The sequence below is a fragment of the Manis javanica genome, chromosome 14, assembly GCF_040802235.1.
Source record: "Manis javanica isolate MJ-LG chromosome 14, MJ_LKY, whole genome shotgun sequence".
NCBI classification, from domain to species: domain Eukaryota; kingdom Metazoa; phylum Chordata; class Mammalia; order Pholidota; family Manidae; genus Manis; species Manis javanica.
The window spans coordinates 45,192,272-45,264,360 of NC_133169.1; the positions used below are offsets into that span (position 1 = coordinate 45,192,272).

At 37.5% G+C, this 72,089-nt stretch overlaps 1 protein-coding gene and 2 pseudogenes across 1 annotated transcript; 1 reads left to right on the forward strand and 2 right to left on the reverse strand.

Moving 5' to 3' along the window:
* Positions 1–20,294: 20,294 nt before the first annotated feature.
* Positions 20,295–21,256, reverse strand: LOC140846237 (olfactory receptor 2T29-like; annotated as a pseudogene).
* A 23,630-nt stretch (positions 21,257–44,886) lies between these two features.
* Positions 44,887–52,122, forward strand: LOC108387457 (olfactory receptor 2T29-like; annotated as a pseudogene).
* Positions 52,123–55,403: 3,281 nt separating this feature from the next.
* On the reverse strand, positions 55,404–56,366 carry LOC108391939 (olfactory receptor 2T29-like). Its single transcript, XM_037025628.2, has one exon. It carries the CDS (start codon positions 56,364–56,366, stop codon positions 55,404–55,406), a length of 963 nt encoding a protein of 320 aa, XP_036881523.2.
* Positions 56,367–72,089: the final 15,723 nt, after the last annotated feature.

Sequence of the window (72,089 nt, forward strand, 5' to 3'; positions counted from 1 at the left end):
TAATATATCTGTAATTACATTTTTTAACATTACTCTTTCCATCTATTATTTCAAATTAAAATGTTCAACTGTTGGTTTTAATGACCACATATAATCAAAGATATTCATGAAAATCATTTTAGATATATGTTTAGGATTCACCAATTATTAACGATATTAATAAGGTCTCAAAGGACTCCTGAGCAAATCAAGTATGGATATATAATATAGGCTCTATTATCTGAAAATTTTCAAAAAAAATAGGAAATACCTGTATAATATTGTCTTCAGTGATAGAATTTATGTTTTTTGAAATTAAAAATTAAATTTAACAAATTATAGTTCATGATATATATGGAATTAAAACTAATGAATATCTGGAAAGTGAAAAAGTATGTCCACAACAAAGATTAAGAGAAATGTGATTTAGCCTCCCAATTAATAGGAATGAAGAATGTCCTGTTTGTTGACAGAAACTATCATTATCCTTTCTTTGCTGCTTGCAGTTATTTTATTATACCGTACTGAGGAGACGCACCATGCTGTGGGGATATAGGCAGTTGTGATATAATGAACCATAAGAAAAACATATTTAGTCATTCAGGTGATCAAGTAGGGATTTTCCAGCATATCTGGTTTTCATCAACAGCCCCTGAAGACACTTCAGAGACTTAAAGGCAAAATGGGTGTCTTATCAAATTAATAAAGGACTTTTGGACCCCGACCAAGGACTGTGGCTGGAGGCTGAATAGGCCAATCGCCAGGAAGTTAGTCAATCATTTCTATCTACTGAAGGTCTCACCAAAACCCATGAGAAGAATGCATCCCTCTCTGCATCTTGCGTCTCTGTGGGGGGGGGGGGCTTCCATGTTTGGGGGTCAGAATGTGACCACATGCCAGTCAAGCTTCACAAAGATAATAGTTCCTTTATTTGGGACCTTGCCCTGTGTATCTCCTCATCTTGTTGTTATCTTCTATCCTTTATGGTGTCCTTTATTACAAGGGTAAGAGCAAGTGTTTTCTTGAGTTCTGTGAGCTGCACTAGCAAATTATGCTAAGGGGAAGGACATTGGAAGCTCTGAATGAGGATTTTATCATCTCTGTTGGTGAGAAACACAGGTGACGGCTGGGGCTCGCAGTTAGCATCTGGAGTGGAGGGTGGGTTCAGTCTTGTAGGATGGAGCCCTTAACCTGGGGAGTCTGGTGCTGTCTCCAGGCAAATAGCACCAGAATTGATTTGAGTTCTCAGACACACTGCTGGTGTTCAAGAACACCTTGGTGTTGTGTGTGGAAGACACACACACATAAACACACACACACATTAGAATTGGGTATTGAAACACAAAATGAGTTGTACTATTGTTGTCTAAAAATAAACAGGACTTTTTCCTTTTTTACCTTCTGTCATATTTGTTACTTGTTATATACTTTTCTTAGTATTGTGCCATTTCACAATTCTCCAGAGATGGTCCAAAGTTTAGTTTATTTTGCATGGTACAATAAAACTACCTGCAGCCTAATATCTTTTATAATTATTTCCTCATCTTGAATGGAAAACTTAATCTTCCATAAATTTTTGTTTTCTGAGCTACTATACACATTTATCTCAATTCACAACCACTTTGATATGTATAGGGGCTAACTTATCCAAGATATTTTTATAGAATCCACAAAAATTTTAAAGTTATGAACATGAAATCATAAGTGATTCATGAAATGTCCATATCTAGAGCTGAGTTTTATTTGTTAGTGCATTAAATATGAGCAGGAGAAAAAATTATTTCATTGCACAGGAAATAATTAAATGTCCAAAAAGGGGGAATTTAATAAATATGTATTTAAAATTTACCAATGAAGAGAACATTTGCATGAAATAATTTATTGAATGAACAGCTGAGATAGTTCAGAGATACTGAGTATAAAAATGGATGATTTAGGATGCCTACAATAAGCAGCCACAATCCAGGATTAAATAGAATGACTCAAGAGTGTGAATGTTGGATGAGACAACTTTAATTTTTTTGTGTGTCTGAAAAGCCTTAAAATAATTTGCATGGGGTCTGAGGACTGGCAGTCCCTTAAAATTTTGGTTCTTTGCTTCATCTGGATACAACTTGTAAAGAAATATCATGGAAAGATGCAACATCTTCAAAGAAATGCTCCATTATGTATAGATTTTCTCATTTCAACCTTCATGGTGATAGGATAACCATATAAATATCAGCAAATGATGAAGTTTAAAACATATACCTTCTGTTCTTACATGGCGTTCTCATGGGATCCCATTGTGTGAGTGTGTGTGAGTGTATGTGTGAGTGTGATGTGATTTTACCTCTGTAAATCCCCCATTATACTTTCTGTTGTCGTCTCTTCTGATGTAAGAACTGACAGGGTGACCGCTGTGTCACTGCACTAAAACTCTGTTTACAAAGCACTTGACTACACAGATTCTGACCAATAAACACACTTGCAATATGTCCTTAAACCTTCTTCCTTATTCAAGCCCCAATTATAAGAATAGGTTACATGGAATGTTTCCTGCAGTAATCGACCTATTGTCATGTTCTTTAATATTTTACATAGATACTATAGGTGAAGAGTTATCAGCCCACACACATGTGCCATGATATTCGATGAGTATAACTTACGGCATTTCTGTTCACTAGCCACTTTACAGCAAGCAGATTTTTATGGAGTATATATAAAGACACAAAATTCTAGTTCTTTTTAAAATTGTAGTAAAGTAGATACAACATAAGATTCATAATATTTGCCATTTTTAAGTGCACAGTTAATTAGTGTTAGATTCAGATCATTGTGAAATCTCAAGAATTATTTCTTCTTGCAAAACAGAAACTCTACACACATTTAGACAACTTCTCTTCATTTTTCCTTCATTCTGTACCCAAAATCACCATTCTGACTTTGTATCCATGAAATTAAATACTCTGAATTCTTCACATGAAGGTTCATACGCATGATTTGACTTTTTGTGACTCGTTTGCTTCACTTAGCATAATGTCCTTGATTCATCCATTTTGTACCAAGACTCCAGATTTCCCGCCTTTGCAAGGGTGAATAATATTTACTTGCATGTATACACCATAATTTTCATATCAATACATCTAAAAATATGCATGAATTAATTCTATCTTTTGGGCGTATTCTTAATTAAATGTGTCTAAGAATGAGAAATGTGACATACAGCAAAAAAGATGGTGGAGTAAGTAATCCAGGCAGTAACCACCTCCCACACACACACACCAAGTAAGCAACTACAGCAAATACAACTAACCCTGAAAATGACCTGCAGACTGCAGAATAGGCCGTCTTCATCTCAAGGAGAAGAGAAGAGCACATGGAGAAGGGTAAGTGGCAGAGTCATGAATGATTAGGTCCCAAGAACTTCCCCAGTCCAGCCCCCTAGACAGACTTATCAAGACAAAAATCGAGGACACAAATAGATGAAATCAGAAATGAAAAAGGAATAGTTATAAGAGACACACTATAAATAAAAAGAATTATTGCAATTTTTTATGAAAAAATTTTATGCCAATAATTTGGACAGTATAGAAGTAATTTAAAACACTACTTTCCATGACTGACCTGGGAAGAAGCATAAAAGTTGTGAACAGACAAACTACTAGCAATGATACTGAATTGGTAATCAATCAAAAAAATACCAAAAACAGTAGTCCAGATCCAGATGGCTTCACAGCTGAGTTCTACCAAACATTTAAAGAAGAGCTAATACCCTTCCTTCTTTACGTATTCAAAAAGTAGAAGAGGAGGGAATACTTCTAAACTCATTCTATGAAGCCATTATCACTCTAATAACAAAATCAGACCAGAACACTACAGAAAGAAAATTATAGACCAAATCCCTCATGAATGTATATACAGAAACCCTCAACAAAATATGAGCAAACTGGAGGAGGCGGAGCCAGGATGGTGGCATAAGTAAAGCAGTGGAAATCTCTTCCCAAAACCACATATATCTATGAAAATATAACAAAGACAATTCATTCCAAAATAGAGACCAGAGGACACAGGACAACATCCAGACCACAACCACACCTGTGGGAACCCAGCACCTCACAAAGGGGGAGAGGAAAGCAACAAACCAACAAGAAGGAAAGCTCTCCCAGCTGTCACTCATACCAGCTCTGCAAACTATCTCTATCACCATGAAAAGGCAAAACTACAGGCAGACAAAGATCACAGAGACAACACCTGAGGAGACAGACGTAACCAGTCTTCCTGAAAAAGAATTCAAAATAAAAATCATGAACATGCTGACAGATATGCAGAGAAAAATGCAAGAGCAATGGGATGAGATGCAGAGAAAAATGCAAGAGCAATGGGATCAAGTTGGGAGGGAGATCACAGATGTCAGGAAGGAGATCACAGAAGTGAAACAAACCCTGGAAGGATTTATAAGCAGAATGGATAAGATGCAAGAGGCCATTGAAGGAATAGAAACCAGAGAACAGGAACATATAGAAGCTGACATAGAAAGAGATAAAAGGATCTCCAGGAACGAAACAACACTAAGAGAATTATGTGACCAATCCAAAAGGAATAATATTGGTATTATAGGGGTACCAGAAGAAGAAGAAAGAGGAAAACGGGTAGAAAGTCTCTTTGAAGTAATAATTGCTGAAAACTTCCCCAAACTGGGGGAGAAAATAATAGAACAGACCACGGAAATACACAGAACCCCCAACAGAAAGGATCCAAGGAGGAAAACACCAAGACACATAATAATTAAAATGGCAAGGATCAAGGACAAGGAAAGAGTTTTAAAGGCAGATAGAGAGAAAACAGGTCACCTATAAAGGAAAATCCATCAGGCTAACATCAGACTTCTCGACAGAAACCCTACAGGCCAGAAGAGAATGGCATGATATATTTAATGCAATGAAACAGAAGGGCCTTAAAATAAGGATACTGTATCCAGCATGACTATCATTTAAATATGATGGCAGGATTAAACGATTCCCAGACAAGCAAAAGCTGAGGGAATTTGCTTCCCACAAACCACCTCTACAGGGCATCTTACAGGGACTGCTCTAGATGGGAGTACTCCTAAAAAGAGCACAGAACAAAACACACAACGTATGAAGAATGGAGGAGGAGGAATAAGAAGGGAGAGAAGAAAAGAATCTCCAGACAGTGTATATAACAACTCAACAAGTGAGCTAAGTTAGGTAGTAAGATACTAAAGAGGCTAACCTTGAACCTTTGGTAACCACGAATCTAAAGCCTGAAATGGCAATAAGTACAGATCTCTCAATAGTCACCCTAAATGTAAATGGACTTAATGCACCAATCAAAAGACACATAGTAATAGAATGGATAAAAAAGCAAGACCCATCTATAAGCTGCTTACAAGAAACTCACCTCAAGCCCAAAGACAGGCCCAGACTAAAAGTCAAGGCGTGGAAAAACATATTTCAAGCAAACAACAGTGAAAAGAAAGCAGGGGTTACAGTACTAATATCAGACAAAATAGACTTCAAAACAAAGAAAGTAACAAGAGATAAAGAAGGACATTACATAATGATAAAGGGCTCAGTCCAACAAGAAGATATAACCATTCTAAATATGTATGCACCCAACACAGGGGCACCAGCATTTGTGAAACAAATACTAACAGAACTAAAGAGGGAAATAGACTGCAATGCATTCATTGTAGGAGACTTCAACACACCACTCACCCCAAAGGATAGATCCACCGGGCAGAAAATAAGTAAGGACACACAGGCACTGAACAACACACTAGAACAGATGGACCTAACAGACATCTATAGAAGTCTACATCCAAAAGCAACAGGATATACATTCTTCTCAAGTGCACATGGAACATTCTCCAGAATAGACCACATACTAGCTCACAAAAAGAGCCTCAGTAAATTCCAAAATATTGAAATTCTACCAACCAATTTTTCAGACCACAAAGGTATAAAACTAGAAATAAATTCTACAAAGAAAACAAAAAGGCTCACAAACACATGGAGGCTTAACAACATGCTTCTAAATAATCAATGGATCAATGAACAAATCACAATAGAGATCAAACAATATATAGAATCAAATGACACCAACAACACAGAGCCCCAACTTCTTGGGATGCAGCGAATGCAGTCTTAAAAGGAGAGTATATAGAGATTCACGCACAACTGAAGAAGGAAGAACAACCTCAAATGAATATTCTAACATCACAACTAAAGAACCTGGAAAAAGAAGAACAAATGAGGCCTAAAGTCAGCAGAAGGAAGGACATAATAAAGATCAGAGAAGAAATAAACAAAATTGAGAAGAATAAAACAATAGCAAAAATCAATGAAACCAAGAGCTGGTTCTTTGAAAAATAAACAAAATAGATAAGCCTCTAGCCAAACTTATTAAGAGAAAAAGAGGATCAGAATGAGAATGGAAAAATCACGACAGACTCCACAGAAATACAAAGAATTATTAAAGACTACTATGAAAACCTATATGCCAACAAGCTGGAAAACCTAGAAGAAATGGACAACTTCCTAGAAAAATACAACCTCCCAAGACTGACCAAGGAAGAAACAAAAGTTAAACAAACCAATTACGAGCAAAGAAATTGAAACGGTAATCAAAAAACTACCCAACAACAAAAGCCCGGGACCGGACGGAATAACCTCAGAATTTTATCAGACACACAGAGAAGACATAATACCCATTCTCCTAAAAGTGTTCCAAAAAATAGAAGAGGAGGGAATACTCCCAAACTCATTCTATGAAGCCAACATCACCCTAATATCAAAACCAGGCAAAGACCCCATCAAAAAAGAAAATTACAGACCAATATCCCTGATGAATGTAGATGCAAAAATACTCAATAAAATATTCACAAACAGAATTCAACAGTATATCAAAAGGATCATACACTATGACCAAGTGGGATTCATCCCAGGGATGCAAGGATGGTGCAACATTCGAAAATCCATCAACAACATCCACCACATCAACAAAAAAAAAGACAAAAACCACATGATCATCTCCATAGATGCTGAAAAAGCATTTGACAAAATTCAACATCCATTCATGATAAAAACTCTCAGCAAAATGGGAATAGAGGGCAAGTACCTCAACATAATAAAGGCCATATATGATAAACCCACAGCCAACATCATACTGAACAGCGAGAAGCTGAAAGCACTTCCTCTGAGATCGGGAAACAGACAAGGATGCCCACTCTCCCCACTGTTACTTAACATAGTACTGGAGGTCCTAGCCACGGCAATCAGACAAAACAAAGAAATACAAGGAATCCAGATTGGTAAAGAAGAAGTTAAACTGTCACTATTTGCAGATGATATGATACTGTACATAAAAAACCCTAAAGACTCCACTCCAAAACTACTAGAACTGATACCGGAATACAGGAAAGTTGCCGGATACAAAATTAACACACAGAAATCTGTAGACATATGTTGTGTCTTTATTTATAGCATTTATGTATTGGGAAATTTAAATTAAATATTTAAATTATAGTTGATTCATTATATCATATTACATGATAACTAATAAATGATATCATTAGAAAGTAAAAAAATGTATATCCACAAGGGAAGAGAAAGAAAAACTGTAATATTTAATCTTCCTATTTAAAGGAGTGAAAAATATCTTCCTACTTATTGATAGAAACTATCATTTACCTTCTTTGTTGTTTGCATTAATTTTAATACACTTTGCTGAATGACACATTTTAATGGGATAAATCTTCCTGTGGGAATAGAGGTCACTGTTCCATTTTCTCCCTGCCATGTTTGTTATTAGTTGTATATTTTTCTGAGTATCAGGACCTATCACCTTCTTCACAATGGTTGAGAGTTTAATTTATTTGGCATGCTACTATAAAGTTCCATCTGTAATGCAGCCAAAATACTTTGTAATGATTTCTTCTTCTTGGGTGGAAAAATTAGTGTTTCATAAGTTTTTATTTTCCAAACCATTACTTAATTTTGTCTCATAAATTCACAATCATATTGGCACTATAAAGGCTAACATATCTAAGAAATTTTGATATAACACATAACATATTTTAAAAGCCATGCCTCTGAAATAATAAGTGACACAAGAAATGTCTACATCAGTAATTGAATTTTTTACTCTTTAATGCATTAAATATTAGAATAAGGGGAAAAACAAATGCTTCACTGCATAGGAAAATAAAGTGTTCTACAAAAAAGGGGCACTTAAAAATATATATTTGAAATTTACCAGTGAAGAGAGAATTTACCAGTGAAATAATTTAAGGAATGAATAGCTGATGACAATTCAGAGATATTGAGTATAAAAATGAGTTATTTAGGGAGCCTATACTAACCACACAGAACCTTGGATAAAATATAGTGACTCGAGAGTTTCAATTTTGGGTAAAACAAGTCCACTTTTTCTAACAGAACGAAAACCCTTCAAATAGATTATACAGTGTGTGAAGACCTGCAGTCAAAGTTCTGATCCTTATGTGCTTCAGCTAGATACAATTGTAAAGGCTTCACTTTTACAAGATGCTAACATTTAGATAAAGAGTACTGATGGATCTCAAAGATTACAAATGTATTTGATACGACTGAACTGTACTTTAAAAAAATGAAGATCAGAATTTTTATTTTGGTGTATTTTGCAATGATAAAAAATAGGAAAAAGTCACACAATTTAGGAAAATCACACAAATTTAGAGATTTCCTTAAAATGTTTAAAAACCTAAGAAATAAATTTTAGTGGCTGTACATTTGCATCCAGTTGAATATCCATTTCAAAAGCATTTATGCAAAACAAACGACAAAAAAGTGGTCAAAATACTCCAACAGTTCTAGAAGGACAGTAAATGTAAGAAAGTTGTCTTAACATTATTAGTTATGTGGGAAATGCAAATTGAAGCTATCATAAGAAAAAAATCACAGCCCTATCACAATAGAAAAGTTGATAATTCCAAAAATGTGTTTCCAAATGGGTCACTCATCAACTCAAGTCAGCTTTATACCTAGGCACAATTTCTTAATATTTTCTGATTCTTTATATGTATTCCTGTGTCCAGGGAATTCTCGCAAATATAGAAGTTATAAATGTGTGCATCCATGGCCCATACAATTATCTTTATAGCAGCCATATTTGTTAAACTAAGAATATAAAAAAACAGAAATGTCAATATCAATGGATGATATGTGCAACACTTGTAAAATACAGTACTATTCACCTAGTAGATAAGATCTATTACTGTACCTCATAAAGTTTCAATTATCAACATAGTTTTGAGTAAAAGTAACCAGACAGAAAAATAACATTATTATATAATAAATTTATATAGAATATAAAATAAAGGAAAACAAATCTAAGATAAGATGAGAGGAGTTAGGGTGTTAACAATATTTTATTTGTCTTGGTGCTCATTTCATAGATTTATTAACTTGAAAGTGTTTAAATGTATGGCACCTACAATGAATGTAACTTAATTGCTATTTTTATGCCATTCTGGGCACATATTCGGGTTTTAAAAGGTTGAAAATGTCTCCACTTAAATCATTTAATATAGTATAAAAATAATATATTACATTGTGAAAACATACTACATGACTGTGCTTACTCTAACCCTCATTGATTGTGGCTCTTTAATATCTTATAATAGGTGATAAAAACAACTTAAAGTGAAGACAGATTCTTTAAAAACAAAACAAAACAAAACAAAACAGGAAAAGAACTTGCACAAATCCTGTCAACTCTTCAGGGTCAGAACACAGATTTGACCCTGTGCTACATGGCCTCAGGGAGCTACCCAACTGACCTCTGCGTCTTACTTGCCTTTAGGAAGTATGGAATTTTCATATCTACTCCCCTTATAAAGGTATATCCCACATCTTGGCACATTAATAATTTACTGTATTTTGGCTTTTGTCCAAACTCCTCTGTGGGGTCCGTCAGGGCAAATGCCAGGGTTTTAATGAGCAGACACTGCAGGGTAAGTTTACCCTCCCCACACCGGACTTGATGCTCCATCATCACACTGAACATGTAGAAAACACTTCCCAGTCAGTAACTCAGGCCTCTCAGGCAGGACCTGGTCTGTGAATGACCAGGGTGAGGTCCACCTGCCCCCACTGCAGGGTCTGCTTAACGTTGACCTTGAGCCGAAGCTTCCATTATAGGGGCAGGGAGGAGATATCTTCACAGTGCCCCCCTCCCCTCTGACCTGCGCCTGTGCTCTCCAAACCCGCCCCTCCTCCTCCTCGTCCCTCTGACCCTGGGTGCACGAGCTTTCCCTCTGCGAATCCCTTGGTAGTGGTGACCCCGCACCTGCGCCGACCCGTCCGGCCTCTGACCGGCGGTGCATCCCGTGAACGGACTCTGCACAGGGGGAGTCAGGCTCCTCCAGGTCAGCCTCTGTTTTGCGCCTTGATGGTAAATGACTGAAGGCTAGACGGACACTTTCATCTTTGGTTCTTGCTTTACTCAACTTCCCGCCCCCGGCGCCTCACCTGCCTGTTCAGCTCAGGGGACCGGATGCGGTTCATTCAATTACTCGGGGGCAGGGGGTAGGGCAGGGGGGGGGGGACACATCATGTATGAAGAACTGTATTTGACAGAGACAAGGATCAAGATCGTCTCTCCGGGCAGATCAGGGCGGACACAGGAAATCAGGGCTCCATGGAATATACAGTATGATCTGGGAGATCCATGCAGATGTCCCCAATGAACACAAAGAGACACACATGTTCCCTAACGTTATTATTTTATTAACTTAGAAATCTTGTGGGCACATCTATGTATGATGCCATGTCTACCTATTCACTGATTGTCTCACTTCTCCTACTTTAATTGGACCACACTGATCCATTACCTGTTTAAAATGACCCCTGGGCAGCTGGCCAGCACTGAACTGTGAGAACTGTGTTCCCAGAGGCACAGCAGTTGATGCACAGATTTGTCTACAGTATTATATTAAACAGACCATGATTGGCCTCTTCCAGAACCTAAGGGAAGTTCATTTTCCATCTGAAGAAATTCTCAACTACTGTCTGAATAGTAAAGTCTGCATAAACCACTTTAAAAATGTTGACTTTGAGAAGCTCACTACAGCGGCCTTTGGTCCTGCTTAGATCATGAACACCCGACACGTGGCGGTAAGTGGTCCGTGGCTGCTCTTGTTTCTCTTTCCTCGTGTCTCCCTTTGTCCCACACTCTCATCTGTTGTCTCATTTAAGTATTTTATTTTTATTTTAAAAATCAACATGGGTGCAAGTGGGAAGAATAGGCAGAGTATCGATTCAATGTCTCACATTATTTTACTTTGTGAAACAATTAATAATTTAAAGAAATGAGAAATCCCAGTAGTTGAAAATTTAATTATTTTAAGAGAATATCAGGCTTAGAGATTTCCTATAAAATGTGACTTGCATTAAGTAGTACACCTTATGTTACATTAATTTTTAGTAATTCATTAATGGAGAGTAGATATGGACATATAAAGGCCAATATCTTACAAGAACCCAAATATCCATATTAAATATTAAACATTGGGTCATGTGTTGGATCTTTGTATCTCTAGTGGCTTGACCATTTTTACTAGATTATACACATAATGCTATGAAATACATTGTATGTATTCCTATATCCATACAATAAACACTTCGTGAAAAATTGTCTGTTTTAGGGTAAGTCTATCAAATAATTTAGGAATGTTAAGTATTACTATCAATTTCCAATATTAAATTATTTGAAATCATTTGCCATCATCATTGGTTTCCACCAATATCTACAAAATAATCTTTACCTTAATTTATATATTAGTACATGATTTATAGAAAATTTATGTACATGTAATTACAATAGAACATTCATTCTATCCTCCCTGAAATTTGAAAATGACAGAATTTTTTATTGAATCCTATTTACTATAGAAAGGCAGCCTATGTGTTTCATGAATCATTAGTTCTTTTGACTGAAACTGAGGAAACTCACTAAAACAAAAGCATCATTTATTCTAATTTTTCATCTTCACCATTAATATTCATGGATCTTTAAAAAATCTTTTACATGTACATAATAAGAAGTATTATAAATAGAAATATATTTGCATGTATGCACACATACTATATAGTTGTGTATGTATGTACAATTTGTAATATATTAAATATCAGGTACAATATTCAAAAGCACATTTGAAATTTCAAAGTTAAATTCACTTCAGTATTTCTCGACATGTTTGTAAATAGCACTACTTTTTTTAAACATGAGGAACAGTATCTTTAAAATCATTTGTAATGCAGTCTTTCAACTCAATCCTTTTGAAGTTTGAATAGGATGTATATTTAAGTATATTATGGAAATAAACAAGACTATATGAAATACGCATTTCTTTTATACTTACCAAATACTGACTTAAAAAGGTATTTTAAATGATATTCATTCATATTTCTCAAATATCCCTCAAACTGAGGGACTCTTATTTTACATCTATGTATCTCTCATTCATAATAAATCATTTTTTTGCTTTACAACTCCATCTTTTTTTTTCAACTGCAGGTTTACTTTGAAGGATTCACAAGTTTTATATCCCAGTTGAGTTTAGTTCAGTCTATATTTTTATGATTATATTATTGAAAAATAAGTTAATGAGACTCAAAATTGGAGGAAATCAAAATTACTTTTTTTTTGTTTAAGTGAGCTGAGGCCTGAGCTAAGAATAGTATGATTTCTTATACATATTTCTCTCATATCTGGTTCTTATATCTCACTTCTGCTTCAAGCTCACTAATCTACAAGTATTTTTATGAGATGAATGAAAAATAAAGTAAATGAAATAAATTATCACATGGTATTTTTGTTACACAAGCAAAAAAGTTCATCAATAAAGTTCAATCAATACAGAGTAGTGGACAATTTCCCAACTTTGTTGGAGATACAAATATTATGCTATTTATTGCAAAAAACAAATATCTCTGTAGTTCTATGACACCTTGAAGTTTTTAAATATGTACCTTAACATTCCATGTAATCATTTTGAAACTTAGGAAGTATTACACATTGTTGTTTTTTCTTTGGACCCATGTTTATTCTGAATTTTTCAATACTTACTAAACACAAATAAGAAAAAACCACAAATATATGGCTTTTAAATACTTATAAATGCCAAAGAGACAAAGTATTTTTGTGTGTTATATTCACCATCATTGGAATAAGGCACCTAAAAAAACAAATCTTTTCTTCTTCTAATAAAACCTCAGTGCTTTGAATAGTTCTTGAATTATTTTAAGTAATTAATAAAAAAATGGTTAAATGATTAAGACCTTAGTTTGTACTTCTCACAGGTAGGTGTTTTATTATTTTAGATGTGTATAGAATTTATTAATTTGAGGTGGCAGATAAATTGCGTAAACCTTTTCAGAGTTATTTCTGAGTAAAAATATAGGCATTGAGAATAATGTTAGTAGATAACCAAGTATCTTAAAATCTATTTTTATGGGTATTATGAATATATTTAGTAGTAAATTGCAAAATTATGGGTTTATTTTTCATGTTGATGTGTCTCCTCAAATACAGATGCAGCAATAACCATTCCCTCATTGTTGTTTTATACCCAGGTCTCTTAGAGTCACCAACTCAGTAGGCACAAGGTATCTCTCCAAGTCAACACAGGAAACTATTTTGCAACAGATTTAGATACTACATAATAGTGACAGCTGTCATTCCAGCCCATGAAACCCATCTTACTTTATACCCTTAAACTAGCCAAGGATACAGTTCTTAGGCTTTTGTCCTATCAGTGCCCTCTAAAGTTAAAACCTCCAATATTAGAGAATATAAATCATTCTAGCTTTTGACCATTCTGAAGTTTTGATGGCTTTATGCAAAGAGTTTAATTAACTCTAGCTTTACCTACTGTAGACATTCCTATTTGAATAACTGTTCATGCCTGTCTTATTCAGAAGGACTCATGGTCTTAGCTTTTTCTCTCTACTGGCAGTATTTTATTAGATCTTCTATATTTATACAGGACACATAATGACAGAGAAGGATTGGAAGTTATTTTACCTCCTTTTAAAAAATTTCAAACCAGAAATGGCACATACCACATTTTCTTCTGATGGTAATTAACAAGCCATCAACACCATTTATAAGGGGTATGTGAAGAGGTTCTGTAAGTAGATCACCACTTCCCAGTCACAACACTGCATCACAGACATGAATAATTTTTTGTTAAGATCTCTCTCCAGGTGGCTTTTAATAAATGTTTTTTGACGATATAATCTGTAGTATGGTAATTATCAATCACTTTCTTTTCACATATTTATTTGACATACCATCTGGTATATCAGCAAACACAGACAAACATATGAAATTATATACCTATCTCCACCACAATATCCTAAAATCCTTAAAGGTAGCAACTTTGTTTTGTTCACTGTTTAGTTTTAACATCTATGGTGATTCATCTCACTTCTAATTCCTTATAAATTCCAACAGATATTCAAAATATAAAACAATTTAGCAGGACCCAGTAAAACTGAGAAGTGTATGTCCTATAACCAATTCCATTATTACTACATACCAAGAGAAAAATCTAATTCACAGTATTCATGTGTAACAGATTAGCAATTACATGTATTTACAGTATTTTGTTACAGCAAAAAGCAAGAAACGTGATTTTTAAGATTAGAGAGAATTTAAATTATATAAGAAGATTAGGAAATTAATTGATTAAATTATGAGATTATCAGATAGAATCAACTACATAATTCTGAAAAGAGAGAAATATCATAAAATAAATATTCAATTCAAAACAACAAGTACAAGAGTCTGCGCAGAATGATGTTATGGATACATATTTAGAGAAGCTTTTAGAGACTGTCCTTGTCCCCCCTGACCTTCTCCTGTTCCCTGGCCCTCAGGTTCACTTCCTTTCACAGTTCTTTGCAGTTCAGTGGGGACATGTGCTTGGTTCTGACCGCTGATCTGTGAATGGAACAGAGACCTGTGCCAGGTGCGATCATCCACGCTCTTCTCCTCCTGGTGTCCTGGTGCAGAAAGGTCCTGCCTAACTGGAAGGCACACAATGAAGATAACAGAGCCACAAGACAGTAGGAGCTTGATGCCTTTATGACCATGTGGAAGAGAGAGCCTCTACTAGCACAGACCTGATTCAGAATTTTTGTTAACTAGAGATGGCTTCCCTGCATTGGGGCATTCTGTGTGTCATGGTTTACTGAAGTGTGTAGTTCTCCCTTACCTAGTGAATATACATCAAGTAAATAGATTATGTTTGGATACAAGTAAATAGATTATGTATGGATACATGTGTGTATGAAAATTATCCTCATGGGAAATACATTTCTCCAGATAAATGTTGCTTCTATGGAAAGGGGTAAAGGATTGATACATGGGGTCATAGAATGATTATTATAATTTTTACATCAATCTTTCTATTCTTGAATCCCTTGAATTTACTGTATACTATAAGGATGGGAAGGAAAATTGATTTTAAAATTATCTGGTAATTGTATCTTAGACTGTAATGATATAACTAAACTCTTTCTGATGGTTGGGGTCCATTCTAGGTTCAGTATTTCAGAATCCTAGCTGCCACTTACTGCCTTCCATGTGTGCTCAGGGGGCTTTTATGTCCTATAAAAGTTGAAATGTAGGAAGAGGACTTAGATAAACCAGTGCCCATTGGATTCTCACTGACTTCTCAGCAGCAGGATTCGTCTCTGCAACTCCTTATTTGGTCTCTGCTGAGGCAAACAGACCCTAGCTGGAACTGGCTGACGCCATGCAGGTGTCTTCTTGGTCTTCCCAGTGCATCATGGACTGTGAAGTTCTCTGACCCACAAGCCTCTTCTTTATACATGTAAATTGTTCCTGATCAACAGATATGTTTGAATGTCATCCAGTAGTGCCATTAGTAAATTTTGGGTCCCTTTCTCAAACAGCAGTTTGGGGAGGTAACTGAATGTGTGAGTGTGAGTGCATTTGTGTTTTATGTGGCTAATTAAATTACTGTGTAATTTAAAATTTCTTAGAAAACCATCTTTAATAAATAATATTGCATGCTTATCACACAGCATACTAAAAAATTCCATGAATCTGAAATACCTGTATGTGTTTTTTTCAAATTCGGCAAAAGAATATAGAAATCAATTTATATAATATTAGGATGAAGAAGTTATTCTTAACAAAATGCAAATTACAAACTGGAAAGAAAGCGGTTGACATATTTGACACCATAGAAAATGTTTTCACAACAGAGAAAATTATACACATATGTTGAAATCTCACTTTTGGAAAAGGTCCTACATATATAATGAGGGACTCATATTAATAATGTAGGAGGAAATAAATCAGATACTGTGCAAACTACAGATTTAAGAATTAACATAATCTTGAACTTGGATAATTCAGAGCTTAAGAAATACTGTAGAACAATTAACATATAGGAAGATGCTAAATCAAAATTAGAAAAATGTATATACATACATGCAATCTAGGTGGAATTGATAATATTAGCAAAGATCTGCAAAGTGTACCCACTATCAAGAAGTAGGTCAAGGTTAAACAGAGGTGGGTGGGGGTAAGAATTTCATCAAAGATGTAGAATGACCCAATAGCTCCATCAAAGGGATGCTCTCTGCAGCGTTGGTCCCGAGGGGCAGCAGGAGGAGCAGTGGTTTGCAGGACCCGTGGCAGCTGAAGCTGTAAGGGGGGATGACCATTGGTGACACCTGGTCCCCAGGTGGAGGAACTCAGCCAACTCTGGCCGAGTTGGTGCTGACGGAGAAAACACCCAGACCTTCGTCTGCTCCTGCCCTCCAGTCCGCTGCTGGAGTCTCTCACCAGACAAACCATCCAGAAGACAGAGGGACAAGTCGCCGCCTCTGGCCACAGATCACATGTGGAGGAGCAGAGATGCGTGAGGGGGAGAACAGAGACTCTGCAACACAGTCAGAATGTGAGCAGCTGCAGCTCTTCCTTCTCAGACGGTGGGTCTAAATTAGCTAGTGTTGTTCAGCATGCAAATTAACAATTTGTATAAAAAATTAAAAAGTAATTGATCTTTTGAGTCAATAATACCCCTTTGGGAATCTATCCTACAAAAGTAATCATATATGTGAAGAAAGATATTTTGTATAAAAATATTCATTTTTGAGTAATATTTATCAAGATAATACAATGGCACCATTAAGTTGTTATGGGGAATTTTATTTATTTATTTAATAATATCTATCTTTTCATTTATTATTTTCATTGAATTATAATGACACAAAACATTATATTAGTTCCCTGTGTACAAAACAGTGACTTGAAGATTAAGAAATGCTCACCACTATAGCTTCAGTTACCATGTCACCTACACAGTTAATAAATTTTATGGACTATATTCCCTATCATGTACTTTTTGTCACCATGACTTATTTATTTTTAAGTAGAAGTTTGTGCCTCTTTACCCCATTTATCCATTTCACCAAAACGCCTACCCGCTCCCTTCTGGCAACCACCAGCTGGTTCTCTATTTATGGGTCTGTCTTTGTTTTTGTTTATGTGTTCATTTTATTCTGTTTTCTGGATTCCATGTATAAGTGGAAACAAATGATATTTGTTTTTTGCTGTCAGTTAGCATTCTTAACTTTTACTTAACATATGATTTTGATCTATACATGTTGCCACAAATTGCAAAATTTCATTATATTTTATGGCTTAGTAATAGTCCATTGTTTATGTGTATACATCTTATTAGTACATGTTATCTATTGATGGACACATCTACTAATCTTCTATATCTTGGCTATTGCTTGTAATTATGTTATAAATGTAGGAGTGGATGCATTCTTTCAAATCAGTGTTTTCATTTTCTTTATGTAAATAATCAGAAGTGGAATTTTGGAATATAGATTGTTATTTTCAGTTGTTTGAGGAAATTCCATATCCTTCCTTATAGTCGCTGCACAAATTTATATTCTCAGCATCACCTCATGAGGGTTCTCTATCTCCACATCCTCACCAGCACTTGTTATTTCCAATTTGACTGGTGTGTTGTGGCTTCTAATTGTGTTATTGATTTCCATTACCTGATGATTAGCTATGTAGATAACTTTTTCTTGTGTGTTGTTCATTCCTATGGTTTTGGAAAAATGACTATTTAGGCATTTTGCCCATATTTAATTGTATTTTTTCCCTTTTTGGTGTTGAGGTGTATAAGTTCTTTATATGTTTTGGATATTTGACCCTTATCACATATATAATTTGCAAATATACTGTCCCATTCAGTAGGCTGTCTTTTCGTTTAGTTGATGATATCCTTCACTGTGCAAAGCTTTTAGTCTGATTTTGCACCAATTGTTTATTCATTTATTTATTTTTTCTCTCATACTAGGGAGACATATCCAGGAAAAAAATTCTAAGGCTGATGCCCAAGATGTACTCTATGTGTCTATTTTTCATTTATTTAATTGAAATGTAGTTGATATAAAATGTTATATTGGTTTCAGATGTACAACATACTGGCTTGACAATTACATACAAAGTGCTCATCCCAATAGCTGTAGTTAACTTATTGTCACCATACAAAGATTACAACATTACTTGCTATGTTTCCTATATTAACCTTTTATTCCTTTGACTAATCTGTTCTTGTAATTTGAAGTTTGTACCTCTTTATACCCTTCACCTTATGCACACCCATAATCCCCCTTTTTTGAAGAACATGGTACACACAACATTTTGTTCAATTTTGTTCATGATTTTCCCTGTATTTTGTGTGTTGTGAGTGGAGCCATGAAATATCTGTACCCTTATGGTAGGCCAAGGTGAGAAGTGATACATGTGCTTTTCAATTACTTAGATTAGAAGTATGAATATTTTATTAGTTCTGTTTTACTGTGACAAAAATATTGGAAATCGGTCCACATTGTCTCCCAACTCTACAGATCTGTAGTTTACAGTCATCAACTAATCATGGTCAGTGTGCAACCATGTCTGTGGCTTTGTGAAGCTGGTCCAAGGCCACACATGCTCCAAATAACCTTCCCCACAGGCCTTCCTGGCGCTCAGCGTGTCCAGGTGCACATAGACCAGCACTGTTCAGTTCCCCGTCCATACGCACCTGCTCCCCTGACCTCCCATGTTCAGGTCACCATTTGATTGTCATCGACTTAACACCCTAAAGTGCTAGCCTGGTCTTTTCAATACTGTTTATAAAGTTCTATGTCTCAGAAGGCTAAGAAATGAGTCTATAGCATACAGCATGGAAGGAAAGGCCACTGGAACATTTCCCTCTCCTGCTGGATGATTGTATGACTGCTGCTCATGCTTTTCTGGGGCATCTTGTCTCTGAGCAAGTTCCCCACGATTCAGCCTCCTACACTTCACTGAGGTAACATCTAGTCTCCACTTAACACTGAGATTTTTGGATTTTAATATGACATAAGAAATGTATATATTGAATAATTGAGTCAATAAATGAGTTTGGCTTTTTGCTTTTCTCCTTTGTCTAAAAACTATATACTTCAAAACTTAACTCTGATGTCACCTCATGCAAGGGACCTTCACCAATTCATATTCCAACTATTTGCTTATAGTTTTCCCATGGCTCCAAAACATCTACTTGCTAGGGAATATTAATCACCACTTGATGCCTTTGTTGGAAAATGTGGGATGAGGAGGACAAAATAAAAGCATGCAGGTGACCGTGGCAGTAATACTGGGGCACTTTGAAAGGAGAATTTTTAGAAGATAGTACATCACATACACTGCCACCAAACAGAATGCAGATACAGGAATGGGAAACAATAAAAACTCAAAAAAAGGAGGGAAGATTGAAATTGTAACCATTTTATGGAACAATTTTACATTTATGGTAAAGCAGCATGGATATGAGTGGTGCAAACAACACCCACGTGCTCTTTACCAAGACTCTCCAGTTATTGACATTCTACCCTTTTGCTCTATCACTTCCCTCTCTATCATCCCCTCTCTATCATTTAAATCAATATCATAGTTTCTCATGATATTTTCCCTCTAAATATTTTTGGTATATATTTCTAGGAATGTGGATTTTCTTCTACAGACACTGAAATTATCAAGCTTAGTAAATGTAACATAAATATTGAGTTTATAATCCATTTTGAATGGAGAAGGGTTAGAAATTGAAGAGTTTTCTACTACATGGACGCAATTAGTAAAAGAGGTATAAAAATTATAAAAGTCTGAATAATAATTCTGATGTAAGATTCTAAACTTATGATGTATAGAGGAAAGGATCAGTGCATCAATATCAAAGTTTCCTACTTCATGGTTTCTTGAAAGACAGCACCCACATTAAACATTTTCTTCAGAGCCCCCATAACATCCTTATTCCTTAGACTATAGATCAAAGGGTTTAGCACAGGAGTGAGTATGGTGTAAAAGACAGACACCACCATGTCCTTTTCAGGGGTATGGGAGGAGCTGGGGAGCATGTAGGTGTAGACGGCAGCCCCATAGAAGAGGGTGACCACAGTCATGTGGGAGGAGCAGGTGACAAAGGCCTTCTTCCCACCCTCTGCCGAGTTCATCCTGTGGATGGTGAGGAGGATGAAACCATAGGAGCCTGAAATGATGGTCACAGGGATGAGCAACATGAGGACACAGCAGAGGTACATGAGTGTCTCATACAGAGAAGTGTCTGAGCAGGAGAGCTTCATTACAGCAGGGACTTCACAGAAGAAATGATGGATCTCCCGGGACACACAGAAGGGGAAGGTCATGGTGACAGGTGTGAGCATGAAGCCATCCACTGATCCCAGGAGCCAGCAGCCAGAAGCCAGGAAGACACACACCCTATCGCTCATGAGGACAGGGTAATGGAGAGGGTGGCAGATGGCTGCATAGCTGTCATAGGCCATAGTGGACAGGAGGAAACATTCTGAACCTGCCAGTGTCACATAGAGGAACATCTTCATCCCACATCTGGGGGCTGAGATTGTGTTCACACCTGTGACCCTGTCCATGAGCATCTTGGGCACAGTGACGGAAATGTATGTCACGTCCATGAGAGACAACTGGCTGATGAAAAAGTACATGGGGGTGTGGAGGCGGGCCTCAGAGCGTATCAGAAGGATCAGGATGGTGTTTCCAGGCAAGGCCATCAGGAAAACCACAAAATGACCACACAAAGGAGGGTTGGGTGTTTGGATTGACTGAAGATTCCCACTAGGATGAACTCTGACCTTCCTGAGTGGTTGGCCATCCAGGTGGTGTCCTCCATGATTTCACCTGGCCCTCCAAGGAGAGAAGTAATGGGGCACTCATGAGATGCCACCTGCTGAATGACTCTTTAGGGTGTGGGCATGTGTGTGTGTGTGTGTGTGTGTGCATCAACCCAGTTATGCTAAGTGGAGGAAACCCTATGGTCCTGGAGACTGAGAGGTTACACGTCACCTGTAATTCTATGAATATGCCAGGAAATTAATAATTCACAGTGTGGGAGAAAATAATTGGTAGCCTGTGAAATTGTCAAAGTTCAAGATCATGAGATGACCTGATGATATATGTCCTTTATCAAGTATGGAAATTTGCATGGTCACTTGTCTATGCAAACACAAAAAGTGAATTTTTAACGAAGGGATATTACATTCTTCTAAAATTTTTGTTAAAGGACTCAGAATTTCATTAACATCTCTGGTGTAGGGATGCAGTTAGGATCTCACAAATTCTTGAAGCTATATTCCATGTAATAAAGAGTTTATGTTTCACCATGTATCCAAATACTGAGTCATTACATTATACTCCTGAAACTAATAAAATGTTATTTGTCAATTATACCTCAATTTATAAAAAGATTTAAAAAGTAACTGAACCACAGTTTGAGAAAATCCATATGAATGTTTGAACCCATTGTGCCCGTGAGACTGGGACACACATTGAAGCAGTAAGGTGGGTGGTTTGAGCTGTACATTCAGAAGTAGCCTGTGGGCCTCACCGAGGAACCCTTCGGACGTCCTAGGGGCAACATTAGGATCCCAGACTCTGATGCCCTACTGCAGCTGTGGGTCCAGCTTAGCCTGCACCCCTATTTCCCTGTCCACTCTACTTAAAATGAGGGGAAGCACAATTATGTCAGTCATGGTTAGGAGTAAATGAGCTAAAATAATGGAAGTGGTTAGATCATGTTCAGTGACAGTGGATACACATATATACCACTATTTTAGATAATTTATATATAGAGAGAGAATTGTGCAGAATATATGTAAGCAAGTGCTCTTGCTCTTATTATCTGGTGCTATAAGATGAATTGTTAGGTCAGTTCATCAGCTGTAGTATCTGTTCATACTTTAAATAATTTGAATTTCATAATTTCTGTATTCCTAGAGAACTTATGCATGAATTTGTTTATATATTTATACATACTTATATGTGTATATACACATATAATTTTTATAATCATAGAAACTTTAATAAACAGAAACATATAAATATAAATACATATACACATATAATGTATTTCTTATGTTAATATTGGTTAAGAAGAACTTCATGCAGAAAACTATTTTTTTATGTAGTACATGTTTTTCTAAGTTGCAATTCATCATCTTAAAACTTCTACCATTTGCTTTAAATATCAGAGGACAAGGATTAAGATTTAGAGTGTCACTGCTGTTTATCAGACAAACCTTTGTTTTCCCAAATGTTATCTGCTTTAATGTACCCAGAAGAAAATTTTCATGGACACTGAGATGCAAAGAGGAAGCCGGAATAACACGGAAAGATTTCCGACCCCAGTTCCCCGTTGGCCCCTCTGTCCTGCTGCTCACGGGCAGTTTCTGAGTCACCTGAAGATGAATGAGAGGCAAAATAAAATTCATGACACCCAGGGAGGTCACAATCAGTCTACTCAGGAACAAATGTTATAGAAATATGATTTATAGTAAAATTTTAAAATAACTGCCATGTAAATAAAATGAATGACAGTTGCAAAGATATCTGATCTGTCTTAAGAGAATCAGTAATAGCTTCATCTATGTTTTCTCACGAAGGTTAGATCTCTGCAGATTTTCAGTTTCTGACAAGTTAAAATGCAGTAAAGGGGGAAATATGGGCTCCTTTTTCTGGAAAGAGTTGAGAGGTAGTTATATTTCAGTGACATTTCACAATTATATTTCACATTTCAAATATAATTCAAATTAATTCCAAATGTTAATTAGTATAATCAGTTTATTAATAAAGTGAATTTATTCAGGGTGTTAAAGCAGTAGACAAGACTGACAGTGACTTCAATTTCTTAATATAAATATCAAAGAAATCTGGACACATTGCATTAGGAAATACAGCTTATCTTTCAAATTCCACCCTCTCTGGCATATGGATTCTGAGCTCTATGATTAATTTTAAAACAGTTTGATTAATTGCAAAATACATCTGTTTGCCAGTCTATACTTGCGGTCAGACTAAACGAGGGCTAGCAGAGGGAGCAGTCATGTGACACCTTCAGCTGTTTGCTGAGCGAGTGGAGGGAGACTGGAAGGGAATTTGGGGTCACTGGGAAATTCTCTGCTGCACCTCAGTAAATGGGGATCAGCATCACTAGGCCACAGCAAACAAACCACCTGGAATACAGACAGACAGGAAACCGTGTCTGCACCACCCTCAGCAGCGGCCCTCCTCCCCATGCAGACTTACTCTAAGGCAACTCCTTGAGTTTCATGGAAGCAGTTTAGTGCATATTTAACTTGAGGTCATGGATAGTGTCTATGGCATATGCCAAACCTTTGTTTGAAGCTGAAGCTCACCACATTCCATCCTTCCCAGGAGCCTGTGAGGTCTGTCCTTTGACACGATAAAAGCTTCAGGTTCTCAGAGTATCTGCCTAATGCCACAAACAAAGCGGAGTGAGAACTCATCCTAGCCCATGATTCGGACCCGCAGGCTGTGTCTCTGCCTCAGGTCTCTTGACAGCATGGCCTTCCCTCCATGGGGGACGACCTGGTGTCAGGCACCCATGTCAGCTTTCCAGGGGAACTATAAGCATGATGGAGACACTTGTTTCTAGTACTTTACAAACCTCAGAAATCATCCCCAAGTAAAATAGTAGCTCTTCCTCTATAAATTTCAATCTCAAGAAAAGAAAATGTAACATCCGGTAAATGGAGATGAATGCATATAATCCTTTTCCCACAAATAGTTGCAAAATAAAGACACATATCCTAGTATATTGCAGTAAGTACATGCAATATAGAGAGATACATAAGAGAAAGCATACATGCTTTCCTTCTTAAATACAGATAGGTCAAAATCGAGAAAACAATTTCAGCTAATAGAATGTGAAAGAAGAACAAGTCAAAACAATAATTACCCTTTCCCCTTGCAGTTCTACTTCTGTGGTTGAGACCACCCCAGGTGATGTTTCTCATCCCATCTAGATGGGCTAATGGCTCATGTCCAGGTTAAGTGTATAAATAAGGAGGAGAGTGACATCATCCCTGGCATTACTATACCCTTTGAGTGGATGCTTTTTCTTTTGACAAATCCCCTCTGAGATTGTGAAGAGGAATGCAATTAAGAGAGCTAAAGAAGCTAATGGATTATTCTGTTGCAGTTTTTAAAGGATTTTTCTCATGTCTTTAAAAAAATCCTCCTTTTACTGTGAATCTCAATATGTATTAAAGCCAATCTAATATCAACAATAATCACAAATCCAAACATCACTACTAAATTATGGCTATGAAATATTTAAATGTATATATGAATACATATACTTCCTCCTTTAAAGGTCAAGGAAAATTGTGAAATTCTGTTATTTTTCTCTTATAAAGAATATGAAACTAATAGTTCAGTGGATTTGTTAAAGATAAAACCACTAGTCAACATGGTGTTTGAAAGTAAACTTAAGCTAATTTCCTTCACATCATTGTCTTGATCTCTCTACAATGGATTGCTGATTGTACACTTTCTTCTGTTCTTTAAGTGAAGTATGTTAATTTAATTCTACCTTATCTATTCTTTTTTCCCATTTATTTCATTTTACAATTGTTCTGTTTTCGTTCCTTTTTTAGGTATAATAATATATTACATTGTGTATGTTTAAGATGTGCAATGTGGTTTCATGACTTATACTTAGGTCTTTGAGCCAGTTCAAGTTTACTTTTGTGCATGGGGTTAGACAATAGTCTAGTTTCATTCTCTTACATGTAGCCATCCAGTTTTGTAAACACCATTTGTTGAGGGGGCTGTCATTTCGCCATTGTATATCCATGGATCCTTTATTATATATTAATTGGCCATATATGTGTGGGCTCTCTATTCTGTTCCATTGATCTATGGGTCTTGTGCCAGTACCAAATTGTTTTGATTACTGTGTGTTTGTAGTAGAGCTTGATGTCAGGGAGCGTAATCCCCCCAGCTTTGTTCTTCCTTCTCAGTATTGGTTTGGCTATTCGGGATCTTTTGTGGTTTTGTATGAATTTTGGAACTATTTGCTCTAGTTCGTTGAAGAATGCTGTTAGTATTTTGACAGGGACTGCATTGAATCTGTAGATTGCTTTAGGAAGAATGGTCATTTTGACAATATTAGTTCTTATTATCCATAAGCATGGGGTGGGAGAATGGGATTAAGGGGCGCTAAAATTCTCAATCACTATATAGGTAGGTCACAAATAAGTCAGTACAGCATGGAGAAGACAAGTAATGACTCTATAGTATCTTATTACACTGACAGGCAGTGACTTCAGTAGGGGGTAAGGACTTGATAATATGGGTGAATGTTGAAACCACAAGGTTTTGCATGTGAAACCTTCATAAGATTGTATATCAATGATACTTTAATAAAAAATATGTCTAATGTGATGATTTAGTATCAGTATATATTGCAAAATATTTACTATAATACATGAGTTAACATAACCCTTACTCATGTTATTATCAAATTTTTGTTGTTATGGTGAGAATATAGCTCTATTTTCATTTTAACTTTCAAGTATACAGTATAATATCTTAAATTAAAGTCACTGTGATGTGGATAACATGTATAAGTTTATAATATGCATGTTAGTTCAATATATATTTATGCTGACAAATTGTTTAGAACATACTTTACCTAACACTTCCATCACATCTCAAAATTATGATTATCTGACCATTTCTTTGTTTTGATTAGAACAATTAAGTTCTACTCTTTTAACAAGTTTTAATTATATAATAAACTATTTACTAAAATCATGATGCTGTGTATTAGATCCTCAGAACTTACTACTCTTCTATTTGGCCAATAACTCCCCATTTCTTCTACCTGAGTCCTTGATAACCACTCTTGGACTCTTGCTTTTATGATTTTTTCTTTCATACATTGAATATACAAGAGAAATTAAATTATATATTGCATCTTTCCATGTTTGACTTATTACACTTCACATAAATAACAAGGTTCATCCAATATGTTGCAAAGGACAGGACTTCCCACTTGCTCATCGCTGAATAATACTCCACCGCCCATATCTATATCATCATATCTACTTATCTACACCTGTACATATATCTGCATCTATATCTGTGAGCATACCTCCTTTTACTGTTCTGTATTGTGATTCACAGGTGTTGTGTTTCTTACAGGCTGAAGGATTGTGCCAACAATGTATTGACCATGTCCATCAGCTCCATTTCTCAAACAGCATTTGCCACTTCTGTCTGTGTCACTGTTTGGTAATTCTCACAATATTCCATATTCTTCCATTATTATTATACTTGCTGTGATCAGTGAGCGTTGACATTACCATTGTCATTGTTTTGGGGTCACATGAACCATAATCATATAAGATGCCAAAATCAATCAGCAAATGCTGTGTGTGTTCTGAATCCCTAGCCCACACACTTCCACATCTCCCGCGCGCTCCTCAGGAATTCCCACACCTACACAACAGTCAATAAGTTGATCCAATCAATAACTCTACAATAGGCTCTGAGTGAAAGGAATACTGGCATGTGCCTCAATTTGAATTAGATCTGGAAATGGTTAAATTGGGTGGGGAAGTCATGTGCAAAGAGGTGACAGGCCCCCGCCTGGCCTCATGTGCCACAGCCATCTAGGTCGTGAATGGAAAGGAACGTTCTCAAGGAAATGGAAAGTGGCAGTCCAGGGGACACAGTGGATTTACCAGAAAGCAAAACAACCTTCTTTCTATTACAGAGAAAGTATTCAGGGTCTGAATAGATGATCAAACCAGCCACAGCATTTCCTTATGCCAAAGCTGAATCCATCAAAGCCTTAATTCTCTCCAATTCTGTGAAGGCTGAGAGGTGAGGAACCTGAAGGAGAGAGATTTGAAGCTAGAAGACATGGGTCTATAAGGCTTAAGGAGAGCAGCCATCTCCAGGATAGAAAACTGCACATTGATGCAGCAGTTGCTGATGTAGAAGTTGCAGGAAGTTATCCAGAAGATCTAGTCAAGATAACTAATGAAGTGGAAACACCAAACATCAGATTTTCACTGTAGATGAAATAACCTTATATTGGAAGAGATGCCATTTAGGATTTTCATGGTTAAAATGGAGAAGTGAATGCATGGTTTTAAAGCTTCCATGGACAGACCAATTCTCTCATTTGGCAATAAGGCAGCTGGCGCCTTTTGGGGGAAGCCAGTGCTCACTGACCATTCTGAAAATGCCAAATCTACTCCTTTTGTGCTCAGAAAATGGAAAAATAAAGCCTGGATGAGAGAACATCTGTTTATAAAGGGTTAAGTACTTAAAGCCACTGTTGAGACATGCTGCTCAGATAAAAAGATTCCTTTCAAAATGTTTCTTCTCATCGACAATCTACCAGGTCACCCGAGAGCTCTGACTGAGATGCACAAGAACAGTGCTGTTTTCATGCTGCTTGCACAACATCTGTTCTGCAGTCCATGGATCAAGGAGTAGTTATGAATTTTAAGTCTTACTGAAGAAATACACTTGGCAAAGCTATGGTTGCCATAGACAGTGAATCCTCTGATGGATCTAAGCAAAAAAAAAATGTTGAAAACCCTCTGGCAAAATTCACTGTTCTATATGCCATTAAGAACATTGGTGACTCATAGAAAGGGGTCTAAAATCAATATTAAAAGGGGTTTGGAAGAAATCTGTTCTCATTCTCACGAGTGACTTTGACTGCTTCAAGACTTTGGTGTAGAAAGCAATAAAAAATGTGGTGGAAACAGCAGGAGAGCTGGAACTAGGAGTGGAACCTGAAAATGTGACTGAATTGCTGAAGTCTTATGACAATACTTGATCTAATGAGGAGTCGCTTGTTATGGATGAACAAAGAAAGTGATTTATTATCATGAAATCTACTCTTGTCAATGTGAAGATAGTTGAACTGTCAACAAATGGTCTAGAATATCATATGAACTTAGGTTATGAAGCAGTTGCAGAGTTGTAAAGAATTGATTCCAATCTTGAAAAACATTCTACTCTTGGTAAAATTCTACGAAACAGCATCACATTCTACAGAGAGATAACTCACAAAAAAGAGAGGCAATTAATGCAGGATAATTCATTGCCTTCTTTAAAAAAATATCTGGTCTCCCAACATTCAGCAGCTACCACCTTGATCAATCAGCATCCATGAACATCAAAGTAAGACCCCCACCAGCAAAGAAGATTACAGTTCTCTGAAACTCAGATATTTGATAAATTATTTAGCAATATAGTATTTAGATATAATGCTACTGCTTACTTAATATGCTACAGTAATGTGTAATCATAACTTTTATTCATGTGGGACAACAAAAAATGCATTTGACTTTATTTATTGTAATATTTGTTATATTTTAGTGATCTGGAACCAATTACATAATATCTCCAAGGTGCATCTGTATCTCTTCCAGTAACTCTATCTTTATATCTGTCTATCTCTACATCTCACATATTCTTTAACCATTCATCTATTTGTACACTCTTAGCTTCTTCCATATATTGGCTATTGTGAATAATGCTTCAATGAACATGGAAGTGAAGTTCTCTTCAATATCTTGTTCTTGGATACATACTGAGAAGTTGGCTTACTGGATCACATTAGATTTTTTTTAAAGGAAACTCTGTGCTGTATTCCACAGTATCTGTATTAATTTATATTCCCACAAAGATTTTACAAGTGTTCACTTTTCTCCACATCTAACAGATGTGAGGTGAAATCCCATTGTAGTTTTGATTTGCATTTCCATGATGACTAGTAATGTAAAGCATCTCCTAATATACTTGGCTTTTTGTATATCTCTGTAAAATAACTTTTTGGTTTCCTTTCCTAATTTTAAATCATATTTTTTGCACTTTTGCTATTGAGTTGTATGAGGTATTTATATGTTTTGGATATTAACCCCTTATCAGATGATCAGTTTGCATATATTTTCTCCCAAGTTATAGATTGTCTTTCAGTTTTGGTGATTTTTGTCTTTTAGTTTTCGTGATTATTTTTCTTCTGTTTCAGAGAAATACATTAGTTATTTGAACTCCCAATCATAATTATTTTATTTCATTGCTTTTACTTTTGGTGTCAGGTCCCCTAAATCATTAACATGCCCATATTAGTGGGCTTGTCCTCCTTGTTTGTTTCCTCTGTGACATTTTCATCTCTTACATTTATATCCACAATCCATATCGAGTTATTTTCAGAGTGGTGTAAGATTAGAGTCTTATTTCACTTTTTTTTGCATCTGGATACCCAGTTTCCCCAATGTAAATTATTTAATAGATTACGTATCCTTTCCAATTCAGTGTTTATTTTTGGCTCCTTTTTCAAATATTAGATGAATTCTCTGGGCTCTCTCTTCTGCTATTCTGCTCAATTGGTGTATACGTCGGTTTTCATGCCAGTGCCATACTTTCTATTTTATTGTTATCTATTTGAAAAATAGGTTGAAACCAGGAAGCCTAATGCCCAACTTTGTTTTTCAACAGATTGCTTTGGCTATTAAGGGTCTTTGTGGTTCCACTGTGTTTTGAAGATTGCTTTTTATTTATCTATAAAAAATTTCTTTGGAATTTTGGCAAGGATTGCACTGAATGTATAGATAGCTTTGAATACTACGGGCATTTTAACAATAACAATTTTTGCTGTCCAGGAACATGACATATCTTTGCATTAATTTGTGTTTTACCTAATTTCCTTTATCAAGGTCTTCACTGTACATGTATTTCATTCTTGGCTAACATTATTCCTAAGAAGAAAAACCTAAGTGTACACTATGATAAATGTATAAAGAAAATTTTGGACATATAATCGAATATCATTCAGCCACAGAAAAGAATACCATTCTATTTGCAATAACATGGAAGAAACTTGAAGGCATTATTCTAAGTGAAGTAGGTCAAATAGAGAAATATAAATACTCTGTGATCTCATTTAATCGGATATAAAATAACATAAAAATGCAGAGCAGATTGCAGGTCACCAGGTGTAAGGTGATGAGTGATGACTGTCAATATGTACAAACTTCCAGCTATAAATATAATACATTCCTAAGGTGTAATGTACACTGTGGTGACTATAATTAACAATTCTGTATTGTATAACTGAAAACTGCTGGACAAAGTAGAATCTTTTAAGTTCTAAAAAGGAATAGTAACTGTGAAGTGTGGATATGTTAACTAACTTTATTATTGTAATCATTTATTTTTTCATATGTAGTTTATTGAAGTATAATGTATATACAATATTGTATTGAGTTGAAATATAAAACAAATTGATTTAACAGTTATCTGTATTGCTAAATCTTCACTCAAACTTGTGTAGTTGCTGCCTGTCAACATAGGAAGATGTTACAGATTCCTGACTGTATTCTTTATGCTCTACTTTCCTTCCCGTGACTGACTCATGCCGTGGCTGTGATTGAGATTCTGTGGCTCTTCACCCCCTCTGCTACCTCACCATCCCCGCCTACTGCTCCTGCGTGGTAACCACCAGTCTCTTCTCGGCGTCTGTGGGTCTACTGTTGATTTGTTCATTTTATTTTTTTTTTTTGTTCTTAGATTCCACATGTAAGTGAAATTATATGGTATTTTTCTTTCTTCACCTGGATTACCTCACTTAGCATGAAACCCTTTAGTTCCATCCGTGGTGGGAATGGAAATTGGCCCAGCTACAATGGAAATCAGTATGAAGATTCCTCAAAAATTAAATTGAAATGTCACACCACACAGTGACTCCACTCTAGGAATTTACTCAAGGAAAACAAAATATCTGATACAAAAAGATATATGCACCTCTATGCTTATTGCCATATTATTTACAACAGCCAAGCTATAGAAGCAACCAAAGTGCTCAGCAATATATTAATTGATTAGAACACTATTAGTAAAGAAAATTACAGGCAAGTGTCCCTGATTGACAAAGATGCAAGAAATCCGTATCAAACTGTGAGCAATGTTAACTAAAAAATACATTAAAGTGTTATATGCCATGATCCATGGAATGAAGCATAAAAATAATGTAATCATTTCAATAGATGCAGGAAAATAGACAAAATTCAACATCTTTTCATCAAAAAAATTTCTCAATAAATAAGGTAGAGAATGTACCTCAGTATAACACAAACCATACAGGGCAAGCTTACTGTCAACATACAAATATTTTACTGATTCATTCACTATATTCTCCATGCTGTACTACCATTCCCATGAACAACTTATGTTATGATTGAGAATTTTTGTGCCTCTTTATTCCCCTCACCCTCCATCCCTACCCACCCTAATCCTTCCTCCATGGTAACCACTAGTGACTTCTCTGTGTCTATTAGTCTACTGCAGGGTTTTCATTATGCTTTGCTTTGTTTTTATATTCCAAAAATAAACTAAGTCATATAGTATTTGTCCTTCTCTGTCGGTCTTATTTAAGTGCATAATACCCTGTAGATACATCCATATTGTTGCAAAGGGTAATATTTGTTTTTTTATGGGTGAATAATATTCCATTGTGTATATGTCTACATCTTTATCCATTCACTTATTGATGGACACATAGGTTGTTTCCATATCTTGGCTACTGTAAATAATGCAGTATTAACATAAGGACACGTATATCTCTTTGAATCACTGGGAATTTAAAGAGCAATAGGAAAATCTATCTTTAAATTTATATGTATCCATAAAAAATCCCAAATAACCAAAGTAAGATGAAGAATTAAGGTAGAAACTGGAGACATCATAATCCTGATTTTTTATTATAGTGTAATACTATCATAATCAAAATCATATGGTACTGGAATAAAAGTAAAACAGGCACATAGAACAATTCACCAGAATAGAGAGCCCCAAAGTAAATACATGTACATATTTTCACCTTATCATTGGGAAGAGAATCAAGAACATACATTGGTGACAGGGTAATCTCTTCCATGAACAGCACTGAGAAAACATGGCAGCCACATGCTGAAGAATTAAACTGGACCAATATTTCACACCACTCACAAAAATTAACTCAAAATGAATTAAGACAGAAATGTAAGACCTGAACCCTTAAAACTTCTGGAAGAAACACAGGGAAAACATCCTTGTTATTGGTCTTAACAATGGTTTTTTTTTACTAAGATTCCAAAACAACAGACAATGAAAACTAAATAAACATAGGTGACTTTACCAAATGGGAGGCCTTTTGCACAACTCATAAATATAAAAGCAACCTATTATCTGGGAGAAAATTTGCAAAAACATATCAGATAGGGTATTAATAACCAACATATACAAGGAATTCATACAACTCAGTAGCAGATAAATAAACCAAATGAAAAATGGACAAATGATCTGAATAGAAATTTTGCAAAGACACATACATGACCAATAGGTACATGGAAAGGTTCTGAATATCCTTAATCACCAAGGGAATTACAAACGGAAACCACAATTGGATATCACCTAATGCCTGTTAGGATGGCTATTATCAAAATGACAAGAAATAACAAACAGCAAAGATGTGGAGGAAAGGCCCTGTATATTTCTCAGTAAAAATGCAAAGCAGAACCATTATGAGAAACAGTATGAAGGTTTCTCCAGAAATTAGACACAGAGCTGCAATATGACCTAACCATCCTCTTTCTGGGCATACACACTGAAGGGGGTGGATTTGGTGTAGTGAAGAGATGCCCACACTTTCATGTTCACTGAAGCATTATTCATATTAGCCAAGGTATGGAAACACTTTAAATGTCCTTTGACAGATTAATGGATGGAGAAAATGTGTTACAAACACATACACACACACCAACTTTGAAGGAATGTTATTAAGCCATAAAACAAAGGGAATCCAGTCTTACGCAACAACATGTGTTAACTTAGAGGGCATGATTCTAATTGAAATAAGCCAGGTAGAGAAATATACATGCTATATGGCAACAATTATATGTGGTATCTAAAAAATATGAAATAAAAATCAACCATTGAAACAGCGAATAGAATAATGGTTTCCAGGAACAAGCAGGGAAGGAATGGGGAGGTGCAGGTGGAAGGTACAGACCTTCAGCACTGTGACGGATGCATTCTGGGAACCTAAGGCGGCTCTGGTGACCACAGCTGGTGACACAGGGCTTTATACTTAAAATGTGCTGAGAGTGGATGTTAGCTTTCTCACAACACACATAAAAAAGTTAACTATATGAGGCCCTTAATCATCTTGATCTTAGTGATGATTTCACAGTGTATATGTATATCAAATAATCACTTTGTACACTTTAAGTATATGTAATTATGTTTGTCAGTGATTCCTCAGTACAAATGGAAAAATTTTAAGTATGTATAAAATGTGTTAACAAAATTTTCACTCTTTAAGGATACTCATTCATGCCCTAAACTTATCTTAATCCATCATCAAAAATTATGAACTGTCCCCCTAAAAATATTAGGTAGGAATTATTTAACTGTATTACTCAGATTGTAATGTGTCCCTCCTGCAGCTGTTGGCCAACACTGACAAGAGTAATACAAGACTTCTGCAGATCGTGAAGGATATTGTGTAATGTGGGGGAAGTGAAGGAGGAGTGGGATTGCATTGTGGGCTCAGAGGCATTGACTGAACACCCAGGGAGCTACGAAGTTCGGGGGCCAGTCAGAGCTGTCTCAGGCAGGGTGACTGGCTCTGTCTTTATGCTCCCACTGATCACTCATTGACACAGACTGTCCCTAAGAAGAGCATGCGAGCTTGAATGAATCGACTCCTATCATATGTCGACTCACTAGAGTAAGACAACATCTGAAGGCTATGAGCTGACACCAGTCCAAGAACTGGAAGAACGGATCCATCAGTTAGTCCTCTAGGTGTCTTTGTGTGTCAAATCACAGTTTGCACTATTGTGTCTATTTATTTGTGATTTCTGAGAAGTGATTTCCAGGATTTGACTGCACTTCTCTCTTTAGAGAAATTTTAAGCGGAAGGTTAATGGGACAACTTGTTGAATACACAGTCATTGGATGGTTTACCAGGCAGTGTGACTTAAAATTGTGTTCCTGTGTCTGCTACTTTTGATCATTTATTGTCATAATGAGATAAAAAAAAGTACCAAGAGATACCTACATGGGTCAACTGGGTGCCCAACATATCCCTTCCTTCCGTCTTTGTTTAACAGTAGTCAGAACACTTCCCAAGGGCAAGCCCAGGCACCCCACAAGAATGGTGGCCCTTTATCGCCTCCTGCTTCATTATCATGAGGAGTTCAGTGTCCCTGGGGAAAGCGGAGGGAGACAGAGCTCACAATACATTAGGACTATTGCTGATCCCCCTGGAGAGAGCGGCTGCCCTTTGGAAAGAGGGCCGCTCACCATCGTAACTCAAAGATGGAGGGGATAGAAAGTGCAGGTCTCCCACGAGGTCCCAAAGAAAAAAGTGTAAATGTTAGCAGACCTAGTTCCATTCCTTGGTAACCAGACATCTATTCTACCAAATTAGGTGCACAGAATCCCATAATGTTCATTTGTTAGAGTGGATATTGTGTCCAAGAAGGGGGTACCCTTTCAGGGCATCACATTTGAATAATAACCTCAACTGTGCCCCCCTGGGATGCTCCAGTGCACACTCAGACTGGAAAACACGGAGCAGTGCGTCCACACCCCAAGGGGTTGCATGGTCACGTGTCCACTGCCACACCCCCTGCTCTGTATGTGAGTCATTTTCTAATAAAACATCGTGCAGGATCATATTTCAATGATCAAATTTGGGGCAAATCATTAAGAATGGATTATTGCCCTGGGGCACAGGAAAGGAAACCCATTCCCATAATATTTGTTTACTTCAGTCAAAATTAATTACAACAGGAAGAAAAGATCTGATAGGGTTATTAGAAATCAATAGTCCCATTGCTGTCCACCAGCGCTGTTGCCATGGCAAAGCTCAGCATAAATCTCTGTCACTGGCAGGTTGAAGATTCAGCAGCGACTCATTCACATCAACCTAGATAAACAGGGGCCTGCAATGCGAGACACATGCATGAGCTCTGCTGTTGTGAACATGGCCGCTACTTTATTCTGTCCTCTACCAGCCAACAGCAGAGGAGGGTAGACATCAAATTGCACAGCTACTTTTTTTTAATCTGCTTGGTAGCTCAGGGCTTTATCTGTATTGGATGCTTTCTGGGGGTTTTATCATGGAAAACCACGGTATTTCAACTCTGTGCCCATTTCCATATATCCACCCATAATCCCCAAAAGCTTATTGTCTCCTATATTTCGTTTTATATCTATGCCTCTAGTCAACCTGCCAGGCTGTTTGTCAAAGCACATGAATAGGTATTTATTCTAGTTTTAAGTCATTTATCTTTCAACACAAAATAAATGATCAGGCACACAAACCAAAGATCCACCTCTAAGGTATATTTCACTTCACTGCCTTTCAAAGTCATGAAATCCACCGTAAGTAAATTTAGATTACTTTCCTCCTCTATGAGCTGACATAAGGGACTCCTCCCTCACCGTGTCAATGAATGAACTGATGGATTGACAGATGTGACAGTAATGGACAACATAGGGGGTGAATGTGACCTGCTCGTGCGGTTTACTAGGCCTCTAGAGCTACTCATCCCATCATGTACGTACTATTTCCAACTTTGGCTGATTTACTCTGCGGCATGACCAATGTTATGATTTTACTGAAGTACAGCTGATACACAATATTCTATTGGTTTCATGTATAGTACACAATGATTCACTTACACACAATATTAAATCCTCACCACAAGGGTATTTGCTGTAAACATAGAGCTATTACACACAATTGACCATATTCTCCATGCTGCACTTCCAAGGCCGGGACCAACTTACCCTGTGGACGAGGATGTTGTGCCTCTTTACCCCCTCAACTGTCCCACCCCCCCACCCCAGCCCTCCCCCATGGTGACCACGAGTCACTTCTCAGTGTCTGTGACGCCACTACTCTTTTGCTCATTTTCTTCCATTTTGTTTTTAACTCTACACGTAAGTGAAATCATACATTATTTAGCTTTCTCCACCTGGTTTATTTCAATTAACATAATACCCTCTAAGTCCATCCATGTTGCCAGAAGTGGCTGGGTGTCTTTCTTTTTGTGGCTGAATTTTCCTTTGTGTATATTTGCCACTTATTATTTATTGATTCATCTAGTGATGGACACTTGGTTGGCTATTGTAATTATCATGGCAATAAATACAGGGTGCATGTATCTTTTCAAATCAGATAATTTGTTTTCTTTGGGTAGACCCTCAGACACGGGTCACGTGGTATTCTGCTTTCTGCTTTTCTGAGGCACCTCCACACTCCTTTCCACAGTGGCGGCCCCAGTGGACCTTCCCACCAGCAGTGTCACAGGGCTCCCTTTCTCCACACCCTCACCTACACTTGTTATTTCTCATCACTTAGATGGTGGCCATTCTGCCTGCTGTGGGAGGTGATGTCTCACTGTGGTTTTGATTTGCATTCCCTTGAGGATAACTGATGTAAAGCATCTTTTTCTGTGTTCACAGACAGTAACTACATTAGCTGAAGTGTGGATTGAGTACTGTATGTAAGTGTCAAATCACTATGTAGTGATTTACTTGAAACAAATAAAATATTTTATGTCAACTATGCTTCAGTAGAATAAAAACAAAAAATGTGTATTCCTCTCAAACATTTCCAAGAAAGTTGAAGAGATTGGAACACTTCTAAATTCATTTTGGAGGCCAGCATAATGACGATGAAAAATCCAGAAAAATCTAAAATGACACAAAATCGAAAAGTCTTTAGAATAGCTGCTATCAAAGACACTTAAAATAAAAGGTGTTAATGAGGATATGAAAAAATTGGAGCTTTGTGCACAGTTGTGGAAATATAAAATGTTACATTTGCTTTGGACCAGAGTCCAGGAATTTCTTCAAACTTAAACACAGGTCTATAACACGTTCCTGAATTCTGCTTCTGGATAAATTCCCTAGAATATTGGAGGCAGTGTCTTGAAGCAGTATTTCTGCAACATGTTCATAACAGCATTATGCATAATATCTGAGAAATGGATGCAACACAAGTGTCCATTGATGGATAAATAGATAATAAAGATGTTGAATATACATATGATGAAGTACTAGCCAACCTTAAAATGAAGGATATTATGTAAACAATGTTGCAATAAATACATGGTGTAATATGTTATTTAATATGCTTAAGTATGGATAGACTTGGAGGATAATATGCTAATTAGAATGAGCCAGTCACAATACAAAACCTGTATGATTTCAATTAATGAGTTACTTTGAGTGTTCATAGTCATAAAAACAAAAATTATAATGGCTATTGCCAGGGAATAGGGAAAAGAAAATAGAAGAGAAAATTATTGGGTGATGGGTTCTTTTGAAGACGAAAGTTCTGCTGAGGGCCGGGGTGGATGGCCTCACATATGAATGCACATCTTATCTTTGAACTGCGCACTTAAAGATCATTGACATGATATAGTTCATGTATATTTACCACAATGAAATTGAAAGTGGAAAAATTACACACATAATGTTGCAGAGGTGGTAAGTGGCTGAGTAAAGAAAGTACGAACAATCACGTCATGAGGAGCAATAAAGACAATGATATGGAACAGACACCCTCCGTGTAAATCTCCACCACAGCACTAATTACCGGTGCTCTCTTGGATACACTAATTATTCTCACAACTTCAGTCTATAGCTGTGAATGATAAGAAAAAATAATCATGTTTAAATAATTTTTGGAGATTTCCTCCTCCCCCAACAGTCTCTCTCTATATAATATATATAATACATGTTTTTTAGAATGAAAAGGCAACATGTAAACAAGCTCATACATTTCAGATAACAACTTATTAACAGTGGTCATTCTTGAGATTAATTTAAATATTGGTGAAAATTTTATATTTAATAACATTAATAGCATTGCATTTAGTAACAATAGATTTTTAAAGGCGTAAAGGAGAAACACAAATTAGTACAACTGAAATATTTATTACATTGTTAAGCCCTGTTTACTGCATACTTATTCAAAGTCCCAAGGGGATTTATCAGCATGCGTGCACACACACACACACACACACACACACACACACACACACACACACATACTTTATCAGCTCCTCTGACAGGCATCATAAAACAAAGGTTGATGCCATCCTCCTTCTTATACACTTAATCCAGCCACACTCTATTATTTGCCCAGGTGGTTGAGGTAAAAAAATCATCAGATGGTGGGTTCAACCAGACAGGCAGACAGAACTGGAGTAGCAAATGGGTAATTATTACTCATGACTTATTCTTCTGCCCATTCTATTGATTCTTGACACTCTTTCCTCAATTATTTTGCAACCATCTATTTTTATTGAGGAAGGTAAATACACTTTTCCTGTTGAAATGTTGTATGCCATTTATAAACTCTAACATGTCGAAATAAATGTCAGTTTCCAAATGCTGATGGAATAAAACAATATGTATGATTTCTATGTTACTGGATGATGTGTTCGTCTTCATGAGACTGAAATTTTGCAGAGGAAGAGTGACTTAATTTAACTGAGGGGGACTATTTCTGGTAATTACAGCTTTGGAACAAAGTCTTAGTCATATTTGTGTTTTCCTATTGAAATTACCAATGGGTGACCTAAACCCAAATGACAGACTGTGGAGTGAGGCCTGCGTACACAGCAGAGATGAGGCTGGTACAGACTGTGGGTCCCGCTCCTGTGAGGCAGTGCCCTTAGGGTAGCCTGGGATGTTAGGCACTTACCATGAAAACTTCAGTTTTAAAGATCTGTAATATGATAAAAAAAAAAAAAGTCTGTCCTAGACTGTTGGGGAAGATTATATGTGGTGCAGCATTAAAAATTTGCTGGGATGCTTTAAATCTAGACAATCAAGGCTCATTATTCTACTGCTGCCATCAATGATTCTGCAAGTTAAACACACACTGAGCTGCCCACATCAGTCTCCAGCACCTGGGCAGGGAAGTCGGGACAAGCCGGGAGGGGGTTTCCTCGCAGGCACAGACAGTGGGTCCTCATGTCAGGAGTGCTTGGTGGGCTGTTCAGTGGGGCTCCAGCACAGTCACGCCCGCTTATCAAAGTGCATCAGCAGTTTTCCCAGGACCCTCTAGCACCTTCTGTGTTGCCTCCATTCACTCAGCCAAGAGCTCCCAGGCCTTCAGTGTTCTGGCCACTGTGTGGGTCCGGCTTCACTTTGACGGCAAATAGGAGCTCAGTGGGCAGGGGTGTTTGGAGTGTATTGGACAGCTTTTGAATATTGCATAGAACTCAGCTCCATCCACCAGTGGGGTGGAACTTGATAGAAAAATTATTGTTTCATTGTGTTCCAGACTAGTTGGATGCATATAGGAAGACATCAAAGTCATTTGCAGTGTTGTCTAATCTTACAGCACACCAGAACATGGGACTGTAATAACCTGAAGATCATAATTAGACTTTGTGATGATTACAAGAATATACAAGGTATTTGATATGTGTAATTTCCTCCTGAAATATCCCAACTTATAGGCCCTTCTAAACTCTGCAGAAAGAGAAGCCAATTATTTCATTTTACCTTCCTGTTTCTAAGAGTCTTTAAAATTTAACCTTCAACATGTCAGAAAATGAAGAGGTAGAAAGGTCTAATTTCTGGAAGAGATTATGTGAATGAAACTATTACCAATTGTCTTCAGAAAATCAGATATTTTGTTTCATTGGTCATTTTAATTTACTTTATTTTATTTGTTTTAAAATTCTACTTTAAATAACATTTATATAGCAATTGTCACTGAGTAGAGACCATAACCTCCTTATGCTTAATGAAGTTTAATTTTACTTTGATTCATATTCAGCATCCAGCACAGACACAGGCTGAGAGCGGCAGACTTAGCAGTCACCAGCAAACGGGGTTAGAGCATGTCAGTGTTGCTCAGTTTTCCTCTGTGCATCTCAATTTCTATGAAAAATTAATTGCTATGTGCATTAAAATAGATGATATTTGGGAAAAGTAAATAAAGCCTTGTCTGACAAGGAGCAATGACCAAGCCATTTCAAGAGTCTCCCTGACAGAGTTATGAGGAATGGGATTTGAACTTGGAGAAACATGAGCTAGACAGAAACAAGATGGGATTCTGCCCAGAGCTCTGACTCAGGAGTATATATCAAGTTCAATTACTCAAATGTATGAATACATCATGAAACTGGACAACTGAAGGACTGTACTCAATCATGAGGCAAATATTAGGAGCTATGTCATAGATTCAGCACTATTTCTGTACATAAAATATCTTTACAGATACTATGCATACTTATTCTACTGTAACTCATATTGGTCTAAACAATCAACTTCCCTTAATCCTCTCAACAATTCATGATATCAAAAGTTACCTTATTGGTTTTTTAATTTAATTTTCAATGGAATAATGGGTACAGGAGTATCTGTGTCCAGCACTATGATCAGCTGAGATTCTGGTCTCCTGACTCAATGGCCCTCGGGTGTATGAGAGGCCAGTCATGTGTGAGAAACCTTACCTGCTCCTGGGAGTGTGTGGCTTACCCCACACAAAAGAGATTAAATGAGCAACCCTATACTATGGAAGAAGAATTCAAATATTGGGTGTAGATAATCCCTGAACTATGATGCAGTTACTTCCTAAATCTCTCTGACATGGAATACACATCCAAAACTTTTATAATATTCTCACTGGATTCTCAAAGCCAAGAGGTAATTAAATATATGCTTGTATAACACAAGCACTGGAAATAAAATCTTCAATTCCATTTTTCAATAATTTAATGTTTTATTTATATTTTTATTGACCTATAGCTGATATACAATCTTGTATTGGTTTCAAGTATGCAACATAGTGTTTTAGCAGTTATATATATTACTAAATCCTCAGCCCAACTAGTGTCGTTATTAGTAGTCAGCATAGAAAGATGTTACAGATTTGCCTACTACTGTGTCTATGTACTTTCATCCTCATGAGTAATTTATATTTTGATTGAGATTTTTGTGCCTCTTTATCTGCATCACCTGTATCTCCTGCCTATCTCACGCCCTCCCCATGGTAACCACCAGTCACATCTCACTGCCTATGAGTCCACTGCTGTTTTGTAAATTTTCTTTTGTTTTTAAACCATATATAAGTCTTTCTCCACCTGGTATATGCCACCTAAGAGAGTACCCTTTGGGTCCATCCATGTGGCCTGGAATGGCAGGATTTCTTCCTTTTCTGTGTGTGAACACTATTCCAATGCTCATGTGTGCCTCACCTTTTTCCACTCATCTTTTGATGGACACATTTGTTGCTCCATATTTTGGCTATTGTAAATTTTGTAGCAATAAACAAAGTTTTGCATATAATTTTTGAATCAGAGATTGTGTTTTCTTTGGGCAAATTCCTGTAAGTGGAGTTACTGGGTCTATGGTATTTCTATGTGTAGTTTTTTGAGCAACCTTCATACTGTTTTCCATAATGGTTGCACAAATTTACAATCCCACCAACACTGTAGGAGAGGTCCAATTTCTCCACATCTTCACCAATATTTGTTACTTTTTATCTTTCAGATAGTGGCCATTCTGACTGGTGTGAGGTGTATCTCATTGAAATCATTTTGAATTTATGGAGGCTCTTTCTGTGGCTTAGTATGTTATCTATTTTGGAGGAAGTTCCATGTACACTTGAGACAAATGTGTATCTGGCTGCATTTGTGGAATGTTCTGTAGCTATCTGTTAAGTACATCTGATTTTATGTATTGTTCAGTGTTTGCCTCTGTTTGCCTGTTTTTTATTTGTTTTCTGTCTGGTTGGTGTGTCTGTTGAAGTGAGTAATATGTTAAAGTCTCCTAAAATGAATGTGTTAGAAACTATTTCCCCCTTTAATTCTGTTAGTATTTGTTTCACATATTTAGGTGCTCCTATGTTGGGTGCATAGATATTTATAATGGTTATATCCTCTGGTTGGACGGTCCCCTTGATCATTGTGAAATGTCCTTCTTTGTCCCTCATTACTTTGTTGTGAAGTCTATTGTGTTGGATACAAGTACAGCTACTCCTGAGTTTTTCTCCTTATCACTTGCATGAATTACCTTTATTCCATCCTTTTACTGATAGTCTGTGCATGTCTTTGGGCCTGAGATGAGTCTCATGTAGGAAGCACATAGATAGATGAGTCTGTTTATTTACTCATTCTTCCCTTTATGTTTTCTGATGGGTGCATTAAGTCCATTCACATTTAAGGTAATTATTGATAGGAATGTTGTTATTGCAATTTTATTCATTGCTTTCTGGTTGTTTTAATAGTGTCTCTCTATTACTTTCTTCCTCTCTTGTATGCTTCTCTTGTTATTTGATAGTTTTCTTTAGTGTTGTTTTTGGATTTCTCTTTTATAATCTTTTTGTGTATCTATTATACATTTTTGTGGTTACTGTAAGGTTCAAGGATATCTCCCTGACTATAGAACAGTCCATATTAAGCTGATGCTTGGTTTACTTAAGTACGTTTTTCTTATTTCTCCTCCACACTTTATGTATTAGATGTCATAATCTGCACTTTTTGTGTATCCCTTGACTAAATTTGTGTATACTTGGTTTTAATTTTGTTTGTTTTAATTTGATACTTACTTGGTAAGTACTTTGTAGTATTTTGTTCACTACATTTACTTTGGGTTTATTTTCCTTGTTGAAAACTATTTGGCATTAGAAACCTTTGCATCTCCTGCAGTTCCTTTAATGTTTCTGTAATGCTGATTGAATGGTCATGAATTCCTTGTGTTGTCATTTATCCAGGAATTGTTTAATCTTGCTTCATATTTGAATGAGAATCTTGCTTTTAGAGGATTCTTGGTGAATATCCTTCAGGTTCAGTACATCAAGCATATCATGCCCCTGGCTTCTGCCTGTACGGTTCTGCTGAGTAGTCTGCTGACAGCCTGATGGGGTTTCACTTATAACTAATATTTTTAATTCTCTGGTTGACTTCAGTACTCTCTCCTGTGGTTAAACTTTGTTATGCTTCCTGGTGTGCAGGGTAATGGCTTCATGAAAAAGGTATCCTTGGTGCACAGCAGCTGAAGACAGTTTACTCCCCAGTGCCCGGTTCTCCTTTAAGGTGGGGCCCTAGGGTGCCGCTGGTGGGCAATGGGCAGGGCTGCCTTTCTGCCTGTCTGCCAGCAGTGGTTGGTCTGGGTCAGCAGAGGAGCCCGTAGGCCTCTGGGCCCTTTGGGTGCCTTGAGGCACTTCTGCTGGGATGAACTATAGGTAGAGCTGCCCTCTGCCTGCTTGTCAGCAAAGGCAGCTGCTGCTGGGCCAAGATGGCAGGACAGGGCAGGAGTGCAGGGAGCTGCTGTGGGCGTCCTTCCAGTGAGGGAGCTAGAGTACAGGGCTGGCTCATGCACGCGCCCACCATGTGGACCGGGGGAGGGGGAGGGGCACCTGGAAGTGTCCTCCTCTGCCTGCAGGCACTGCAGTCTGCCTGGCTGAATGGGCTGGGCAGGGCGGGGGCACAAGGAAGGGCTGCAGGAAGGGAGATGGAGCATTCGTAGCGTGTTCCTGTGAATACCCAGCCTGCTGGGCTGAGGCGTGGCTGGGGAGGCACCATCCACCTGCCCTTTATCCTTGAATAGAACTCCCTTGACTATGCTTATGTGGCTAAATGCTGGTAAACTTTTCAATGTGTGGTCTCCGCTTGGATCTCAGTGGGGCCGATGGAGGATGCCTTTCCTCCACAAGTTACAGGATCGCAGCCTCCCAGAATGCTGCACATCTCCCTGGAGTGCAGCCCTGTCAATCACCAAAGCTCAGTGCTACGTGGACTCATCTGCCTGGAGCATTTATCTGGGCCCGTGTGCTAGATTCCGAGCACTTATCCTCTCTCTGCTCCACTCCTCTCCCCCACACTTGTGGGCCGGAATAGGGAATAGGTCTGGGTCCCAATCAGTCATGGTTCCGTCACTTCACCTTTCGCAGTTTTACCTTTCCTTCACCAGGTGCAGATGGTCTATTCTGTTGTTTTCGGGTCATTTTCAGTGTTAGTAGTATTTCTGCAGTTGCTTCCTTATTTTGTACAAGGAGGATGTCTCTGCTTTGCCTTCCTCCCCTGCTGTCGTTTCTGCAGCTCAATAAGTTAGTATTTGCTTAATCAGAATCTCTGTAATTTTCTAATACATGTTGATGGATGATGGTATCATGAAGAAACCCCATGACCTGATCCCTGGCAACTCCAGTATAAATTTCAAATATTTTAACCCATATTTGTGAATTCTTCCCTTTCTTGGAAATTTGAAATTATAATGAGCAGTCCCATTTCTGCATGTGCATAGAAATTCCTCTGCTTAGGACAACTGATATGCACACAGTCACACACACACCCACACAAAAATCATATATGTGCTCATTTCAGGTGGAGGTAGCCTATGAATGGTTATTAAATCCAAATTTCTCTTCATTCATTTACGTGAATCTTCATGGAAACCATTCACTGGGTGGACAATCACACTGCACAGTCTGATTTCATCCTGCTGGGAATATTCAGTCAATCCAAACACTCAACTCTTCTGGATGTGGTTATTTTTGTAGTTTTCCTGATGGCCTTCGTGGGAAACACTGTGTTGATTCTCCTTATACACTCTGATGCCCGCCTCCACACCCCCATGTACTTTTTCATCAGCCAGTTGTCTCTCATGGACATGGTGTACATTTCCGTCACTGTGCCCAAGATGCTTGTGGACCGGGTCACGGGTGTGAACACGATCTAAGCCCCTGGATGTGGGATCCAAATGTTCCTCTATGGAACACTTGCTGGCTCAGAATTTTTCATTCTAGCTTCCATGGCCTATGACCGCTTTGCAGCCACCTGTCTCCCTCTTCGTTACCCTGTCCTCATGAACCACAGGGTATGTATTCTCCTTGCATCCAGCTGCTGGTTTTTAGCTTCTGTGCATGGATTCGTTTTTACTCCCATCATCATGACCTTCCCCTTTTGCAGATCACGGGTGATCCATCATTTCTTCTGTGAGGTCCCTGCTGTGATGAAGTTCTCCTGCTCAGACACTTCCCTCTATAAGACACTCATGTACTTCTGCTGTGTCCTCATGCTGCTCATCCCTGTGACCATTATGTCAGGCTCTTACTACTTCATCCTCCTCACAATCCACAGGATGAATTCAGCAGAGGGCCAGAAGAAGGCCTTTGCCACCTGCTCCTCCCACATGACTGTGGTCACCCTCTTCTATGGGGCTGCCTTCTACACTCATGTGCTCCCCAGTTCCTACCACACCCTTGAAAAGGATATGATTGTATCCATCTTTTACACCATAGTCACTCCTGTGCTAAACCCGTTAATCCACAGTCTCAGAAACAGGGATGTCATGATGGCTCTGAAGAAAGTTTTGAATTTGGGACCTGCCTCACTATAAGGTAGGAAGTTTCTATATTTTTCAATTTCTCTAAACATTAGAATTCTCATATCTTATGATAATAGCATTCCTTAAAATTTCATACCATACTGTCTCATATCAATTTCTCACCTTTTCATGAATTGTCTTTGTGTCCTTCAAAATTCTTTGATTTGATACACTTTTTCCATTCAAAGTTCATATACTTTGAACTATTAAAATTAGTACAATTTTAATACTATATTGTACTAATATCGTAATTAGTTATATCTATTTATAATGGGGATATCATACAATATCAGTGAGAATAAAGTGGGGCAGCTGCTTTGTACATCAGTCTGACATTTTCTCAGACTATGAAATCTAGAGTGTCTGTACGACCCTGCAATTCCAGTACTAAATGACATCCAAGGAAGACCAAACACATGTCCAAATGAAAACTATTTTATAGCAACATTATTCAGAACCATCAAAAGATTAAAAGAATCAATATATCCATAACCTGATGAATGGACAAATACCATGTAACCATACAATGAAATATTGTTTGGTCATGTAAAGCAATGAAGATCTGATGCTACAACATAACTTTTGAAAGAATTACACTATGTAAAATAATCTACCTATAAAAGACCACTCATTATGTTATTCCATTCTTATGAATCCCCCAGAACACGTAAACTGTGATGGCAGAATGTAAATTATTGTTTGATTGGGGTTAGGATGGATGAGTTAGTGGGGGGTTGAGAGTTAAAAGGTTTGGATTCCTTTTGAAGTACATGAAAACGCTCTAATTAACTAAGGAAATTGTTGCACATAGATATGAATTCATTAAAATAATTCTTATGCACTTGTAATGAGTGACTTGTGTGTACATGACAATTTCTCAATTAATGTGGTACATGGTTGTTATAAATGCATTCCACAGATTCAAGAAGCTAGTGAAAGTTTTGATCATGTAAGAGACATGGTAAATACACAAAGATAAATTAGACCTTCTAGTGATGCAATTATTACACATGAGATGAAAAACACATGGATTGAAATATATATGGGCATTCCAAAACCAAATAATAGTAAACATTAAGGCATAATTATTGAAACTATCCAAAATGAATACTGACAAAATCATCTTCCAATGTGAGAATATTTCAAATATTTAATATATGTAATTACTATGTCCAATGCAGAAAAGATAGGACATAAAAATGATTTGATGAAATAATGGACAAGTAGTTTCTGTATTTGATGAAAATGATGAGTTCACTATTGCAAGAAACAACAAAAATTCAAGCAAAAGAAACATTCTGAAACAAAAAGATACATCAGATTAATCAACATATAATCACTGATGAAAGAGATTGATCATAGAGACAAAGGATATAATAATAAAAGGCACATCACAGGAAACAATGCAGACCAGGACAAATTTCAGAAACATGTTTAAAACATACAATTTAAAAAATTAATGTAGAATTTATTCCCAGTATAAATTTCCTTCCAATCTGAAGATGAATTGTTCTAAAAGGATGAAGTTGTATATCTCTTTAAACAGAAGAAGGCCTTTGCCACCTGCTCCTCTCACATGACTGTGGTCACCCTCTTCTATGGAAAAACTGACGAAAATCAATTTTTTTGGTATAATTCCAATACTTCATCACAAATATACAAAGCAAGATGAATTCTAATACATAAAAAAATGTCTTAATGATGTAACTGACACTTTAATATGTTTTTTTCACTTTTCCCTAAAACAAAAATTGAGTCTAGCTCTACACAACTCAGGTACTAGTTGTTTATTTCAGAGGGATAATAGAGAACTTATTTTCAAAAAGTGGTGTTACAATTTTGCCATTCTTTGAGACTTGCTTAAGGAAAATTGTATAAACTATCTGTCTCTTTAGCTTTGTAACCACTCTAGTACTGGGGTGATGTTTCAGGATGGTAATATACAAATATCCTAAACTGGTCTGCTCTCCTGGTCACAACAAATCTACAGCTACTTATAGGACAGCTCTGAAAAATTATGAAACTAGATGAACATTACATTCATGAGAAAGGAAAATGGGGTCACATTCATACAGGCAGAAGAGGCAGAGGCATGTTCTTGACAAAAACCCAAAACCAGTTCAGCAGCTCACCATTAACTGGAATCCCCAAAACACAGAACTTTGCCTGCAGAGAAATGAATTAATGCTCCCATCACACACATCACTTCTTGCGCCCTGCACTGGAGAGAGCAGCCACCAAGGCACACACAGAAATGGGAATGTGTACAAGAGATATATAGAACTAGAGGAGATGAAGAACCTGCACTTAAATGGCCTACATGCAAATTCACACTTCCTAAGACCCATGACAAAAGCAGCAGTTTGAGAAATGCACAGAGACTTAGGCTAAGGAGACACACTTCCTAACCTTAAAAGAATTGCAGGAGAGGTGGGAGCCTGTTGGATATCTTCCATGGATGGACAGAATTATAGCCATGATTTATTTTATTTAACTCTACTTTAATCAGACAAAATTGGGAAGCACCATTCTGGAATCTCCATGTCCTCTGCTAGAGCAGGTTGGTGTGTAATCGCCCCTATGCCATAAACATGTTACAACCAGCTGACACACACACTGTCCTACACACACAACAGCTCCACCACCTCCAGCCCAGTGAGTGCCCAGCCCCTGGGCCCCAGTCATGCTCCTGCTGGGTGTGCTTCCTTCCTCACACAGCAGCCACATAAACTGTGGACCCACACGGGGAGGCCCCTGTAGGGCCTGGATTTATTGGTCAGGTGGAACTTCACTTCTGGACCCCATGGATAATTCATTATACAACTCCTATGTTACAAAGAGGTTGCTTCTTTGCTTATTACATAGTAAGAACCAGAATCAAGGAAAATAATGAGACAGGGGGATGTGTTCCAAGTAAAGAAAAAGACAAAATCTCTGAAGATTTAATGAAGTGTAGTAAGTAATCTATGTGACAAGGAGTTCAGAGTAATGATCATAAATATGTCCACTGAACCCAGGAAAAGAATGGATGATCATATTGAGAACTTAAGAAAGATAGAAAATACCTGTAAGTACCAAACAAGTCATGGAGCTGAAGAATATTATAATTGAACTGAATAATAAATGAGGGTTTCAGTGGGAGATGGGATGAAACAGAAGAACAGATCAGTGATCTGAAAGACAAAACAGTGGAACTTAACCAAAAAGAGCAGAAAATGTAAAAAGTATTTGAAAAGTGAAGATACTATAAAGGGACCCATGGCAAACATCAAATGGAATAACCTTCAAATTACAGGGGTTCTGAAAGGAAAAGAGCAATAAGAGAGAAGAAAAGTTAGTGGAAGAAATAATGGCAGAAAATTTTCCTAATCTAAGAAAGGAAACAGACATCTGGGTCCAGGAAACCAAAAGAGCTCCAAGTAAGATGACACCAAGGTCCTTGCACATGGTCACACTCTTAAAAATGTGAAAAAGTAAAAATTAAAGAGAGGATCTTAGAAACAGCAATAATTAAGCAACTTCTTACGTGTAAAGGAAGCACCATAAGGCTATCAGCAGACTTTTGATTAAGAATGTATCACCACTTAAAGAAGCAGGATGACATATTCAAAGCATGACAGGAGAAGTCCCCCAGCCGACCGTGATCCACCCAGCATGGCCGTCACTCAGAGCAGACGGAGAGATGAGAAGTTTCCAACAAGCAGATCCGCAAGGGCTTCATCACCAGATGAACTAAACCAGACTTACAGGAAACATGAAAGGGACTTCTATAAGCTGAAATGAAATGGCACAATTTAATGACAATAAACATGTGAAAGTAAAATCATCACTGGAAAAGTTATATGAAAAGAGAGCAAAAGACAGGATTATGGATGGCGGTGTGAGAGGTGAGATAGAAACCTCCTCCCCAAACTATATATATCATGAAAATATAGAAAATACATCAAATCCTGAAAGAGCAACAGAAGGAAGGCTGCGGCAGACTGTCTACACCTGGGGAAACCAGTAGACCTCAAGGAAAAGGGTAACGTACCAAAGCTGCGATCTGGAGGGACCCAAGCCCTTCCTCCATCCCAGCTCACCAGCAGGAGGAAGAAAAATGGAGCAGGGAGGGGGTAGAGAACTAGGATTGCTGAATGCCCAGTACTGGAGATCTGCCCTGGGAGCCCAAACCTACATTATATGGTGTCCTGGAGATTAGTGGGGTTGGAAAGCTAAGACAGGCAGAATACTTGGAAAGATTGAGATCCAGCCACTTGTGGAAAACGGATCCACGTCTGGCCACTCTGGGAAAAAAGAAAGGCAGGCAGTCTGAGAGACTTCCTAACAGCGAGAGGGCTGCTAAAGGGGTAGGAATTTCACAGAACTTGCTGCTCAGGAGGAAGGACAGGTGGACAAAATTGTCCTGGCATGCTCTGTCCAGCAGTTGGGAACTTTCAGGAGTTTCATGTGTTCCACCCCCCTGGCTGGCTGCCTAGCTTTGAGGCCCCACACCATGATACACATTCTGCTGCACATTCATCATGTGCAACACCAGCTCACAAAGCAGCTGTCCCCTCTATTGCACCAGGCTAGCCCTGCCTACAGCAGCTACAGGTGCAAAGCATAGAGGCTTCTCCCTGTGTTCTCTGCCCACTGGCCATAGCAAGGGAGACAGTCACTGCAGCTGGGAAGCAGGAAAGACCTCTTTCCTCCTGACATGTACCAGAGCTGCTCCCCTGTGACCCCCACCATTGCTCTAGGGGCTGAGCAGCTCCAAAGAGTAGAGCTTTTGGGCACTAGAGGGCAACACCTACAAATATGAAACATCAAAGAAACCTGTTTCAACCCCAAATTCCACAAACATCAGAAAGAGTGCCAAGTGAAACTGAATTCATCAATCTTCCTGAAAGAGATTTCAAAATAAAGATCACAAACATGCTCATGATGCTACAGAAAAATATTCAAGAACTTAGTGAGGAATTTAGGAATGAGATACAAATGTTCAAGAATACAGTATCTGAAATGAAATGTACAATGGAGGGATTTAACAGCAGACTAAATGAAGTAGAGGGGACAGTAAATGAAATGGAAATCAGAGAGCAGGAATACAAAGAAGCTGAGGCACAGAGAGAAAAAGGATATCTAGGAATGAAAGAATATTGAGAGAACTGTGTGACCAATCCAAATGGAATAATATTTGCATTATAAGGGTACCAGAGGAAGAAGAGAGAGAAAGGGATAGAAAGTATCTTTGAGGAGGTAATTGCTGAAAACTTCCCCAACCTGGGGAAGGAGATAGTCTCTAAGGCCTGGAGGTACACAGATCTCCCAACATAGGACATATAATACAACTCAAGGAAGACAACACCAAGACATATAATAATTAAAAAGGTAAAGATCAAGGATAAGGACAGAGTATTAAAAGCAGCCAGAGAAAAAGAACACATACAAAGGAAAACCCATCAGGCTATGATCAGACTTCTCAACAGAAACCTTACAGGCCTGGAGAGAGTGACATGATATATTTAATGCAATGAAGCAGAAGGGCCTCAAACCAAGAACACTCTACTCGGCGAGATTATCATTTAAATTTGAAGGAGGGATTAAAAAATTTCCAGATAAGCAAAAGCTGAGAGAATTTACCTCCCACAGACCATCTCTACAGTGCATTTTAGAGGGTTTGAAATAGATAGAAGTGTTCCTAAAGCTAAATAGCTATCACCAAAAGAAATAAAACTATAGTAAAGGAAGTAGACCAATTAATTACTAAGCAGATGCAAAGTCAAATCAACCACCCCCAAAGTCAGTCAAGGGATACACAAAGAGTACAGAATATCTGCAAAGTGTAGCCAGTATTAAATGATTAGATCAAGGTTAAACAGAGGTGGGTGGGGTAAGAATTTCATCAAAGATGTAGAATGAGCCAATGGCACCATCAAAGGCATGCTCTCTGCAGCGTTGGTTCCCAGGGGCAGCAGGAGGAGCAGTGGTTTGCAGGACCCGTGGCAGCTGAAACTGTAAGGGGGGATGACTATTGGTGGTGACACCTAGTCCCCAGGTGGAGGAACTCAGCCAACTGTGGCCGAAATGGTGCTGAGGGAGTAAACACCCAGACCTCCGTCTGCTCCTGCCCTCCAGTCCCCTGCTGAGGTCTATCACCAGACAAACCATCCAGAAGGCAGAGGGACAAGTCACCGCTTCCGGCCACAGAGCAGACGTGGAGGAGCAGAGATGCATGAGGGGGAGAACAGAGACTCTGCAGCACAGTCAGAATGTGAGCAGCTGCAGCTCTTTCTTCTCAGACGGTGGGTCTAAATTAGCCAGTGTTGTTTAACATGCAAATTAACAATTTGTATAAAAAATTAAAAAGTAATTGATCTTTTGAGTCTGTAATACCCCACTGGAAATCTGTCCTAAAAAGGTTATCATATATGTGAAGAAAGATATCTGTATAAAAATATTCATTTTTGAGTAATATTTATCGAGATAATACAATGGCACCATTAAGTTGTTAATGGGGAATTTTGTTTATTTATTTAATAATACCTATCTATTTATTTATTATTTTCACTGAATTATAGATGACATAAAATATTATATAAGCTCCATGTGTACAGAACAGTGACTTGAAGATTATGAAATGCTCACCACTATACATTCAGTTTCGATGTCACCTACACAGTTAATAAAACATTACTGACTATATTCCCTATCATGTATTTTTGTCACCATGACTTATTTATTTTTTAAGTAGAAGTTTGTGCCTCTTTACCCCATTTACCTATTTCACCAAAACCCCTACTTGCTCCCTTCTGACAACCACCAGCTTGTTCTCTGTATTTATGAGTCTGTTTTTGTTTTTGTTTTTGTTTTTGTGCTCATTTTATTCTGTTTTCTAGATTCCACATATAAGTGAAACCAAATGATATTTGTCTTTTTCTGTTAGCATCCTTAATTTTCATTTAACATACCATTTTGGTTATACATATTGTCATAAATGGCAAGATTTCATTATATCTTATGTCTGATTAATATTCCATTATTTATATATACTGTATCCATCTTATTAGTAGGTATTATCCATTGATGAACACAGGTTTCTTCTATACCTTGGCTATTGTTTGTAATTATGTAATAAATGTAGCAATGAATGCATACTTTTAAATTAGTGTTTTCATTTTCTTTACATAAATACTCAGAAGCAGAATTACTGAATCATATGGATGATTATTTTCAGTTGTTTGAAGAAATTCTATACCCTTTCCCACAGTGGCCGCACAAATTTATATCCTCAGGAACACCTCATGAGGGTTCTGTCTCCACATTCTCACCATCACGTGTTATTTCCATTTTGACTGGCGTGATGTGATTTCTAATTGTGTTATTGGTTTCTGTCACCTGATGATTAGTTATGCTGAGCATTCTTTCGAGTGTGTTGGTCATCCCTATGTCTTTGGAAAAATGCCAGTTTGGACATTGTGCTCATATTTAATTGGATTATTCCTTTTGGTGTTGAGTTGTATAAGTTCTTTATATGTATTGGATATTTACCTCTTATCACACATATAATTTACAAATATAGTCTCTCATTCTGTAGGCTGCCTTCTCATTTAGTTTATGCTATTCTTCACTGTCAAAGTTTTGAGTTTGACATTGTCCAAATGTTTATTTTTGCTTTATTTTCTGTTGTACTAAGGAGACATATCCAGGGGAAAAAAGTGCTAAGGCTGATGTCCAAGAGTTACTGCCTGTGTCATATTTTTAATGTATTTTATTAAAATGTAGTTGATATAAAATATTATATAGGATTTAGATGTACAACATTCAGATTTGATGATTTTGTACAAAGTGCTCACCAGAATAACAGTAATTAACATTTGTCACCAAAGATATCACACTGATACTTGCTATGTTCCCTATATTATCCTTCCATCCCTTTGACTAATTTGTTCTTGTGACTTGAAGATGGTACCTCTTTATGCCCTTCACCTTATGCCAACCTGTAATCCCCCTTTTTGAAGAATATGGTAGCACACAACATTTTGTTTAATTTTGTTCATTATTTTCCCTGTATTTTGTGTGTTGTAAGTGGAACCATGAAATATCTGTACCCTTATGGTAGGCAAAGGTGAGAAGTGATACATGTGCTTTTCAATTACTTAGATTAGAAGAATACATATTTTATTAGTTCTGTTTTACTGTGACAAAAATATTGGAAATTGCTCCACATTGTCTCCCCAAACACTTCAGATCCATAGTTTACAGTCATCAACTAATCATGGTCAGTGTGCAACCATGTCTGTGGCTTTGTGAAGCTCGTCTAAGGCTCCACACACTCCACATAACTTCCTGCACAGGCCTTCCTGCTGCTCAGCGTGTCCAGGTGCACATAGACCAACACCGTTCAGCTCCCCGTCCATACTCACCTGCTCCCCTGACCTCCACTGTTCACTTCTCCAATGGATTGCTATCTATTTAACATTACTAAAGTGTTATTCTGGTCTTTTCAAAACTGTTTGTAAACTTCTAGATCACAGAAGGCTAAGAAATGAGTCTATAATATAAAGCATGAAAGGAAGGGCCACTGGAATATTTCCTTTTCCTGCTTGGATACCTGTATGTCTGCTGCTCATGCTTTTCTGGGGTATCTTATCTCTTAGCAAGTTCTCCATGATCCAGCCTCCTGCACTTCACTGTGGTAACATCTAGTCACCGTTTAACTCTGAGATTTTTGGATATTAATATGACATTATATATATATGGTGTAATTGATTCAATAAATGAGTTTGCTATTTGCTTTCTTCCTTTGTGTAAATATTATATTCTTCAAAACTTAACTCTGATGTCGCCTCATGCAAGGGGCCTTCACCAATTCATATTCCAACTATGAGCTTATAGTTTTCACATGGCCCTAAAACACCTGCTTGCTGGGGAATATTAATCACCACTTGATGTCTTTGTCGGAAAATGTGTGATGAAGCATACAAAATAAAAGCATGCAGGTGACAGTCTTGTTAATACTGGGGCACGGTCAAAGGAGAATTTTTAGAAGATAGTATATCACATACACTGCCACCAAACAGGATGCAGACACAAGAATGGGAAACAATAACAACTCTAAAAAAGGAGGGAGGATTGAAATTGTAACCATTTATAAGGAACAATTTTATATTTATGGTAAAGCAGCATGGATATGAGTGGTACAGACAACACCCACGTGCTCTTTACCAAGACTCTCCAGGTATTGACATTCTACCTTTTTTGCTATATCGCTTCTCTCTCATCCCCTTTCTATCATTTAAATCAATATCATAGTTTCTCATATTTGCCTCTAAATATTTTTGTCATATATTTCTAACAGTATGGATATTCTTCTACAGATAGTACAGTTATCAACTCAGTAAATGTAACACAAATAACAATTGTATAATCCATTTTGAATAGAGAAGGGTTATAAATTGTAGAGTTTTCTACTATATGGAAACAATTCTGAAAAGACTTGTGAAAATTATAAAAGTCTAAATAATAATTCTGCTATAAGTTTCTAAACTTATGATGTGTAGACAGAATACTTAGCACATTAATATCAAACGTTCCTACTTCATGGTTTCTTGAAAGACAGGTCCCACATTCAACATTTTCTTCAGAGCCCCCATAACATCCTTATTCCTTAGACTATAGATCAAAGGGTTTAGCACAGGAGTGAGTATGGTGTAAAAGACAGACACCACCATGTCCTTCTTAGGGGTGTGGTAGGAGCTGGGGAGCATGTAATTGTACATAGCAGCCCCATAGAAGAGGGTGACCACAGTCATGTGGGAGGAGCAGGTGGCAAAGGCCTTCTTCTGGCCATTTGCTGAGTTCATTCTGTGGATGGTGAGAAGGATAAAATAGTAAGATCCTGAAATGACAGTCACAGGAATGAGCAGCATGAGGATGCAGCAGAGGTACATGAGTGTCTCATACATGGAGGTGTCTGAGCAGGAGAGCTTCAATACAGCAGGAAATTCACAGAAGAAATGATGGATCTCCCGGGATCCACAGAAGGGGAAGGTCATGGTGATGTGAGTGAACAAGAAGCCATCCACTGATCCCAGGAGCCAGCAGCCAGATGCCAGGAGGACACACACTGTGTGGTTCATGAGGACAGGGTAATGGAGAGGATGGCAGATGGCTGCATAGCGGTCGTAGGCCATGGAAGCCAGTAGGAAACATTCTGAACCTGCCAGTGTCAAATAGAGGAACATCTGCATCCCACATCCGGGGGCTGAGATCGTGTTCACACCTGTGACCCGGTCCATGAGCATCTTAGGCACAGTGACGGAAATGTACGTCACGTCCATGAGAGACAACTGGCTGATGAAAAAGTACATGGGGGTGTGGAGGCGGGCCTCAGAGTGTATCAGAAGGATCAGGATGGTGTTTCCAGACAAGGCCATCAGGAAAACTAGGAAAATGACCACACAAAGGAGAACTGGGTGTTTGGATTGACTGAAGATTCCGAGCAGGATGAACTCTGACCTTCCTGAGTGGTTGGCCATCCAGGTGGTGTCCTCCATGATTTCACCTGGCCCTCCAAGGAGAGAAGTAATAAAACACTCATGAGATGCCACCTGCTGAATGATTATTTAGTGTGTGTTTACATGTGTGTGTTTATTGGTGTGTTTGTATGTATGTGTGTGTCTGTGCACCAACCCAGTCATGCTAAGTGTAGGAAACCCCATGGAGAATTAGGGGTTACATGTTAACTTTAATTCTATGAATATGCCAGAAGATTAATAATGCAAAATTGTGAGACAAAATAACTGGTCACTTGTGAAGTTGTCAAAGTTCATGGTCATGAGATGACCTCATGACATATGTAGTTTATCAATTAGGGAAATTTGCATAGTCATGGGTCTATGCAAACACAAAAGTGAATTAATAAAAAAGGTATATCACAGTCTCCTAAAATTTTCATTGTAAGGACTCAGAATTTCATTAACATCTCCGGTGTAAAGAAGCAATTAGGATCTCAAAAATTCTTGAAGTTGTATTCCATGTAAAAAATACTTTATGTTTCACCATGTATGCAAATACTGAGTGATGACATTGCACAGCTGAAACTAATATAATGTTATATATCAATTATACCTTAATATAGAAAATAACTTAAGAAGTAACTGAATCACAGTTTGAGATATTCCATACGAACGTTTGAACCCATTGTGCCTGTGAGACTGGGTCACATGTTGAAGGAGTAAAGTTGGGTGGATTGAGCCTTATATTCAGAAGTAGCCTGTGGGCCTCACCAAAGAACCCTTTGGACAACCTGGGGGCAACATTAGGAGCCCAGACTCTGAAGCTGTACTGCAGCTGTGGGTCCAGCTTATCCTGCACCCCTGTCCCCCTCTCAACTCTACATAAAATGCACACAAGCAAAATGATCTCAGGCATGGTTAGGAATAAATGAGCTAAAATTATGGAAGTTGTTAGATAATGACCAGTTACAGTGAATACACATAAATGCCAGTATTTTAAATAATTAATATATAGAGAGAATTGTGCAGAATATAAGTAAGCGAGGGCTCTTGCTCTTATTGTCTGGTGATATAAGATGCACTGTTAGGTCAGTTCACCAGTTTTATTATCTATATATGTTTTAGATAATTTGTATTTCATAATTTTTGTGTGCCTAAATAATTTATTCATAAATTTGTCTATATATTTATACTTTATTATACATACTTACATGTGTATATGGACATATATAATTTTTATAATTATAAAAACTTTAAATTAATAAAAACAAGTACATAAATATAAATGAACATGCACATATAATATATTTCTTATTTTAGTCCTGGTTAAGCAGAACTTTATTCTGATATCCATTTTTCTTCTATGTAGTACATGTTTTTCCAAGTTGCAATTCATCATCTTAAAACTTCTACCATTTGCTGTAAATAACAGAGGACAATGAATAGGGTTCAGAAGGTCATGGGTATTAATCAGACAAGCTTTTGTTTTTCCTAATGTTTTTTTTTTAATGTCACAGAAGATAATTTTCACGGAAACTGAGATGCAATGAGGAAACCGGAATAACACGGAGAGATTCCTGACTCCAGTTCCCCGTTGGCCCCTTGGTCCTGCTGCTCACGGGCAGCTTCTAATTCATCTGAAGATGAATAGAAGACAAATTAAAATTCATTACACATAGGAAGGTCACAATCGGCCTATTGAGGAACAAATGTTATATAAATATGATTTAAAGTAGAATTTTAAAATAACTACAATATAAATAAAATGAATGATAGATGCAAAAGATATCTGATCTTTCTTAAGGGAATCACTAATAGTTTATCTGTATTTTCTTATGAAGATTAGATCTCTGTGGATTTTTAGTTTCTGACAAGTTAAAATGTAGTAAAGGGGGAAATTTGGGCATTTTTTTCTGGAAAGAGTTGAGAGGTGGCTATATTTCAGGGATGTTTCCCAAAGATATTTCACATGTCAAATATATTTTATACTATTGCAGTAATTACAAATGTTAATTACTATAATCAGTTTGTTAACAATTTGAATTTATTCAGGGTGTTAAAGCAGCTGGCAACACTGACAGTTATTTCAATTTCTTAATGTAAATATCCAAGAAATACGGACATATTGTGTTAGAAAATTATCCTTTCAAATAGCAGTCTCACTGGCCTATGGATCCTGAGCTCTGTGAAAAGTTAAAAACAGTCCAGTTAATTGCAAAACAGACCTGTTTGCCAGTCTAAACTTGTGGTCAAATTAAATGAGAGCTAGCAGAAGTACTAGTCATGTGAGACCTTCAGCTGTTTGCTGAGTGAGTGGAGGGAGACTGGAAGGGAATTTGGGGTCACTGGGCAAATCTCTGCTGCACCTCAGTAAATGGAGATCAGCATCACTAGGCCACAGCAAGCAGCCCACCTGGGACACAGACAGACAGGGAGCCGTGTCTGCACCACCCTCAGCAGTGGCGCCCACCCCATGCAGACTTACTCAAACACAATTCCTTGAGTTTCATGGAAGCAGTTTAGCGCATATTTAACTTGAGGTCATTGATAGTGTCTGTGGCATATGCCAAACCTTTATTTGAAGCTGATGGCATTCCAGGAATTGTCCTAATGCTCATCACATTCCTTCCTTCCCAGGAGCGTATGAGGTACTTACTCATCTTACTTTGTCCTTTTACATGATAAAAGCTTCAGGTTCTCAGGTTATCTGCCTAATGCCACAAACCAGAGTGAGAACTCATCTCAGCCCATGAGTCGGCCCTGCAGTCTGTGCCTCTGCCTCAGGCCTCTTGACAGCACGGCCTCTCCTCCATGGGGGACGACCTGGTGTCGGGCACCCATGTCAGCTTTCCTGGGGAACTATAAATATGATGGAGACACTTGTTTCTAGTGTTTTATGAACCTCAGAAATCATCCCCACACCAAGTAAAAGAGTAGCTCTTCCTCTATAAATTTCAATCTCAAGAAAAGGAAATGCATCATCCAGTAAATGGGGATGAATGCATATATTCCTTTTCCCAAAAATAGTTGGAAAACAAAGACATGTTTCCTAATATGTCTAATAAAGACATGCAATATAGAGAGATTCATAAGAAAAAGTATGTATGTTTTCCTTCTTAAATACAGATAGGTCAAAATCAAGAAAGCACTTTCAGCTAATAAAATGTGTCAGAAGAACAGTTCAAGACAATAATTACCCTTTCCCCTTGCAGTTGTCTGCATATGTGGTTGAAACTACCACCAGGTGATGTTTCTCATCCCATCCAGATGGGCTAATGGCGCATGTCCAGGTTAGGTGTACAATTAAGTAGGAGAGTGACGTCATCCCTGGCGTTACTATGCCCATTGAGTGGATGCTTTTTCTTTTGACAAATCCCCTATGAGACTCTGATGAGGAATGCAATTAAGAGAGCAAAAGCAGCTAATGGATAGCCCTGTTAAAATTTTTGGATTTTTTTCTTATGTCTTAAAAATAATCTTTTACTGTTAATGTTAATATGTATTAAAAGCTTAATTGATATTAACAATTATCACAAATCCCAACAGCACTAATAAATTCTTGACTATGAAATATGTTCATGTATATATGAATACATATACTTTCTCACCTAAAGTTCAAGAAAAATTTGTGAAATACTCTTTTTATTTTTATTTTCATTGATAAACAATCTGAAACTAATAGTTGAATTGATTTGTCAAAGACAATACCACTAGTCAGTATTACGGTTGAAAGTAACATTAAGCATATTTCCTTCACAACTTTGTCTTGACCTCTGTTCATAATTACTGATTTGTATACTTCCTTTTGTTACATACATGAAATCTATCTTAATTTAATGTTATCTTATTTTTTCGAGTTTCTCAAATTTCATTTTAAATTTTGCAGTTTTATTGAGATATAACTGACAATTAACATTACATAAGTCTCAGATGTATATGTGATGATTTTATATGAGTATGTATAACCAACTTATGACCAAGATTTTTGCTCTCCTCTGTGACCTTCGCCAGCCTCCCCCACCTCCCCGCCCCTCCCCATGGTCACACCAGTCACTTCTCAGTGTCTGTGACCCCACTGCTCTTCTGTTCATTTTGCTTTTTTGTTTTTAGACTCCACATATGAGTGAAATCATATGTTATTTATCTTTCTTCACCTCTTTATCTCATTTCACATGCTGCTCTCTAGGTCAATCCATGTTGTCCCAAATGAGAGGATTTTTTTCCATTTTCTGACTGAATATTCCATTGCATACATGTACTGCCTGATATTCATCCACTGAGCTATTGATGGATGCTTGGCTGTTTCCATATTTTGGTTATTGTAAGTAATGGGGCAATAAATACAGGGGTGCATACATCTTTTTGAATCAGATAATTTGTTTTTGGATAAATCCCTTGAAGTGGAGATATGCGGTGATTTGGTATTTCTATTTTTAGTTTTTGAGGAACCTCCATACTGCTTTCCATAGTGTCTGCAACAATTAGTATTCCCAGCAACAGTGTACGATTATTCCCTTTTCTGCACATTCTTGCCAACACTTGTTATTTCTTATATTTTAGATAGTGGCCATACTGACTGCTGTGAGGTCACACCTCACTGTAGTTCTGATTTGCATTTCCTGATGACTCGCAATGTGCAGACTCTTTTTCTATGATAACTTATAGTACCTACACTAGTTTGAGTTAGGATTAATAATGTGTGTAACTGTTAAATCACTATTGTGACTTAATTGAAACAAATACAATATTTTATATCACCTATGCTTTAACAGAAAAAATATATACATGTGCATATACATTCCTCTCAAATATTTCCAAAAATGTTGCAGAGGTAGGAACACTTCCAAACTGATTTTATGAGGCTGGTATTATGCTGATACCAAAGGCAGACAAAACTGGAATCACAGACCATTGACAACCCATTAGAGTAGCTGCTATCAAAGACAGAAAAGAATGAATGCTGGTGAGGATGTGGAGAAGAGGAACTGTTGTGCATGGTTGTGGTAATGTAAAATGGTGCATTTGCTCTGGAAAAGAGTCTGTGGATGCCCCCAAATTAAACATTGACTAAATATGTGCCTGCATTCCACTTCTAGGTAAATTCCCTAAAATATTGAAAGCAGGTTCTTGAAGAAGTAGTTCTGAATTCATTTTCCCATCAGCATTATGCATAATAGCTAAGAAAAGAATGCAACACAAGTGTCCTTTGAAGGATAAATGGATAAGCAAAATGTTGAAAATACACATGATGGACTATTACCTTAAAATGAAGGAACATATGTAAACAATGTGGCAGTAAACACAGGGGTGTAATGTGTTCTGGAATGTGCTGAAATGTGGATGGATTTTGAGGATAATATGCTAAGTGAATGAGCTAGTCACAATAATACAAAACCTGTGTGATTTCAATTATACAAGTTACTTTGAGTGATTTAGTCATAAAGACAGAAATTATAATGGTTATTGAAAGAGAATAGGGAAAAGAAAATTGAGAAAATTATTATATGATAGGTACAGAGTTATAGTTTGAAAATAAAAGTTCTGGTGAGGGATGGTGTAGATGGCCTCATGTGAATTCACGTCATACCTTTGATCTCTACACTTAAAAATGGTTGAGATGATATAGTTTATGTGTGCTTACCAAGAAACAAATAGAAATATGAAAAGATTACATATGTAATGTACCATAGACTGTAAGTGAATGAAGAAAAGTACAAACAATCATGCCCTGAGGAGAGAGAAAGACAATGATCTGAAGCAGACACCCTCTGTGTAAATCTCCACCACAGTCCTAATTACTGGTGCTCCCCTAGATACACTAATTATTGTAAAAAAAACAGTCTATAGCTGTGATGATAAGAATAAATATTTAAAAATGTTTAAACAATTATTAGAGATTATCTCATATCATATCTCAAACATATATTTGTTTTGTAGAACAAATGTAAACTAGGTCACATATTTCAGACAAGAATTGATTAACAATGGGGATTTCTTAGATTAATTTAAAAATCGATTACAATGTAGAATGAATTGCATTTAATAACAAAAGGAGATTTCTTAAAAGGCATAAGGAGAGATCAGAGTCAAGATGGTGGCGTGAGTAGAGCAGCAGAAATCTCCTCCCCAAACCGCAAAAATCTATGAAAATATAACCAAGTCAACTCTTCCTAAAATAGAGACCAGAGGACACAGGATAACATCCAGACCACATCCACACCTGTGAGAACCCAGTGCCTCACGAAGGGGGTAAGATAAAAGCTACATCCCAGTGGGAGGTGAACACCCCTCCCCCCAGCTCCCGGTGGAAGGAGAGGAGTCAGGAGGGAGGGAGAGGGAGCCCAGGACTGCTGAACACCCAGCCCCATCCATCTGGACCAGAGCTCAGACACAGTGCATGTGTGGGGTCCTGGATACTAGGCAAACAGGGTGGCAGGACTGGTGAGCGGGTGCCTGAGGCCGATACCGGAGAAAAAGAAACGGGAGAGGCCATTTTTTTTTCCTCTTGTTTTTTTTTTGGTGAGTGCTTTTTGGAAGACTTAAAGGTAGAGGGACCCCAATACTAGGGAAGCAGGAAGCAAGATCAGTGAGGGCGTGCCTGAGAGAGGCGCCTGAGGACAAAGAAAATTGTGCATTTTCTTTTTTTTAATTGTTTATTTGTTTATTTATTTATTTATTTTTGTTGTTGTTGTTTTGGTTTGGAGAATGCCTTTTTTGAAGTCTTAAAGGGGCAGGGCAGGACACTTAGTCCAGAGGCAGGGAATCTGGGGATCCCTGGGCACTCTAAACCTCTGGGCAGCAGGAAGCAGAGAGGCCTCTTACAGAGAAAAATAGCCTCCCCCTCCAACAGGGCTCCACCATTTTGGAGGAGCAGCCCGAGCAAGGCTACACCCCTGCAAACAGCAGAGATAAACTCCATAGCAGTCGGGCAGGAAGCAGAAGCCCTGTCTGCACACAGTTGCCCAGCACAAGCCACTAGAGGTCACTATTCTCTGGGGAGAGGAAGGCGACAAACCAGCAACAAGGAAAGCTCTTCCAGCTGTCACTTGTACCAGCTCTGCAAACTATCTCTATGACCATGAAACGGCAAAACTACAGGCAGACAAAGATCACAGAGACAACACTTGAGAAGTAGACAGACCTAACCAGTCTTCCTGAAAAAGAATTCAAAATAAAAATCATGAACGTGCTGACGGAGATGCAGAGAAAAATGCAAGAGCAATGGGATGAAGTCCGGAGGGAGATCACAGATGTCAGGAAGGAGATCACAGAAGTGAAAAAAACCCTGGAAGGATTTATAAGCAGAATGGATAAGATGCAAGAGACCATTGAAGGAATAGAAACCAGAGAACAGGAACATATAGAAGCTGACATAGAGAGAGATAAAAGAATCTCCAGGAATGAAACAATAGTAAGAGAACGATGTGACCCATCCAAAAGGAACAATATTCCAATTACAGGGGTACCAGAAGAAGAAGAGAGAGGAAAAGGGATAGAAAGTCTCTTTGAAGAAATAATTGCTGAAAACATCTCCAAACTGGGGGAGGAAATAATAGAACAGACCATGGAAATACACAGAACCCGCAACAGAAAGGATCCAAAGAGGACAACACCAAGACACATAATAATTAAAATGGCAAGGATCAAGGACAAGGAAAGAGTTTTAAAGGCAGAGAGAGAGAAAAAGGTCACCTATAAAGGAAAACCCATCAGGCTAACATCAGACTTCTCCAACAGAAAACCTACAGGCCAGAAGAGAATGGCATGATATATTTAATACAATGAAACAGAAGGGCCTTGAAACAAGGATACTGTATCCAGCATGACTATCATTTAAATATGATGGCAAGATTAAACAATTCCCAGACAAGCAAAAGCTGAGGGAATTGGCTTCCCACAAACAACCTCTACAGGGCATCTTACAGGAACTTCTCTAGATGGGAGCACTCCTAAAAAGAGCACAGAAGAAAACACACAACATATGAAGACTGGAGGAGGAGGAATAAGAAGGGAGAGAAGAAAAGAATCTCCAGACAGTGTATATAACAGCTCAATAAGCGAGCTAAGTTAGGCAGTAAGATACTAAAGAAGCTGACCTTGAACTTTTGGTAACCATGAATCTAAAGCCTGCAATGGCAATAAGTACATATCTCTCAATAGTCACCCTAAATGTAAATGGACTTAATGCACCAATCAAAAGACACAGAGTAATAGAATGGATAAAAAAGCAAGACCCATCTATATGCTGCTTACAAGAAACTCACCTCAAGCCCAAAGACAGGCACAGACTAAATGTCAAGGGATGGAAAAACATATTTCAGGCAAACAACAGTGAGAAGAAAGCAGGGGTTGCAGTACTAATATCAGACAAAATAGGATTCAAAACAAAGAAAGTAACAGGAAATAAAGAGGCACACTACATAATGATAAAGGGCTCAGTCCAACAAGAGGATATAACCATTCTAAATACATATGCACCCAACACAGGAGCACCAGCATTTGTGAAACAAATACTAACAGAACTAAAGAGGGAAATAGACTGCAATGCATTCATTTTAGGAGACTTCAACACACCACTCACCCCAAAGGATAGATCCACTGGGCAGAAAATAAGTAAGGACACACAGGCACTGAACAACACACTAGAACAGATGGACCTAATAGACATCTATAGAACTCTACATCCAAGAGCAACAGGATATAGATTCTTCTCAAGTGCACATGGAACATTCTCCAGAATAGACCACATACTAGCTCAAAAAAAGAGCCTCAGTAAATTCCAAAATATTGAAATTCTACCAGCCAATTTTTCAGACCACAAAGTTATAAAACTAGAAATAAATTCTACAAAGAAAACAAAAAGGCTCACAAACACATGGAGGCTTAACAACATGCTTCTAAATAATCAATGGATCAATGAACAAGTCAAAATAGAGATCAAGAAATATATAGAAACAAATGACAGCAACAACACAAAGCCCCAACTTCTGTGGGACGCAGCAAAAGCAGTCTTAAGAGGAAAGTATATAGAGGTCCAGGCACACTAGAAGAAGGAACAACAATCCCAAATGAATAGTCTAACATCACAATTATTGAAACTGGAAAAAGAAGAACAAATGAAGTCTAAAGTCAGCAGAAGGAGGGACATAATAAAGATCAGAGAAGAAATAAACAAAACTGAGAAGAATAAAACAATAGCAAAAATCAATGAAACCAAGAGCTTGTTCTTTTAGAAAATAAACAAAGTAGATAAGCCTCAAGCCAAACTTATTAAGAGAAAAAGAGTATCAACATAAATCAACAGCATCAGAAATGAGAACGGAATAATCACGACAGACTCCACAGAAATACAAAGAATTATTAAAGACTACTATGAAAACCTATATGGCAACAAGCTGGATAACCTAGAAGAAATGGACAACTTCCTAGAAAAATAGAACCTCCCATGACTGACCAAGGAAGAAACAGAAAAGTTAAACAAACCAATTATGAGCAAAGAAATTGAAACGGTCATTAAAAATCTACCCAAGAACATAACCCCGGGGCCGGAGGGATTTACCTCGGAATTTTATCAGGCACACAGAGAAGACATAATACCCATTCTCTATAAAGTGTTCCAAAAAATAGAAGAGGAGGGAATACTCCCAAATTCATTCTATGAAGCCAACATCACCCTAATACCAAAACCAGGCAAAGACCCCACCAAAAAAGAAAATTACAGACCAATATCCCTGATGAGTGTAGATGAAGAAATACTCAATAAAATATTAGCAAACAGAATTCAACAGTATATCAAAAAGATCATACACCATGACCAAGTGGGATTCATCCCAGGGATGCAAGGATGGTACAACATTCAAAAATCCATCAACATCACCGCCATATCAACAAAAAGAAAGACAAAAACCACATGATCATCTCCATAGATGCTGAAAAAGCATTTGACAAAATTCAACATCCATTCATGATAAAAACTCTCAGCAAAATGGGAATAGAGGGCAAGTACCTCAACATAATAAAGGCCATATATGACAAACCCACAGCCAACATTATACTAAAGAGCGAGAAGCTGAAAGCATTTCCTGTGAGATCGGGAACCAGACAGGGATGCCCACTCTCCCCACTGTTATTTAACATAGAACTGGAGGTCCTAGCCATGGCAATCAGACAAAACAAAGAAATACAAGGAATCCAGATTGGTAAAGAATAAGTTAAACTGTCACTATTTGCAGATGATATGATACTGTACATAAAAAAACCCTGAAGACTCCACTCTAAAACTACTAGAACTGATATCAGAATACAGAAAAGTTGCAGGATACAAAATTAACACACAGAAATCTGTAGCTTTCCTATATACTAACAATGAACCAGTAGAAAGAGAAATCAGAAAACAATTCCATTCACAATTGCATCAAAAAGAATAAAATACATAGGAATAAACCTAAACAAAGAAGTGAAAGACCTATACCCAGAAAAGTACAAGTCACTCTTAATAGAAATTAAAGGGGACACTAACAAATGGAAACTCATCCCATGCTCATGGCTAGGAAGAATTAATATTGACAAAATGGCCATCCTGCCCAAAGCAATATACAAATTTGATGCAATCCCTATGAAATTACCATCAACATTCTTCAATGAACTGGAACAAATAATTCAAAAATTCATATGGAAACACCAAAGACCCTGAATAGCCAAGGCAATCCTGAAAAAGAAGTATAAAGTAGGGGGGATCTCACTCCCCAACTTCAAGCCCTACTACAAAGCCATATTAATCAAGACAATTTGGTACTGGCATAACAACAGAGCCACAGAGCAGTGGAACAGATTAGAGACTCCAGAAATTAACCCAAACATATATGGTCAATTAATATTTGATAAAGGAGCCATGGACATACAATGGCAAAATGACAGGCTCTTCAACAGATGGTGCTGGAAAAACTGGACAGCTACATGTAGGAGAATGAAACTGGACCATTGTCTAACCCCATATACAAAGGTAAACTCAAAATGGATAAAAGACCTGAATGTAAGTCATGAATACATTAAACTCTTGGGAAAAAACATAGGCAAAAACCTCTTAGACATAAACATGAGTGACCTTTTCTTGAACATATCTCCATATGCTACCTCTATAGCTTTTCTTCTTCCTTCCTAATTACAACCCTTAAATAGAATCCGTGCCTCATATTGAATATACCGAGCATCATAATTCCTCCAGGTGGTTAAGATACCTCGAGACAAGTGCTGGGCATAGAAACCACAGGGCATAAATCTGCAAAGAATAAAAAGCTCACCTTTTCAAACAATATGGCTTCTCTCTCACTTACCAACTTTACATTTCCCTGTATGGCCCCAGAAGATGACTGGTTAGCCAGAGACGGGTAAGATTCCTCAAGGGAGGAACAACCTAAGACAAGCACAGTCGCAGGGGGGCCATCAGGTGAGAAATTGGGGATCAACAGTGGTGAGGCTTAGAACCCACCCCACCCCCCCTGTTTTGAGAGAAAGCTTCTGCATCCGTGGATGTTTTATTGCCCTTGTCTAGCTCGGATTAGCACATAGTCTACAGGCACACACATGATCATATATAATTGCTCTCTTACAACACTAAACTATGTTTTCTATCTTTATCTTGCATCTGCTTACCACTTCAGCATGTTATTAAAAATAATAATAATAATAATAATAATAATAGAGTAATGTGGGATCCACATATAAATCAAGTGTAAAAATCAAACAAATATTCATATTTGACCTGATTGTTTATAGTTCATAATGCGTGATCAAAACCAAGAGTTTCTGTGATGACTGCCCTTGTACTATTCACCATGTAAGAACTTATTCACTGTGTAAGAATTTGTTCACCATGTAAGAACTTGTTCATTATGCTTCAGAAGTTTGGAGACTGACGAGAATTAGGCTTGAGATGGATTAATGATTGTGCATTGTGCATTGACCCCCCTATACAGAATTTTATTGTTGTTAACAACCATTTGATCAATAAATATGAGAGATGCCCTCTCAAAAAAAAAAGGCATAAGGAGAAAACAAGATTACTGCAACTGAAATATTGATTGCCTTGCTTAGGTCTGTTGGCTGCATGCCTCTTCCAGGTCCAAGGGGACTGGTCAACACACTCTGTATCACCTCCTCCAACAGGTGCCATGAAACAAAGAGTGATGTCATCTCCCTTCTCTTTATTCACACTAAACTGACCACACTCTATTTGCCCATGTGTGTGAGGCTCTGAAAAATCAATGGATGGTGGGTTCAACCAGACAGGCAGACAGAACTGGAGGAGCAAAAGGGTAATTATTATCCTTGACTTATTCTTCTGTCTGTCTATTAGTTCTAGATGCTATTTCCTCAATTATTTTGCCCATTACTTTTTTATTTTTTGGAAAAACATTTTTTTAATGAACAGAAATTTATTTCTTAGAGCAGGTTTAAGTTTACAGAAAAACTGAGTTGAAAGTACAAAGGGTTCCCATGTGCTTTCTTGCCCCAACCCATCCCAGCTGCAGCTCATTCTTTGTGTTGTACAATCTATGGGTTTTGACAAACGTATTCTGTGCCCACAATTACAGTATCATACAGAATTGTTTTGCAGCCCTAAAAATCCCATCTGTTTTCGTCTAGAAGGCTCCAGTGCCATTCAGGTCTATAGGTGTGACCCTTATTTAGGGTGGTGGGGAAGATGGAGGGCCTCTCCAGCTAGTATCCTCTGCTCTAAAGCAGGAAATTAAAGGAATCTCCCCTCAACCTCATGCTCTCACAACAGCATAAATAATGCAGGAGACCAATGCTGTGGGTTTGCAAATGAATGATCAGAATGTGTTTATCCCTGGGATCAGTGTGGCTAAAAGTACTGAGGAATAGGAAAGGAGGCCAGTTTTTGGAAGTAAGAATGCGGCTTTATTTCTGCATTGGCCTTGAGCTGCCAACTTGGGATTTTCTCAATTCAGCATGACTATTCGCCTCCCCACATGAGCTTGTGGGTGTTTCTGCACATGTGATTGGCATGCAGCCTGCATGGGCCACAGAGAATGTTCTGTTGCTGCCCTGGGCCCTGGGTGGGTGAGGCTGCCCCTCCCTGTCTTGGACTTTGGAGGGCATGGTGCTGGAATGTTCTTGACTGAGCTCTGACCGACATTGCCCATTACTTTTTATTGAGAAAAGTAAATACACTTTTTAGTTTTGAAACTCTATATAAATCTTATAATTTCTAACATGTGGAAATGAATCTGTTTTCAAGTACTCATGGAATAAAACAATATATATGATTTCTATATTACTGGATGATGTGTTCATCTTCATGAGACTAAAATTTTGCAGAGGAAGAGTGACTTAATTTAACTGAGTGGGACTATTTCTATTAATTACAGCCCTGAAACAAAAGTCTTAATCATATTTGTGTTTTCAAGTTGAAATGATCAATGGGTGACCTAAAACTAGAGGGTGCTGCATACTCAGTTACTATTCCATAGGAATCACTAGAAAAATGAAATGGCAAAATATTTGTTTAAAAAAATTTCAGCAGATACTACAAAGATGGCTAAGTGAAATTGAAGTCAGCATTCTTCTTGATAAAGATTTAAAAATAAAAATATTAGGCATGCTTATGGAGCTACAGAAAAATGATCAAAATCTAAGGAGGACTTCAAGAAAGGGATAGAAACTGAAAAATACAGTAGCTGAAATAAAACATACAATGGAGAGATTTAAAAGAAGATTAGATGAAGTAGAGGAGATGATAAATGGGATAGAAATTAGAGAACATAAAAACAAAGAAGCTGAGGCACAGAGAGAAAAAAAAGATCTCTAGGAATTAAAGAAAAATGAGAACCATGGAAACAATCCAAATGAAACAATATTCGCATTATAGGGGCACCAGAAGAAGAAGAAGAGAGAAAAAGAGACAAAGTCTCTTTGAGAAAATAATTGCTGAAAACTTTCCCAATCTTGGGAAGGAAATAGTCTCTCAGGTGATGAAAGTGAAGAAATCTCCCAACACAATGAAATCTAGGAAGACAAAACCAAGACATATAGTAGTTAAAATGGCAAAGATCAAGGACAAGGACAAAGTATTAAAGGCAGCCAAAGAGAGAGAGAAAAAATCATGCATAAAGGAAAGCCTATCACGCTAAAAGTAGAATTCTCTGAAGAAACTTTAGAGGCCAGAATGGAGTGGCCTGATATATTCAATGCAATGAAACAGAAAGACCTCCAACTGTGAATATTCTACCTGGCAAAATTGTCATTTAAATTTAAGCAGTAATTAAACAATTTCCAGATAAGCAAAATTTGAGGAAATTTACCTCCCACAAACCATCTCCACAGTGTATTTCAAAGGGACTTCCATAGATGAAAGTGCTCTTAAAGCTAAACAGTTGTCACTAGGGTAAATAAAACCACAGTAAAGGAAGAAATCCAATTAATTACTAAGAAAATGCAAAGTTAAATCAACTATTCACAAAGTTAGTCAAGGGATACACAAAGAGCACAGAATATGGCACCTAATATATAAAGAGTAGAGAAGGAAGAAGAAAACCATATACGACAAACCAAAGCTTTTCCTCTAAGATCGGGAACAAGACAAGGATGCTCACTCTCCCCACTTGTATTCAACATAGTCCTTGAGGTCCTAGCCACAGCAATCAGATAACACAAATAAATTAAAGGCATCCAGATTAGTAAAGAAGAAACTCAATTGTCACTGTTTTCAGATGACATGATATTGTACATAGAAAACACAAAAGAATCCACAAAAAACTACCAGATCAAATAACTAAATTCAGCGAAGTTGCAGGGTACAAAATTAATACAGGGAAATATGTTGCATTCCTATATGTTAATGATGAACTAGCAGTAAGAGAAATCAGGAAAACAACTCCATTTACAATTTGACTGAAAAGAAAAAAATACCTAGAAATAAACCTAACCAAGGAGATGACAGACCTATACCATGAAATATGCAAGGCTCTCATGAGAAAAATTAAAGAAGATACTAGTAAATGGAAATACATCCCATGCTAATGGATAGGAAGGATTAATATTGTCAAAATGACCATCCTGCCTAAAGTGATCTACAGACTCAATGCAATCCCTATCAAAATACCAACAGCATTCTTCAACAAACTAGAACAAATCCTTCTAAAATTCATATGGAACCACAAAAGACCACAAAAGACAAAGCAACTCTGAGAAGGAAGAATAATGTGGGGGAGGATTATGTTCCCTGACTTCAAGCTGTACTACAAGGACACAGTAATCAAGATAATTTGGTACAAGAGCAGACACATAGACCAGTGGAATAGAACAGAGAGCCGAGATATAAACCCACACTTATAGGGCAGTTAATCTATGATAAAGGAGCCATGAATATAAAATGGGAAAATGACAGCCTCTTCAACAGCTGTTGTTGGCGAAACTGGACAGCTACATGCAAGAGAATGAAAGTAGATTATTATCAAACTGCATACACAAAAGTAAAGTCAAAATGGATCAAAGACCTGAGTTTAAGCCATAAAACTATAAAACTCTTGGAATAAAATATAGGCAAAAATCTCTTGAATATAAACAGAAGCAACTTTTTCCTTAACACATCTGCTTAGACATGGGAATCTAAAGCAAAAATTATTAAATGGGACTACATCAAACTAAAAAGCTTCTGTACAGCAAAGGACACTGTTAGTAGAACAAAAAAGCATCCTACAGTATGGGAGAATATATTTGTAAATCACATATCTGATAAGG

Excerpts from the sequence above, each read along its gene's own strand:
- LOC108391939 (XM_037025628.2), bottom strand. The coding sequence starts at position 56,366 with ATGGAGGACACCACCTGGATGGCCAACCACTCAGGAAGGTCAGAGTTC.